General features: G+C 40.4%; 2 protein-coding genes across 3 annotated transcripts; both read left to right on the top strand.

Moving 5' to 3' along the window:
• Window positions 1–1,333: 1,333 nt before the first annotated feature.
• On the top strand, window positions 1,334–22,956 carry LOC310995206 (uncharacterized protein). The gene is made up of 11 exons (XM_083984183.1): window positions 1,334–1,711; window positions 2,606–2,683; window positions 3,259–3,343; window positions 3,832–3,867; window positions 4,100–4,239; window positions 4,629–4,752; window positions 6,341–6,485; window positions 6,725–6,835; window positions 9,912–10,039; window positions 16,672–16,759; window positions 21,299–22,956. Exons 1-11 carry the CDS (start codon window positions 1,522–1,524, stop codon window positions 21,458–21,460), a joined length of 1,287 nt encoding a protein of 428 aa, XP_083840309.1. The 5' UTR covers window positions 1,334–1,521; the 3' UTR covers window positions 21,461–22,956.
• A 17,372-nt stretch (window positions 22,957–40,328) lies between these two features.
• dusp4 (dual specificity phosphatase 4) lies at window positions 40,329–50,734 on the top strand. Of its 2 annotated transcripts, none has more exons than XM_083984115.1 (4): window positions 40,329–40,933; window positions 42,438–42,565; window positions 44,746–44,965; window positions 47,596–50,734. In XM_083984115.1, exons 1-4 carry the CDS (start codon window positions 40,564–40,566, stop codon window positions 47,982–47,984), a joined length of 1,107 nt encoding a protein of 368 aa, XP_083840241.1. In that variant the 5' UTR covers window positions 40,329–40,563; the 3' UTR covers window positions 47,985–50,734. The 2 variants fall into 2 exon arrangements, with proteins under 2 accessions (XP_083840241.1, XP_083840240.1); XM_083984114.1 differs by having other exon boundaries at window positions 42,438–42,577.
• The last annotated feature ends 588 nt before the right edge of the window (window positions 50,735–51,322 follow it).

Below are 51,322 nucleotides of genomic sequence, written 5' to 3'. Positions count from 1 at the left end.
CCTCTGCCCCTCAGATGACATCAGGACTATTGTCTTGTACTAGTTGACAACATCTGGCATTTGGATATGTCATCATCATCACCCACCAACAACCAGCTCCTAACTCACTGTGCTAATTGTCTGGAAGTGATTCCTGGTGTGTGACTTAGGGAGTCACCTGTCAGGCAGCAGTTGTCAAAATGTCACAAATACTGCTATCTAAACAAAGTGTTTTGCATCATAAGAGAAAATGCCACTCTTAGATTGACTGCAGTGCACCATGAGTGCAGATTGAAAATGTATTTAGCAAGAATTGGATGGTACCCAGATAACAATTTTTTTATGGCCCAAATTTGGACCAAATGTGGCTTGCCATATTGGCGAAGCTTTGGAATGATGTACGGCCCAAATTTGGGCCAACTCTGGCATGCCAAGTAAAGAACCAAAAGGGTCCCAAATCCCCAAAATCCAACCAAAAAGTAGCCAAAAGGGACCCAAAGAGAGCCCAAAAAGTAGCCAAAAGTGACCCAGAGAGAGGGCAAAACTAATTGTGGCCTTCCAAAATACAGCCATAACTGCCCCAAAAGAGCCCCAAATCCCCAAAATCCAACCAAAAAGTAGCCAAAACTGACCCAAAGAGAGGCCAAAACTCACCCAAAACTAATAGCCAAAATATAGCCATAACTGTCCCAAAAGCCCCAAATCCTGCCAAGAAATACCCAAAGCTGATCCAAAATGAAGCCTATAGGCTATATATTTACAGTCAAACATTTCCATGCACTGTAGGCTCAATTTTTGATAAATCAAAAATCTGCGTGGATCATTTGTAAATGACAGATTTGGCTTTATGCACAGCTCCACTACTTCCTGATTTTATTTCCTGTTTTACATTAGCTATTGGACAAACTGATTAATCCAGGTGTGTCTGACCTCACAAGACACACCTGGATTAATCAGTGAGTTACCGACCGGGCAGCATCTGTCGTAGCAGTTGTCGTAGCAGATTTCGAAAATTGTCAAAATGTCACAAATTGTATTAGGCTACCTAAACAAAGAGCTGATAATAGGCTACATATTGCATCTAGACCTGAAAATGTTGGCTATTTGTTTTAGGTGTTTTTCTTCATAAGAAAAAATCTGATGTTTAAAAATGCCACTCTTACATTGACTGCAGTTGTTCCCATGAGAGCAGAATTCAAAATGTTCTCAAAAGTAGTAGTGAGTAGCAGCAGAGAAGTGATAGCGTAGCAGTAGGAAGCCCACAAATCCGGACGGCACTTGAACGCCTCTCCGGTGCAGCTGGTTCCTTCGGGTAACCTCAGAGAAAACAGTGACAACAATGAGATAGCATTAATCTGCCACACAGGTCGCACCTGCACTGCCTCGCGGATTAACCTGATTACAGTCGAAGACAGCGGGATGTGGAGTGGCCCGGGACTCGGTCTGAAGAAAGTTTAGAGCCTCGGTTGTCTCAGAAAACACCGGTCCATTTTTTTTTTTTACCTCCTAGTCAAACCGCGTCCCAACTTGGAGGCTAACTGAATGTCTAAACTACCAGGAAATGCAGGTGTGTCGGTGCTCGGGGATAAGTCGCTGGAGTTTTACCGGGACCCGGTGAGTTTCTACCGGGAGCGGGTCGAGAAACACGGGAGCAGAGTGTTTCAGTGCCGCCTGCTGAACAGACCGACCACCTTCATCTGCTCCGTGCAGGCGATGAGAGAGCTGCTGTGTGGTGAGGCTGTGTTGTCAACGTGCTGTAATGTAACCTAATGCTGTCTGTAATGCTCGGCTATTCTCTGTGTAACGTAGGTTACAGTAGGCTACATTGTGGAACAACAACAATTCAACAGATCATTTAATGCACTGACTACGGTAATATTGTATGATAATTAGTCGAGTAACTTTGTTCCTGGATGTTGTTGTGCCACCTGTTCCACCATCATTACACTGACAGCCTTCACACATACAGTAGAGTCTCGACTTCCTTGTATCTCGCGATAGTGAGTCAAGTTTTCCCAGGAACCGAGACAAAGGGGAAATTTCCCATATGGGGTAGCCTAAAACCCCCCGAGATTAGTGTGATCTGTCATGGGAGAGACTCGTGATGGTGCTAGAGAATGGGAGGAGGGGGATGTAAGTCAGATGAAGTTTTATAGGCTAGTTGTCTCATTAAATTATGCCACCCTTGAATACTGGAAATGCTACAAAAGCTATTATTAACAACTGTATGACAAATAAATAAACAATTTAAAATAGTTTCAATAATGTCAGAATGAATAGCCTATTATATAATAAGAAGCCATAGAAAGTCAAATATGATAAGACATGAAAATGACATGATAATGATCGCATTTATCAGCAAATATAATCATGGAGCAGCACCCGAATAAAAGCAATAATAGCCGTAGCACATTGTATTGAGATAAAACATTAATCAGATTACAGAACAATACAAGGACTGATGTTGGGTATAACATGCTAGTGAGGCATTATTAATATCTCACTCTCACCTGCTTTGTTTTTAGGACACACACGCACACACACACACACACCTGGTGACAGAATCAAACCATGCACTGTATAAACTGTATGTCTGTTTGTAATCAGGTTATATGATGTCTTTCAGAGAAGTCCAGTGTGTTTCTGAAAGACCCGACTGATGTGATGACCAATATGTACGGTGACACTATTGTCACCACTAATGGTAAACAAACACACACACACACACACACACACACACACAACCTATATGGAACAAGACAGAACAAGACAGGTGTGGTACAGATGTAACAACAGGAAGATGAGGGAACAAAGCACTACGATGGCTCTCAGATGCTCAGACAGACATCACATCACATCACAACAGAGTTTCAGCGGTTATTTGATTAGTTGACAGAATCTTGATATTCACTGAAGTCATTGAAGGTCATATACTGTAGGGTCAGGGTTGTGGTCTGTAGACCAGAAAAACAAAACATAAAAAGATGTCATTTCAAACTGTGGAGACTTCAGATCGGTGTTTTTCATATTTAATAAACAAAAAAAAAAAGATCGAATGAGAAAACAAATGGTTTATTAGGCTAATCAATAATATAAATAAGTGTCTGTAGTAATCATTGTGTAATAAGGAAGCCAAAAAACAGTGTAACAGAAAGACTGACGGGTGATTCATTCAGCTATAACTACTGTACCTGACACTTGTGTAATACAGAACTATAAAAAACTGTGCTTAAATGCTGCTCTGCTACTGTAAATATGAGGAACCTGTGTCTGTTCCAGGTGAGGAGGCGTGTCTTCTCCGTCTGTCACTGACCAGCCTGTTTTCAGGAAGTTGTTTGGAGTCATCAAGTGACTATATCACCAGGTAGGAAAATCATTGCACTTGTATAGTGTTGCAGCATAGTAAAATCAGTAATGTCTGACATAGTGTTGAAAATTAATGCATTCCTGACCTGGAGAGTGATGTGATTCTTCACAGTTTCACGAGTCTAAATGGGAATTCAAAGGTCATTCTACTTCTTTTTTTTTAAAAGTCTGGTTGTGTATTCAGACATTCACTGTGTCCAGCCTCTTTCACCAATGTCCACCAGAAATGCCTGCAAGGACATTTGTGACGCAACCGCAGGGCTTTTATTGCAGCAACAGTTGTGGTGTGTCCATCTATGTCAAAGGCTTCTTCTTGAGCAAACCCTAGTGAATTAATCCCTGTCTACCCCAGGGACAGTTATACTGTGTCTAATGTGGTGATTCTGTACAAGTGAATGTTGCTCATGTTACAGCTGCATTGTAGAGAAGATGCTCCCAGGACGTATTTTCAAATAGTGTTTTTTCTCTGCTTCTTTCTCACTGCAGCGTGTGTGTGCGCTGTCTGAAGGACCTCTCTCTCAGGTACCACTAACATAAACCTGCAGCACCCAAAGCATTCACTATTTTATATATAATATGTATTTTGTCTGAAAGGGCTTCCATTTCACCTCTGCTTTACTAGTTTGAGAGATTTTTCAGCAGCATTTCATTAACGTCACTAAACATTTACATCACTGACTAATTATTTTCATATAGTTAAAGTAGTGTGTGTGTGTGTGAAAGTAACTGATGCAACTGATCTATGAATGTACAGTAGGCAGCCAGAGTGTGTCTACTCTGTCTTTAAGCGCCTGGGGACGGAGCTGGTCTTGGGCCTTTTCCTGAACGTACACGCAGAGGAGCAGCCCGAACTGTTTGAGGAAATCTCACAGCTCTGCACCCAGCACTGGCATGGCAAGGACACACACACACACACACACACACACACACACACACACACACACACACACACACACACACACACACACACACACACACACAATAAGATGTACTTACACACACATTCTTACACAACCAAGAATGAATGTGTGCATACAGAGTTGGCACTGTGCAGCTATCAGTTGAGTACAAACAAGCCGCTCTATAAATGGTTGATGAATTTGTCTTTTATCAAACTGCAGCTCTGATCCCTGCACTCGCTTTCAAAATCTTGTTCTCGCAGACGTGTTTATTAAGACACTATTCTCAAGCTGTGACACAGCATTGCAAAATTTAACCACATCCCTTTTTTTCCTTGTGTTTTTTACTTTGTTTCTCTGTGTGTTAACTTCTGCCCCTCCCAGGCCTGATCTCTGCTCCAGTCAACGTTAGGGTTCCACTGTGGTCGTCTGGTTTCTCCACGGCTCTGGACGCCAGAGACAAACTGATGGACATCATCAAAGACAAACTGGAGAACGACACACAGGGGTGAGACTCTCTCTATGGCAGGGGTGTCAAAGTACGGCCCATGGGCTGGATTGGACTGTCTGGCGGGCCGGTCCAATCCGGCCTGCAGGACAAATGTTCATCAAATGTAAAGCCGTCAATATGTATTTAGCTTTGGAGTTTCGTTTCTCTCTGCCCTCTCTCAGCAGTCTGCCGAGGCTCACTCCCCCGCCCCGCCCTCACAGAGGAGTGAGCGCCACTTCTCCTCTTTCCCCGCCCCTCCCTCCCTCACAAAGTTGCAGCAGACAACAGAGACACAGAGCCGCCGACTCTCACGTATTGACTACAACACAACAACAGCGGCTCGTTGCGTAGTGTAAGGACAGCACCGATATTCACCGCTAAAGTCCTGTGCTCTTGGCCCAGCTCGGCTCGAGTTCTCACTGGGCCTGAAAGTTAAAGCCCAACGCGGTCCGACCTGCGGATGATGAAGCCCCGACGCGACTCATTAGTGCAAATTCTCGATCCGAACCAGCGTGTCTGGTCGGGTTGGTGGGGCCGAACCTGGCTGCTAATTGGTGGAAACTCTTAATTACATCATGGAAACACAATATAATATCCTATATTGCCATTCAGTTAAACAAATATCACGGTATTACCTTTGGTTCATATTGCCCAGCCCTAGTTGAAATTACATGCATTTTTGTCAAGAAATTTCAGGTTGTTCATAATTTTTTGTAAAAAGGATAGTTCATAAACTGTACACATCTTAATAATGTACTTTGCACAAAGTACAAAGGGAAAAATGTGGAACTCAGGTGGTAGAGCGGGTCGTCCAATGATCAGAGGGTTGGCGGTTCGAATCCCGCTCTGTCCCGGTTGCTGCCGTAGTGTCCTTGGGCAAGACACCTTACCCACCTTGCTCCTGATGGGTCGTGGTCAGCGCCTTGCATGGCAGCTACCGCCATCAGTGTGTGAATGTGTGTGTGAATGGGTGAATGTGATGTACTGTAAAGCGCTTTGGGTATCGTTCAGGTATAGTAAAGCGCTATATAAATACAAGACCATTTACCATTTACCATATTTAGCCTACAGGTTAATATGCAATCATTTTACCGGTCCGGCCCCCTTGAGATTAAATTAGGCCGTATGCGGCCCCTGAACTAAAATTAGTTTGACACCCCTGCTCTATGGTTCACATGCATCACACGCATGCACACACACACACACACAGATTAGAAAGAGTAAAGTTCTGTCAAATATGGGTACAGTGTATTTTCCAAACTTTAAAACCCTAAATTGACAAATACAGTCTGAGAGAGAGGAGATGAGGACCAAAGGTCAGTCATCAGACAATTTTTCATGCACCTATGTTCAGCCTATTTTCACTTTTGTACGAAACATAAGCAGAATTGTAACTACACTCTGAGGTGGAATTATATAATCACATGAAGTTGTAGTAAAAGACACAGTGATTTACATTTTACTTTGCAGATCTTTTAGAATAATAAAAGTTAGAGAAAGATGAAGGAAAACAATTAGCAGAGAAGAGAAGCAGTGAAAACAGACTCTTCATTACTGCATTACCATTCTCACAAATTACATTCTCTCCCCCTCTGGTCATCTCTAGTTTTGTAGGCACTCTCAGGTCTTTGCCACTGCCTGACTCCAGTTGTGCCTCCCAGCATCTCCTGCTGTTCATCTCAGCTCTGATCCCCAAAGCTCTGGCATCGCTGCTCACCTCCTTCACAATGGCACTCAGTGGAAACGAACAGGTACACAAACTCAGACAAAAGTGCACATGTTGATCAGACAAAACAACAATATACAACTGAACAATTTGATTTGAGGCAGAACTGAAGTGAACATCAAAAAAGTAAATTAATTTGATTAAAATTAAATAAAAAAAAAAATAAAAAATAACATCTTTGTAATAATCATAACCACCCGCCATAACTTTTTCTGCTGGTTTTAATTGTTAAATTAAATGAAAACCTCCTATTTCTGGGATCAGGAGGAGACACGTCGACGAGCATTAGAAGACTTAGATTACCTGCAGAGGGTGCTGCTGGAAGTGCAGAGACTCTGGCCTCCGTTCATAGGTGGACGCAGAATAGCTGAGAAGGTAGGACTGAAACCATCCTGTTGATTTTCACATAGTGCTGAATGACAACTGAGCATTTATCATCCTGTCTTTTGAATGTAAGAGATCCAGTGTCATTTGTGGCCTCGGTCATTATCATACATGACTTTAGCCAAGTCATTATAACTAAGCTTTGGTGATTATCCATGATTTTCAAGATGATGCATTGAATCATGCACAGAAGATCAAAACAATCAGTACAAAAGTAGAAAAATATATCCATCATTTGGTTATTTACATTATAAGCTTCATAAAGAGCTAGAAGAGCAAACTAAAGTATAACCCACCTAATATGGAAGTATATTTTTGTGAAGTTGTAGGAAACTTAACAAAAATATACTTCAATACTACTGTAGTTCAGTATTTATTTTACTCAGGATTTAGTATACTGTATGCAGATGCAGGAAATGAATTTCAACATGTGTTGAAGTGTTGTAACTTTACTCCCTCCTTAGAAAACACTATGTTAATATGCATCATGGTACAGAAAGGCTTATGTTTGTGTACAGTGTGAAATATTAGTGGTGGTTGTTTTTGTACCTTTATGTATTTATACTCCTGCAGTCCTCGCCAAGTGACCCACGGACAAGATCTAATTTTGTTGTGATGTGCGTTGCCCTCCTCTCCTCCAGAGGGCGACAGATTACTGTAGATGAACGTCTCTTCCACTGTTGCATCCCCTCTCCTGAGTATAGTGAGTGTAAACAAAACCTGTGAATATTAGTTTAGACATTTAGCCCCTTTTCATTTTGTATTTTCAGCTCGTGTCGGTCAGTGTCCTGTTTAACCCTCTTTGTTTTTTTAAAGTGGTTGCTAGTCCTATTATGAATAGTCCTCTATGTCAGTTTAAATAAAGGTCTAACTGTCAGTGTTTGTATGGGTTTCCAAGGCAACATGAAACATTTATAGACATGTTAGAGAGGTGCATTGACCTGGTTTTTACTTCAGGGCTTTTGCATTCAGGAGGTTATTAAAGGTAGTTTTTGTTATTCTATTACGTTCTTTTTATGTTGCATGTTGGTGCAGCTGTCACTGTTGTTTACTGACAACTTATCATCCATAAAGTTTTGTTAAATATTCTAGTAGAGTATAACGTATGTTATACTCTACTATCCTTACTCCGTATGCCTGTATGACGTCAGAGCTGTCAACCAGTAGAATCACACATTTAGTTGAAATCCTGTCTCTTCATTGGCCGGCCACTTACCCTTGAGGGTGGGACGGTCACAGCATCTCTGCCTCCTCCCACACCAGCTGGTTTTGATCACTGTGACCTCATCAAACAGGCTTATGCAACGACCCAATCAGAGGCATTGATCCGTCTCTGTGATTGATTGGCTCCGCTCCGGCAGGAGGAAGGAAGGGCGGTTGGGGAACGGGGTCGGTGGTGGTGGTGGTGGTGGTGGTGTGTGTGTGTGTGTGTGTGTGGGGTGGTCATTGGGGGAACGGGTGCTGGTGACACTGTGAAGCAGAGTGGAAAGTAATTTGTCACTTCTGGTAAATGCACCAGTGCACTCTGATTACCGACGGCCTCACTGGGACATGGGTTCATGACGTGTGGGGTTTTGGGGAATTTTAGAGGAGAAAGAAGTTTAGGATTAGGTGAAGCTGTAAAGTCTGTAAAGGTCATGATAAATAACAGAGAGACAAACACGACTGAACACGTTTAAAGGCAGATAGCTTGGCTGTCATTAGAAATGAGTGCTCAGAAATATCTAATGGTGCTCCGAGTAGCTATAAGACTATTATTTTAGTCGAAAAGTGTTTAGATCCAAGTAGAAAAGTAGCTCTTTTGAAGACTACTGTTACAGTTCTTCCCCTGTCATCACCTTTTCTATATACAACTAAGCAGGAGATAAGAGCCACTGGATCTGTACTGAAAGGAGTTAATGAGATGTTTATGTGTGCAGATAGGCGTGGAAGAAAGAGAGAGATCATTAGTATTCACAATCAGGTGGAAAAAGTCAAAGCGCCATCAGGTGGAACTAAGATATGCAATAGCTTCAGCAACTTGAATGTGTTTGAGTTTCTGAGAGAGAGTGAGTGAATGAACTCGCATCTCTGGGTGAGAATGCCGAGAAAGGAGATTTGTATAAAATTTTCCACTCCAGCAGAGAGAGGCAGAGAGAAAAATGAGCGAGAGGGTAGAGGAAAGAGAAACAGTGATCATGTTCTCTGGCAGTCCATTAGTGCAGTTACTAATGGATGTAGTGAAAAGGTGAATTAAAAGGTTAACAATTGGGTAAGTGGCCTTTTTGCCCCAAGGTGGCAACCAAAAAAAAACAGCTTGGGGAATTTTAGTTTTCATTGAAGAAAAACATCACAGTTAAAGTGTCGGCTATTCATTTTGGTTATAAGTGGTTTTACAGCATGTTCTCACAATTCCGCCATTTACAGTAATTGTTGCTCTACTTACTTAAATCTGCTTTACAATTGTACAACTCCTGCTCAACCCCTCCTACAGTACACCAGCGATATGAAGATATGAAGCAGCATTCACTGAGGCCTTTGCATGATTTTCCGTTTTGAAAATTGACCATGAAGGTCAAGTTGAGCCCAGCGACCAGCGTGTTCATCCACTCAATAGGCATAGCCATACACACAAATCATCATGGTGACTCTTAAAGGGATAGTTCAACATTTTGGCAAATTGGCCCATTGTCATAATCCCTATATTTTTAGAATGGCCGAGCCGAGCCCGCGAGCTGCTCAGAGCTACGCTACGCCACGGAAGACTATAGGGATTATGGCAATGGGCCAATTTGCCAGAATGTTGAACTATCCCTATACAGCCTGCTTTTAATTTGTTGAGGTTCATGAAACTTGAAGCTTTTTACAGATTTAAATGTTAACATTGAATCATATAGTATTTTGGAAGCTATTCAAGTATCATTCAGATCAATGCTTCAAAGTCCCAAAAATCCATTAAGGACGGCTCATACCGCATGGAAAAACAAAGAGCTGCCAATGAAGAATTTAAGAGATTAATCATGAAAAATGATCATGTTACTTTCCTTTCATGTCAGTATCATAATGTGTTTTTCCGTGTGCGGTCTAGGACTCTACCCTTGCAGGGTTTCATGTTCCAAAGGGTTATGGAGCGATCTATATCAGCCACGCTGTCCACCGTGACCCGGAGGTGTTCCAGCAGCCAGACAGCTTCCTACCAGAGAGGTGGAGCGGAAGGTAAGGATGTTAGAGTCGCTCTTTTACCTTATTAAGTTTAGGTCTTATTTCAGATAATAGACTAAAGTATCTCATAATAGCACGGAAGTTAGGTTAGGGGGAAGATTAAATTAAATAAGTAGCACATGAAAGCAGCACACACCCAAAGTGCCAATGTTAAAGGTCCAGTGTGTAATAATTGGCAAGGTTTATTGTCAAAATCTGACTATACTACCCATGAATATTTGTATAAGTGTATAATCTCTATAAAATAAAATCTGTTTGGTTTTCGTAGCCTTATAATTCTTCTTTTATATATAGGCCTACATATAGCAAGGGTCTTGCTTTAGAGAGTGTTGCCATCTTGCGCCGCCATGTTTGTATGGCAGCCCGAACGGAAAATCCAGCCAGCCAGAGAGCACGTTTCGACATATGCTAAAATGGTTTAGATCTTCACCTAAAAATAATTACCTTTGATTTGACAGCGATTTAAAACCATGGTTGTAGCCATATTTCTGGAGGGCATGACCTTGTCACCCTACATCATTTACGCAAAATTTATGAACTTGGTGCTAACCATGGACTATGGGTGCTAACAAGCTATCACTCTTTTGTCCTTTTCATTAATCTGAACTGGTTTAAATTAATGACTGCATCACCACTACATTGATTCCTTCAGACTTTAGCTGTCTAAGTTGCATACATCGTGGCTGAAAAGGCCTCAATCATAAAGCATTTAAAATATCGAGTCATATTTATTTATGGAATTTCTGTGATCGATTAATTTATGAATTTTTCACACTGTGTCAAACATTGTTGACCTCTGACATGTTCATTTGCACCATTATTGCACCATCCACTTTTGATTAACCGTTCACTGCTGATTGGAATTTTGCAGACTATCTACCATTTTGTATAATCAACAATCAAAAGAAGAAAACCCATCAGAGGCAAAGAGCCCATTTACACCTACATTCACAGGAGTAGAAATTATAGACCACAATGACATTCAAGAAATTATGATTTTTTAGTATGCGTATGTGAGGGGTTCAACTTCTTTTCAATAGGACTTCAGAGTTCAAACATGTGACCCACCGCTCGTGGGAAAGTGTTTATAAAATAGGACATCATGATGTTAGTATTAAATAGCTTCTAGAAAGCACTGAACTTTCCACACTGATGGCCGTGGTTTTCATTTACTGTTCCTCAGAAGTGAACCTGTGACACCTTACATGCCAGACCACTGTGGTTTACTGAGGTGTCACACACTGACACACATACAAGCACATACACACATGCACAGACAGAGAGGGATGGGGGGGGGGGGGGGGGGGGGGGCTTTCTGTGCGGTGACACATTCAAGTTTGATGAAATGCATCAGGAAAAGCCATAAAAACCAGAATGAAAAATGAAGAGAAATACTGAATTTCCCATTAATGTTCATTACAGTAAATTTCTGAAGAAGAAAAAAGGAGGGAGGATGAAGAAATGGTGGTGGATAAACATGGCAATGCCAGTAATACATAGACTTATATTTAGATGAATGCTTTTCTTCATTTTCTGTCTTAAACTTTGCCGTACTAAGTGAAATAAATGTTCTGGTGTGTGTGTTGTTTACAGTACATTAGTTTGACGTCCTTGGATTTATCCTTGAATACATAGGTTTTAATGCAGCAAAAGAGGCAGGCATGTATAAAATAAAGATTCATTCATTCATATTAATTCTTCTTTATTACAGCAGCCTAGTAATCTGCCTTGTCTAGACTGCAGTTTGCTTTTATGACTCTGTATTGGAAAATCATGCTGTAGATACAACGCCTACATCATTACCATAGCAACCAGTGCACATAGATAAACGCCTGAGTGCTCAAATCTGACCTGATCACTCTAGTGATGCACAGAGACAGTTGAAGACAAACTTGTGGGTCAGTGTCCTCCACTCACATCTCTCTCTCTCTCTCTCTCTCTCTCTCTCTCTCTCTCTCTCTCTCTCTCTCTCTCTCTCTCTATCTCGCCCCTGGCTCCTTCACTGAATCACTGTCTCCGTTTTTTTTTCTGTTCATCCATTTCCCCCATTCACCAGTTTATTCTCATTCATGCTCATTCATTCAGAAGACAGAGCAGAGGGGGAAAAATCTATGTATGTATGTAGGTAGCTGCTGCCATGGAAACCGGTCACCTGACACCATCTTTACCAATTCTGTATGTGTGTATGTAGGGTGGGGGAGAATGATGCTGTGCAGAGTGGATGGGACGCAGAAAAATGAGTCAGAGAAGATCCTATCTTTTCTTCTTTTTTCTTCTTTCTGCACATGTGTGCTGCTCTCAGAGCAAAAACAGGAAATTCAGTTTGGGGTTTCCCTCTAATCAGATATAACCACCATTTTAAAACCGTTAAGCAATTTCAGTTTCTCTTTTGTACCAATTTCTTTCCCCCCCCAAACGTGATCACACAACAGTGTCTTCTTTGTACTGTTTCATGACAAAGCCATTATTCAAGGTCAGGATATTATTTATTTATGTAGACAGTCAATGTTTTTTTTCTTGATGTGAGTGTTTAGCTGTAAATAACAGTTTATTATTTTAATGTAATTATATATTTCCTGCTGCATTAGCATCCCTTCGGGTGACTTAATGGGTTTACATTCTTACAGTATCTTATCTAAAGGAAATATTTGAAGTCACTGCCTGCAATGATTTACAAGAAACATTACTATTCCACATAGTTAGATTACGTATGAGTTATCATTGAGAGGTCAAGATAGAGGTGGATACTCAATATTTAAAAAACCTAAAATAAATTAAACTAAAAAGAAATATCAGTCCATCAAATACTTTTTGATGATCTACTTGTGCAGAACACAATTTTATATTGGCAATTGATGTTTGTTTTTTTTATTTACGGGTGTGTGTCGAAAAGCAACAGAACACAAAAAGAAATCTATGAATGAACAGACAGGTAGCTGCTGCCATGGTAACTCGCCACCTCACACTCATTTTTACCAATGGGGATTCCCCCTGCAATTTGTGTGTGTGTGTGTGTGTGTGTCTGCGCATCCCTCTCTGCAGGATTGGGGTTAAGGGATGAGTCAGAGGAGATTTTCCTTGAGACAATGTGATGTAGAAATAGAAATAGAAATTCGACGGATAGCTTAATAAGAAAACGTGGAGTGCACTGGATGTGTCTGAAATTCTGTCTGTAGCTCAGCCAAGGTCAGACAAACTCAAGCATATGAGGATTGTTGTGAGCATTAAAGGATACGTCATTCACATTTTTCACCAAATGTAATTAGCACTGTCAAGTATGTCTCCACCCATTGTTGTCAAATACTATCAAAAATGAGCCACACTGCTGCACTGGGTACTTTGAATCAATCCCAGGTAAACCATCCTGCTGCCATAAATAAATCATGTGTGCTAAAAACTGCAGTGGCCTACTGTTGTTGAAATTATTTGGCCTTAAAAAATAAATCAATAAATTCTGTATCTGTGACACATTTTTAATGGCTTCAGAAGGAACCAATGGGTTTGAAATTAGGTAACTGTATGGGATTCAGTTTTACAGTAGAGTGTAAACTGTTTAGGTTTCTCTTAGCTGCTTCTCAAACTGGTGCTGTACTGTATATTTCCCACAGGATGAATAAATAAGTTTATCTTTGGTTCTCTTTATGTGTGTTTGCTTGATCTCCTTTTACATTTATCTTCCGGTCTGTTTCTCCTTCCCCCTACCTGCTTCTTTCTCTGCCTCTCCATCTGTCAGTCTTCGTGGAGGCTATTTCCTCTCAGCCTTGATAGTTGCCTGGCTCCCTCTCCTCGCCACCTGGCTGTTTAATTTAATGACTGCGGTCCTGTTACATAACAAGCCTTCCTACAATAACTACAGTTTAACCTCATCGTCTGTTTGCGCGTGAATGTTTCCGCGCGATAGTCGTGTATTGTATTGTCCACCGTCCGTTTGCCAGTATATATCCTCAGCTTGTGCGTATGTGTGTGTCTGTGTCTGTGTGTGTGAGAGAGAGAGAGCTTTTCCAGTTGGAAGCAAACAGTAGAGCTAGCAAGTTAACATCCTATCAGCCAAACGCCCACACAGGCTCTGGCCATAGGTAAATGAATCGGAAATGCTGCCAAACAGATAAAAATCAGAGCTACTGCAGTGGGCTGTGTTGCTGCTAGTTTTAGATAAGTCTAACAACAGGAAGCGTCCTGTTCTACAGAAAACACAGACATGTGTGTGTTTTTATTTGAAATGGACATTCAATTGGCCTTTTATGTTTCAATAAATCAACCACTGCATAAATGATTCAAAATGACACAAGTCAAGATAATTTCAGGTTTGTTTGTCTTGCTTTGTATTTTAATAGACAGTATTTATCATGTAGGGCTGGTTTAATTAAATTAAACTGCAGTTTTAATAATAGATTTACTCTTTTAAAACACATAGCTGGGAACAAAGTCAGTTTTGCTGCTGAGATCTACATAAATAACCACAAGACCCTCACTGCAGAGTAAGGTAGACAACAAGAGGCAAAAGCTAAGGGCAGGATTCATTAATAAGAAATAGTTGGTTGTTTAGAAGAAATGAAGCACACTGTAATTAAGTGTAGTCGTAGTTGAACATTTTTATTAAGTATCCCTCTTTAAGATGCCTCTAGTTTGCTGTGATGCTCAAAGATAGCCTGATACATACAAGGTGATTTCTTATTGGGCGTGGGGCTTGTTTTGTTTTGTTGTGTCCAATCAGTGGCAAGTGACTGACCATATTCAGCTGACACAGAGGTTGGGCTATCAGTATCTATGAGCATTAACTTGCTCACTAATTAGAAAGCTGATCTTAATCTAAACTTCTAGGCTCTTTCTTATTGGTCCATTTATTTCTCTAACCATGTAAATCAGCTTTTAATTGATACATTGCTAGACCTATTTGAATTCCTGAACAAATCTGAGATGGAACAAAATAAAGCTAATTCACTGTTTATATGTATTCAAAATAACTTGTCTTGTTGCTACATTACCTTCAGGTCTGCTTGCTACACAGAATGTGGACATTTGTCTTCTCTGCCTCATTTTTCCTTATATGATTGTCTAATATTGGTGCTGTATGGAAGCCTTTATTTTATGCAGACAAAAAAATCTGGCCCTGGTATTTAAAATGAAACAATTTCTGCTATTCAACAACCTGGAAAATGTACTATGGTATGGCCACCCTTTTGAATCCCCTCTGTTCAAACTAATAGTTAGTTGGATGATTTGAATGTTGTCTTATCCTCAGAGTTCAGTCTTTCACACTACTCTCTCATTACACTTTATATAAGAAAAATTAATTGTACTGTACAATAGATTATATTCTCTGATTCACTTCCCGTCCAGTCAGCATATTTAATATAACCTTACGTTGGTGAGACTTCCTCTGTGTGTGTCTCAGGATTGTGTGCTATACGTCTTACTGTTTCAGGATGGGCACTAATAGTACATTAAACCATTAGATAGATGCTGCAGGGAACACTAATATTCTCCCTCTCTAACTCTCACACACACACACAAACCCTCTCACACACACTGAGCCTAGACTATACACATCACTAATGCTTCCTGTTTGCCTTTAATCAGAGCTCAGGTTTCAGGAAGACAGGATGCATTAGTGGTGAGAGGGAAGAGATGGCCGACTGGAACCAACCAGCATCTCTTTATTTAAAATATATTTTGAGAGGAGTTACACGAGGGGACACAACGTGTCAAGTAGCTGATTCTCCTGTTCCTGTCGCTGCTGTGCATCTTCAGGCTCGTTCATTCTTCTCTAGAGGTCAGGTGATTCTCGCTTGATCCCAAACAAAAAGCTTGTCATCAAATTGGCTGACATACCGAAAAGAGGTCAAAGGTCAGATCATCTAATTTGAAAGGTACCAAACTGTTATGGTACACATTTTTCCACCACTGGTTCTACACTGTTCCACTGATTGGCAGTTGATGGAGGTAACATATACTGTACTGCCTGCAAAGACAGTGAAGGACAATTGTGAGCTAGAAGACAGTGATGTGCAGGATTTTTTTTTTTACTCCACATGTTCAATAACCTCAAGGATACACTGTAGATTTAATGAGATATACTATGTAAACATAACAAAAACATTTGTTTGTTTACTCCTTTAAATTCTTTCGCTGACACCTAATCTCTAATGTGTTCTGTCAATTTAGTTAAAAAGCTTTGAAATAAAAAATAATATTTGAGGGTATAAGAATATTGAGGATATTTGCATAAAATCTCAGAAAACAGACAGATTTATCATCTTAAACAGAGCACAGATTCACCAGTGAAAGATTCAATCATGTCTTTATACATTTATAAATGATGTGACTTATGAACCTGTGGCTGGTTGGTTGTGATTGGTTGAGAGACCATGTTGACCAACATGTCACCATCATCTGATTTTAATATGATGTCACATCTGATGATCTTCCTGTGGACGACAATGCCTCCTTTGAGTTTTTCATGAAGCGCTCATTATTCTGTTTAACGAACAGCTATGAATGGAATCCAGTTCTTTACAAGACAATACTGAACACTCTGATTTATAGGCAAAAACACGTGTCAGATGAATTTAAAATGTAGCTATGCCATATTCCTAATTACTGTGCTCTTGTTTTTGTATGTGCAGGAATGCAGGCCAGGAGCACTTTCTGTGTTCCTTCGGCAGTGGAACCAGGAACTGCATTGGATCTAAACTTACCGACGTCTTCCTCAAGGTGATTCCATATCTTTGTCACGCACAAACACACACAATGATTCTACAAAAAGCTCTTTACAGTTTTGTGTTGCATTTGTAAATGTTTTTTAGACAGAGAAACAGAGGCTTGTGGGAAAACCTTAATTTGTAGAGGACCAGGTACTGGATTAAGGCACAACACTGGTGTAACTATTGATGATATTGATGAGAGTTTTGGCCACTGAATGAAACGCAAGAGAAACCAGGGAGAGAGAGAGAGATGAACCATCCCCCAATTATTCAGTAAATAGAGCACTGCTCATGGGAATGATGAAATGCTTGGGCATTCGAGTGTGTGTGTGTGGGTGTGTGTATGAGAGAGAGGGTGTGTGTGAGAGAGAGTTTATTAGAGATATCAGGTGGAAAGTCTACGTACAGGTTGTCCTGTCTTGTAAACCACCTGTCCTTCCCCACGGCAGCATTCACCATAGCCACCATTGCATACAAGCTACTCAGGAGACATGACACACACACACACACACACACACACACACACACACACACACACACACACACAACCTATATGGAACAAGACAGAACAAGACAGGTGTGGTACAGGTGTAACAACAGGAAGATGAGGGATTTATTTCCCATGTAGGGATGTTTCCCTGGAGGACAAGAGTGTGTGAGTCTGTAGTAGGCTATGTGTTGTGAGCCTTGTAACTGGGGAGTTCAGGGGTGACACCAACTTGAAAATAACCACTATGGGCCGGTGAATCCCCACAGTTTTAACTGTCTGTGGATCTGGGTTTTAAGGATTCCCTCTAATTTACACAACCAAACTTTGTTAGGATTAAAGAAATCTGATAAAATGAATTGTTCCAACCAAAACAGTCAACTCTTTTAACTTGATTCACTGTCTGCTAAATCCTACCACAGTTATGTTATGTTGTTATAAGAAAGAAAGAAAGAAAGAAAGAAAGAAAGAAAGAAAGAAAGAAAGAAAGAAAGAAAGAAAGAAAGAAAGAAAGAAAGAAAGAAAGAAAGAAAGAAAGAAAGAAAGAAAGAAAGAAAGGTTTCTCGTTTCCAGCAGGCAGATTGAAATAACGACAGTGGCTAGCAGTTTTTATCAGCTTTAGCTCGATAACTAAGCCACGTCAACTCCATGAGTTGGTGAAAACAACAGTAATGACATTGCTCTTGAATTAAAGTGTTGTGTGTATAAAACATATTAACACATTTGGCTGTGGTTGACAGGATGTAAATGTATTAAAACTAAAAGTAAGACTTTGCTACTACTCTACTAGCTAGCATCCACAATGTGGGAAAACATTACGACAAAGCAGCTATATCACATTTTTCACATGAAGAGTAATCTCAGGAATTCTAGTTAGCTTGATCCTCGGCCCTAGCCTTCAGTAGCTTTTTGTTAGCTACATAGTTTAAGACAGTAAGCTAGTATACCTTAACTGTTGTCAGTTGTCAGTCATTTTCAGTAAATTTGTCAAAAGGATATGACTTTTGGCTCTGGCGGTCCACTATGCCAAGTAATAGTTGCTAAAATGGGCAATTGCTTTTAATGAGAGGTGTTTAACAAATCAGTTTTCAAGAAGATATGAGATCAGATGATGATACACTTTTAGCTTACATTTTGCTGCAACATTACAATAAAAAAAGAGGGCACAACATATTGGTTGTGTGTGTTCATATGTTGTCTAACTTATTTAAATATGAAGATTGATTTCTGCAGCCTAACGCACATTCATGTACAAAAGAAAATATAGTTCCATATCACGTTGCGCGAGTGGGCTACACAGTCTCATTTTGATGACATTCATGCCATTCACGGCACGTCAACAGCTTATTGCTGTTATTTGTCAATGAACATGAGAAGAAAACCCAGCCAAGTGAGCAGCAGGAAGGAAGCAGATTGCACCAGTCAGCCAATAAGAGGCTTATCTCAGCAGTCCACATCCGTTGAGTCAGACCGTTAACTAACTGTTTAACCTACTGTTGTGGCTCACGTAGACAGCATATACTGTATATGTTCTTTCTTCCCAGATTATTAAACAGCACAAACATCAACACATGCACACGTAATATGGATGGGGGTGTTACTGCAAGCTATCCAAAATGCATGAGTGAGGGATGACTCGGTTCTCTATGCAGACACACACACACACATACCCATGACTCACTGTAAATGTTAGGCCTGCTTGAATGGAGCTTAGGTGAAATGTTCACAGTGGTTTAATGATCTGCCCTCTCCTCATTCAGCTCTCATTGTTCAATGGCACAATCATATCTCATTATTCAAAACTGGATTATTTATTCCAGATAACCAGAGGCTGCTTGTTTTTTTTATTGCTACAGCAAGTGGCATGAATGGAATAATGTGGGCACAACATTGCTCTCATACTGTTGCTCTCCAAGTGGACAATGGGTAGTCATCTTCGCTTTTAAAAGACATATTATTTCCATTATAGACTGTCGACAGTAGAAACGCTGTAATTTTAATGACATTTATTAACCCATGCTGTGCTGCAATTACAGCAAATTGATACACATACTTTTACTACAGTATTTACACACTGTGATATATTAACACTAATATAATATATTAGATATAAAACTCAAGTGTAAATGAGTCACAAAACACTGCTGTGTTTGTTCACCCTGCGATGTGTGGTTCTCCAAAACGACAGAAATAAAAATATTAATAAATAATAAATAAATACCACAAGGTTCCAGGAAGAGTACCAAATCATCTGTGCCAACACTGCAAGTGCATTCTGGTATTAGTCAGAATAACATTTTTTTTTTTTTTGTAATTTTCCAAATGACTGTACTGAAACCCCGTAGTTGTATTTTAAATGTGTCTGAAAAAGTATTATGTTTAAATATTATTTATGTCAAATCTATCCTTGGGTTGCAGTTACTGGTTTTTACAACACAAGCAGATTCCAGCAGATCTCAGCGAACTCTCTGAAGATTTTCATCAATTCAATTCACAATTTAAATTGAATTTGGTCATGTTTAAATGTTTGATTTAATATATATCCTTATTTTTGATTTCATGACACTCACTTTTATTCTAACATAATGCCATTTGTGGTTGTCTAAATCATTATGATTACATTTACTGTTATTAAATTTTATTCTTCATTAAATTACATTTTCAAATCTCAACCATTATATTGTTATATCTAATCCAGCCTAGTTCCTTGTCACATTCCACATACAGGTCATGATTAATGTTTAATTTCACACTGACTGACCACCATCTGTCCACCAGTCACTGGAGAAACAGTAAGTCAATGGATTTCACATACAGAGGTCGACCCCACCCCTTCTCCTTATCTTTGTAGTAGTACATCTATGCCACTCTGAGCAGCATGTGCACTGACTGACCCAGTAATGTTAGAGAAGAATACACACAACCTTGTTATGGTCTCTTTTGCACTGATGATTTACACATTGAAGCTCATCCCTCCCTGTAGCCTGCTCTGTAATAGCTAAATGACCACATCATTTGGCTGTTTTTAAGTGTGTCTGATTGGCTCTGAGCAGGCTGACCACTTGCACATGCCACCATGCACACACACACACACACACACACACACACACACACACACACACACACAGAGGAGGGCGTGACCAGAGGAAAAAGTAGACCGCAAGGCTCTGGGTCAGAGATGTGACTCATCGCCTCCCCGCTTCATCCTTCCCCCATTCGTCTTCTCTCCCCACCCCCACCATCATCATCCTCCCTCCGTTCCCTCACTTCTTTCCTTCCTTCCTCCTTCCCCATTCATTCATCCTGCTCCTCCCCCTCCATCAGGAAAATCTTCATTCATAAAGTGGAGGGAGGCGGGGCAGCTGGCTGCGACTGGATGTGATTGGTCGGCCCAGTGGCTGAGTATCAGCCAATGATACACACTGTCTATGATATCACAAGCCATGAAGCAGTGAGTGCAGTTAGTATGCTGACTGAAATGGAATAGATTGTTTTTCCCCGTCTTGTGGTGCCATAGTTCAGCTTTTACATAAAAACAGGCTGAAGATGGAGCATTAATTAGTGAGGTATTGGTACAAAGTGAGATTTCATACAGTGAGGTCTTCTAGATAGAGAAATAAACAAAGGTATTTATATCTTTAAAACACAAGAGTTTCTGTGCCTCAAGTGGGAATTGGTTATTATCTATCATCATTTGTTTTGTATAAAACTAAGACTTGTTCATAATATGCGTCATTACCAAAGGAGCCAATGTTCCATTTCAGCTTGGCTGCTAAAAGGTGTTGCGTTGCCATTTCCAAATACATGCATACAAACAGACATTATGGAGGCTGTAGCTTTGCAAGTGGAAACATATTCAGACTCTTGCTCTGCCAAGTGCCTTTTAGTTTAACATTTTGTTTTTGCTCTGCTGTAAAATGATGCAATTGTCACATACGCCCCCAACTGCTCTCAACTGAAAATATCATCAACCAGGCAGAAAGTAAGTTTTGTTTTTGTCAATGCAGCAGGGATAAAAGAGGGTTGTTTATGTTTGTCTGTGTGTGTGTATTTTGCTGGCAGGAAGCATGCATGTACCTGTTAAAGAACTACGACTGGTGTCTGGACCCTCCATCACAGGACCTCGACTACAAATGGCTGCCTGTGTCTCGCCCCACCAACCCCCCCACCGTGTCTTTCACCCAACTGGATCAGACCAGATCTGACGAGAGCAACTCCAGCTAGGGATGCACTTTATTTTTTGTCATGCACCTGATGATGATTTTTTTTTTTTTTTTTTTTTAAGAATTAAAAAAACCCCGCAGGAAACACCAGAGCATATCAGAGCGCACTGAGAGGGAAGCCATCAAACTGCGAGGCTTTCCCCCGCTGCGTATAATACAGTAATCGTCCTGGGGAAAGCCGAGGAGTGTGCTGGTTTCACTCTGTGTGTTTCTGCAGCCCCCTTTGATGAATCTGCACCAGAAGACAAAAAAATGACTCATACGTCCATTGTTGAATCTGACACTGCTAGACAGCTTTTTTTGTCAGTTTTTTAATGAGTTATACATTAGCTACAGCTCCAAAAGATCATGAAACATTACGTTTTTTGGCTCATTTAATCGCAATAACTCGTCTTATACATCAGAAACAGCTTCAAGGTTGAGTTGAGATACAACTTCCTTTTTCATTTCTATTTTTATGACGGTGTTTGTTGTGAGAAGAAATTGAAATACCTCAGAAAGTGCAATCTTTGTAAGGGAGAAATAAGGTTTTTCCTGCCTCACACACTGCAGCATCATTGTTTAAACCAGATAAATCTAAGGGAACACACACGTGCACACACACAACACGAACAGGGGTAAGTCCTCAGATTCCATCACTGACTGCAAACCTGTCTCCCCTCCCCCTTCCACCACCTAGCAACCACCACTGCTTAGCAACAGTTCGTCATACTGACACTGACTTGCCTCCTTTTAGTATGCAAGTCTCTCTCTCTCTCTATCTATCCCTCTCTCTCTCCCTCTCTCACACACACACACACACACACACACACCACACACTAACCTGGTTATTTTTGAATACATCCAGTCGGCAGTGATTCGCACGCCATCTGAATCAGATGTAAATGAATCCAGGAGGAGTTTCAGAGCACACGTCTACATGTTAAATAACTTGGGTAACTTGAATGAATTTAAGCACATGAATCATAAACCAAACTGGACTTGTGCTCTGCCTCCTACACACAAAATAATTTGTTTTAATTTAGTAATATTGAGTCTGGTACATTTCATGTTATGTCTGTTGTCATTTGTCTTTCATAATTATTTAAATGCTGTAAGTGTTGGTCTTTATATTTGTTGTCTTGTGTTTTGTCAAATGAGTGTGTAACATGATGTTTTTGAGGCAGTTTGACATTTTGACTATGTTATTGTTTTATGAAGCTGTGTGCTACATTTTAAGTAAAAACTGTTGAAATTTCAGTTTCTTCAGGTGCGTCATGTTTGTAATTTTGAATAGTACTGATATTCATTTTTTATTGTGTCCAATCCTTGTTTTGACATTGGGGTTTGGTAACATTTTTCGTGTCAAGTGCAGAGTTCCCCTGTAGGTCTGAACAGTCAGCAGACATTTAAAGGGGTAAGAAAAATGGACAAAAATTCTGCCACACACTTTTTTTTTTTTTTACAAATTTACTTTGATTTGTACATATAATATATGACATAATCTCTTCAGGCCTTATAAAAACCTGTAAATCACACATTGTATTAAAACAAATCCCTTTTTGGTTGAGGGGTCTCAAGAAAACTTTCACCCATGTCGTTAAATGGAAAATGTATTTATTTAGTTCATTCTAAAATATGAGAAATGTGTATTTTCCAGTAAAACCCCATATAGGGAACAGCATACTATTAGACAGGACATGCATATGTTTGGATGTTTTGTATAGTGGCAGTCAGTGTAAACTAGAACACATTCAGCTACAGTATGAATAAATCCTTGAGTGTGTAGCATGTATAAAATGTGAGCTATGCTGTTAATGCCGTCTGCAGTCTGCATAATCAGCTATAGACGTGTCTCAGAGAGACGCTTTTGTCCTGCAGAAAGCTGCTCAACAAACCTACTGTTCTCTTTACCACACACGCACACACACACATATCTATACTACCACCTATGCCTACTTAACTATGCTGAAGGCATGCATATTTCTTACTTGTCTACGTCGGTTGTCTCAGTTTCTCTGTTTTTCTCTGTTTCTCTCTTTCACACACGCACAGGATCTGACAGAAAATGGGGGTCTTGTGAACAGAGTGGTATGACTCACTGCTCACCCCACACTTGTCCATTAGATGATGCTCCTACTCACAACAATTTATGACAGGCGAGAACGACTTACTCTGAATCCTCTTATACACAAGGACACACAACTCTGGTTTACTTGTTCTGTTTTTCATGTGCTGTACTTGTGTTTAGTATTATTAACTGACAAACTAAATATTTAAAGTACCATATTTATGACTTCTTCGTTTTAGCTCAGTGTTCAAATCATCTCATAGTCTTAAACACTTAAATGCACAACATCCACAAAGCCACTTTGGCAATTCTTGATTCGCCATTTTCGTATAGAGGCACAAGTCAACCATTGACTGTAAAGTGGGAAATTGATCTTCGTAAAACCTCAAACTTCATAATTAGGTAACAGTCTAAATTATGTAGATATGGCCCTCGTGCTGATACATACTGGTTTTCTATTGTTTCGCATTGCACACAGATAACATTGATTTGACTTGGACACGCTGCTTATAGCAACAATTCAACCCAAAGACCTTTGAGTCACCTGATGGACAGATCAGCATTTCATGTGGCACATTTACTGCATTCCACTCTAAACCAACCATGTGTGCATCTCCTTCACACTCAAAAACTAATTGAAAAACCACCTGACTGTGCACCCTCTGACAATGCCCTAGTGAATTGCTTATGAATGTCATTTAATTAATTTCAAGAATGTGATGAGTAGAGGTGGCATACATGTGGTTTACGACAGAATGCATCTTATTTAGGTGTAATTGGAGCTTGTTATGTGCACATGATTCTTCATGTACTACAGTGCATAGTGCTTGTAGTAAAAGATGAAGATGAAGACAGTTAAAAATTAAAATGTAAAAGACTGGAATTAGTAATTTGGAGACAAACAAGGTAAAAGTAAAGTAATGCCAAAATCCTCTATTGTGTCCTTTTGTTTTCCAAGGACAGAGCACTTCTAAAATGTCTACCAAATGATATTTTATGAAGGCACAGATCAATAGATGTAGAGAAAAGGGAGATATTTTATAAACCACACACTCCGAGGGTGGTCATCTTTCATCCAAGTAAATCATGTCCACCATCCTCAGACACAGACACACACACATGTCTAACAGGAGGTAGGACAGTGTATCCAGATGGCAGAACAAAGCCTGAGGTCAGTTTTAATGAGCAGAGCTAATTACCACATGACTGTCCTATCTGTCCACTCTCAGTGGACTGCTGGCCTTTAACAGGGTATACAACAGGAAGTAACCGCAGGAAAGCCCAACACCCTATAACTGGCACATAGCCCACTGGAACATGCACAGTAGTCACTGTAAACAAAGGTAAGTTAGCACATCTTTATTTATATAGCAATCAAAAACCTCCAAGAGGTGTCAATATAAACACAATGATCATCTATATAGAATGTAATTGAGAAATAAAGACTGTTTTATATCCTGGGACCAGGGCAGCATACATTTGATCACAGCAAGGCCTGAACTTTGAGTGTTCATGTTCTGTTGACCTGACAGGTCAAGTGGATATACGCTAATCAGCCATAACATTAAAAACAGGTATTCGGTTCTCATGTTAGAAGCTGATCGGTGTGCTACCACTAAGATTAGCTTCTTTACAGTTTGGAAAAATGACAAAGCCACCAGTTACCCCACTCATAGTTAGCTCCTTGGCTGTTGATAGACTTTAAGCAAGTTACACTAACAGGCAACGCTAACATTTGCAGCTTACGTGAAGGCAGACAAACACACTCAACTCCTCTCATGGGCTCGTTCCACTTCTACCAGAGCCCCTTGTTCATTGGTGCACCTCAGCGTGATCAATGTGAGCATCTTATGCACTCTTCACTTGGTCATTCACGGAACAGTGCAACCGGACGTTCTGTTTTCCTCATATCAACTGGTATCTCAGTGTCACTGTTTTGGTGTATACAAGTGTTTGACTATGTGCCAATTGAATTCCTGCAACAAACCGGACCTCACAAAAAACACAGACACACACATGGGCTCGAGCATTTTAAACACACAAGCATTTGCTTGTCAGCGCAACACACACTCTCCTTGCTGCTTACTACTGTGTTTGTCTGTGCTCAGACAGGCAGGAAGGAAAAGCCATTAGTCACTGAGGTGCCATCAAGCACTGTTTAATTGTCTCCTTTATCTTCCCTGTGCCGCTGAACTCCACGCCGCTGCTCAGCTTCACCGGGGAGCCCTCAGGAGCAGAGCGCTCCACCAAATTTAAGTATATAATCATTTGTTGCAGTAGATGGGCACGTATCTTCTGATGTTAATGTGTGTGATAGAAGCTGAGACGTGGTCAGCCACTTGTCGGTTACGCTGCAACATAAGTTTGAGCTTCAGGTCGCTCAGCTTCGTAGAATATTAATGAACCTCTGGCGACTTGTTAAGGAAAATGACTGTGAACGCAGCTCAAAATCTATAATCTATATCTCAGCTAAATGTTAAAGTCAGCATGCTACCATCCTGTTGATAATTAGGTTTAATGTTCACCCTGTTTACCATGTTGGCATGTTAGCACGCTAACATTTGCTAATTTAAAAGCCCTAGTGGCCTTTAAGTGAGTTAGTTAACAGGGCTTTTGTGCTGATGTGCTGCATTGAGCGTTGCGTCTCATTTCTGGTGGCTGGCTTTTGTGTTGTTTACATTTTATCCAAATCTGCTAGCTCTTTTAGCTTAGCAGTTACAGTAGCTCTGTCTTACTCTTATGTTTAGTTATCCCTCTGCCTCCTTTAGTAATAATCACACATTTAACCAAAGTCGTTTAATCAACCATTCAAATAGCTACTCCAGCTTCCAAGCTGACAGAAAACCAGTGCTGCTGGGCAAATTGCATGTAACAAGACAGTCAGCCCTAAACCCAAGGTTGGTCCAGAAAGTTTTCAACTAGTCTTGTTTGAAAAAACAAAATCTCTTAATTTAGCAACAATTGCACTGTAAGTTGGCAATACTTCAGGCTGTAAATGTGTTACAAGGCATTTAGTGAACCAATGGTGGAGATATGACCAGTTAGTTAGGGATAGTCTTAATTATAGGACGGCCCCATGTGTTGCAGTCCTTAGAAATAAAGTATTGGAGAAATTAAACAGTTGTGCCGTAAGGTGAAAGCGTCAGCCAATCACCAAAGTTATTACAGTTTGTCTTTGGGGTGGGGGAGAATCGATGTGTGCACTAAATTCCAAGGCAGTCCATTCATAGTTTCTGAGATATTTCAGTCTGGACCAAGTTAGTTGTCCACCATCACTGTCATCCCTAGAGGGACATCATTAGTCTGGCTTAAAATCAAACTCATACTATCAGCTCATCTGTGTTCCCCCCTCACATATCCTTCCCTTTATATCACTGTTGTCATCGTCTGAGATGTCCTCTTTGTGATAAGTTTTTCTTATCACAAACCCATACATTCTTGTTTCTTGCTTATAATAGCAAGAAACAAGAATGTGGGTGAAAATACCATACTACTATTTAGTTTCTTTCTGAATGCTGTAAATGTTACAATAACTTTCTTAAAAGAGAAAATAGGCTGAATAACTAAAATACGTTTTATCAAATACACAAAACCCAGTGAAATCATCCAGGTTAAGTGAAACAAATGTAACTGCTTCCTTTAGTCCTCTTAAACGCATCAGCATCACCCGGGTGCTTTTGACACTGAAATAACTCAACATCGTACTACGCACAAAGACTATTTCCGGACAAGCTGTCATCCTCTCGTGACTCTCGTTACAATATCAAAATTAAAATCAAGTGGTGTTCTATGATTTTGCAATTGTAATCAGGGAGATGGGGAGGAAACGGGGGAGTCAGATGAGTGGTTGGGGGTATGGTTGAGCAAATGCATCTCTGTCCAAACTCCCTGTGTTGCTGACATACTCTCACTCTGTCTTTTAAACACTCTCAATCACTCCTCCTCTTCTGTCTCTCACACAGCAACACACCCCCTCAATCTCTAACCCTGTCCTCTCTACGGGGCTTCAGTCATTCATTTCAACATCACAGAGCGACACTTGGCCCGTTTTTAGCGGCTGGGGTAATGACTCTGTCTCTGGTGACATCGGCTTGGGAGGAAGAATAAGAGGTGGAATTGGAGGGGAAAGGCAATGAGAGGGAGGATGGATGGAAGGAATGAGCAGAGGGAGAGGAGAGGAAAGAAGGTGTGTAAGGGAGTGGAGAAGAAGGAAAGTGAAATGCAAAATTGAACCAGAATCAAAAAGCCGTGGTACGGTCAACTGTACTTGAACTCATCTCACTAAGAGCAATACATTTGAGCCGCTTCTGAGTTTTTTGCTGCTGCTATTCAAAAAAAAAAATTAATACAAAAAAAAATGTTATGTCTCACTATTGACTTAATAGAATATGGACCTTTGGTGTCCATCAAAACTTATCAAGAAAAATGTATCATATTGAATCTAGTATCAAATATTTGTGATTGAAACTCTAATATTGGGAAGTGAGTGTTCATATGTCGGCGTAGATAATGAACCTCCACTCCTCCATAACAGAAAAGAAAAACCATCATAAATCTTGTTTAGTCCCTATCACACACGCTTGTGCAGACACATAGTGAGGCAGCAGCCAAACCAGGCCACCATCCAGACACACTGCATTCTTACACTCAATCTGTGCCGTTTACTTGGTGTTACAGCGCTCTGTGAGAAGTATGTTTATCCTCAGCTGTTAGGAAAGCTGGCTTTCCAACACGCTGAGATATAGAGACAACAATAGCGGGTCTGTTTCTTTTACAGCTTTAGCCGTGCTCACATAGTTTGAATTAAGAGGTCAGGCCACTTTTCCAAGGGTCCTGTTTTCACTCCTGACCATGATAATTCAGGAGTGAACCAAGCTGCTGACATGAGATGAGTTTAGCTATATTGTAATATAATAAAATTCAGATGTTGCAGGTCAGTTGTGCATCATTTATAGCTCACTGCGATCAAAAAAAAGCAGCCAATTATACACTTTTGCACTGAATACAAGTAATGACCCCCATCCAGGGGTACTGGCACAGAGAGTATATTATGGGTGAACTGTGGGGATGATTGAGCAGTAGTATAGAGACATAGGATTATATAAGCACACTGTAATGATGGTTACCAGAGCAGTGTAAATGTACTCAGTTCACTAGATTTCTTAATTGGAGCAGATGAACAGCAATGCACAGAGAAAGCCCCATAGGAGAGGAAATATATTGTCATTGTGATTCGACTGTATATGTAACATTTTTGCCACTTTTTTATTGTTGCTGCATTAAAATAAATAAATAAATAATAATAATAAAGACTAGGACTGATTGTTGTAAATGTTGGTTCATTTATAGCCTTTTTTTTCATTTTAATACTCGATGCTGTGTTTTTTTCCCTCACAACTTACCCCAGTGGGATTGTAGGAGGAGACTCTTGTCCTGGCACAATTAGAGAAGATAACAACAGTTAAAACAGGGGGAGTTAACAGTGAAACTCTCTCTGTCTCCAAAGACTTGAGTGCCAAAAAAAGAAAACACAGTTTCTTAGAAACTGAAGAATGGCTTATGTATGACTGATGGACTGAGTAGGTGTTGGACTGTACTGTTCCAACAACATTTCCAGTGTTTTGTTCTCCTCGGGATTTAGCTATTTGGGATCTGAAGATGTAGCGAGGTATTAAAAGCTTACTGCAGTGCCTTCCTGAATGTGATAAGGAAAGCGACTTTCAAGTACAGTGAAAATGGGTAATATTCCCAGCAAGAGACAACAAATGATACATGTGGCCAAAAATATTATCAAGCGTTCCCTGGCAACCACAAGTTTCACTTCTAATAAAGTGCAATGCTGAGACGAATGTGGCATAAATCTTGGGAAACATTTTGAGGGAGGAGGCATTTCCCCTGCGGCAAAAATGGGAACTGGTTACTGGGACATATTGGATATGGATGATACAGTCCTCTTTAGAAAATAAAATCACTCCAACTATCCTTGGTTCCCAGAATGTGGTCCGCCCTCAAAATTATATAACATCCTGTATCTAACAGCTCGGCCATTCTGTAAATATTGTCCAAAAGTCGCTCTTTTCCAAGGGCTGGTTATTTATAGACGGTGTGTTAAAGGAAAGGGCATGGGCAGTATTGCTTGCAGCATAAACAGCCAGTGGGTATCCATAGCAAAGTCGATGTGGATAATGCAGTGTTCTTTAAAAGAGCAAAATATCATGTCATATCAGCCGCAACTCAATTAGATTAGCTGAGAGGTCCAGTAAATGTGAATCAACCCTCACATCTCAAACACAGATGTGGTCTGATTTGTTATTATGACAGAAAATAGAAGATATTGTGCAATTACATCAAACAGAATAAGAATATGATTTCAAGACAAATGTGGCAATGTGGGACAGCAAAGAGCCATTTGACCTTTATTTAACAAAGTTCAATTCATTCAGGTTTGTAGGACTAATAACAGGAATTATATTGATAGATGAGAGTACTGATACTTGCATCTGTTTGTGAATTGTGAAGCCACAGCACAATACAGTTTGCTTAGCTTATCATAAGCTGTTGCAACTAAACTTGTAAGCCATAGCTTGTTGTTTTTATGCTGTAATTTTAATACTTACTTCCTGTCTTTACCCTAAATTACCCTCTATTAATCGTTAGCATTATGAACACATCAGAAAGTGGCACCAACATTGTCTTTTTAGATGTAATTCTGTGTGTCCTATAAGATTTTTCTTGAGAAATAATCACACTATACAAAACAAAAATAAAAGTTTACAACCACGAAATGTTACAGAGATACAATAAAAATACATTCTCCAACTTGTAACACCAAAATAAAACATATTTTTCATAGGACTGAAGATGTGTGTGAGTTTTAGAGTAGCCCACTCAGTGGCTGGGTCGTTAGCTGTTTAATTAGTGATGAAAATGTCATTCCAATATGTGCACTTGAATCACCTGCCCTATGCACTACTGTGGGTTTTGCTGTGCTGAAAAAAGCAATATGTCCTGGTACACTGAATCATAGCAGTAAAAATAAAATGCTAGCATCAGAGTCATGGGAGTGCAGCTCTCGCCTCCATCTTCTTCTCAGCTTTCTTTTTTTATTATTGTGCCCTGGAATCAATCTTATAAAACTGTAAAGATTTGATCTGTCTTGCACCAGTTAAAGTTGCACTGTAAAAACACATCCATCTTAGTGAGTATAGAGATACAGCTCAAATCAAATTAAACAACACATCTGCATACAGTAGTTCAGTCTTGTACCACGTGAGGCTTTGTGTTTGTTAAAACTGAGCAAATATTTTTTTTTTAAAACGGATTAAAACATTAAACGGATTAGCTCACGTTAGCACTGTCTCATTTCAGGGCCCACATCCCTCGAAGGCAGCATTTAGAGACGTATTGCGTCATTGCGATAAGGCTGTCCCATTTCAGAGGCTCCTTCAGATGCAGCTGAGAAATGTGTCCCTTTGTTTCTGAAAGGATGCAACGGGGTAGATCCTCCACGTGCGTGCTTCATTGCGAGCCAAGATTAAATTTCATGAATCATTTTTCAAAGAGAGAATAAGGCAGATTTTGAAAATAAAACAGCAGCCAAGGATAAATTGGATATAGTGCATGGACCAGACAGTCTTATTTCCGTTCAGTCTTTGAGGGGTATGGGGTTTTTGGATGCCATCCTCCAAAGGTTGCTACCCCTAAATTTGGACAAAGACATTGTTTAATGTCTTTTCATTATTAATGTTTTATCTTGTGGCAATCAGGTTTATGTGCTCCTGTAACACCCACTGACACCTGTCTTACTCTTATCTAATATTGTCCCTGTTTCAAACGCAAACACTCAAACAAAGGCTGGACTGTTGAGATGCAGACATGCAGGGCTGCAGGCATGACACTACTGGACTGTGAACCCAGTTTTCATCTCTGTCTCAAAGACGGACAAAATGTCTATCGACATTTAATCAATTTTTAAATATGTAATATGATATTTTTACTAATCACCCAGAGGGCAGCATCTTTGGATACTGATATCTGATTATCTCAAGAAAATCCAAGCACTTTTTTTCCAGATTAAAGGGACCACGAGGAGTTTCGGAAAGAATGTTTTCATTAATCAAGAACGAAAGTCGGAGGTTTGAAGACAATCAGATACCGTCGTAGTTCCAACCATAAACGATGCCACCTAGCGATCCGGCGGCATTATTCCCATGAGATGCCGGGCAGCGTTCGGGAAACCGAAACTAGAAAATGATGGGCGCGTCAACCACTAAATAATAATGTCAAAATAACTATATAGACAAAACGATATATTTATTGAAAATGGACCCATTAACAAGTGTGGGTAACGTAGATTCATCCACATTAATATGAAACTCTTTTATAACCAAAAGCAAACTTCTTGGGGTCTCTTTAATTTAGGGGTCTTAGGATACCTACAGCTTTCAAATGTTTTTTCAGGTGTGTGAATCTTGTTCTCTCATCTGGCGATGCAATATCAGCCCTGTTTACAAAACGACTTAGCACTGCTTCATCAAGCTCCAAAGGTCTTTTGGTTGCTCCAGCCAGCATACTACCAGGTCCTCCCCTCCTGTTGAGCCACCATACTGTATATTCATCCAGTATTATACACTGGCGGATTTTTAGGAAATACTTCCTGTAGTTTGGTAAAGAACTCTATCAAATTCATGGACATGGCAAATGTTAAATTCCAGACGGATGTAAAATGTAAAAACTTGTAAATTATGAAAGTGATCTGATCAAAACGACAAAGACAAGACATTCAACCCACTGAGAAAATGAAAGGAAAGTTTACGGTTCAGATGTCTTCATGAGGTTTCGCAAGGCTTAAGTTATTTTTTGACTTCTCTGTTATTGCAACAGCTGAGTACAACATGAGAGGGTTAGGCAGGAAGAGAAATCTTGTGTAATGTTACAACAAAACAGGACATAACATGATTCATCCATGCCATACTGTGGAAGATTGTGATAACACCTCGAGCCCTGAGTCTCATCTTGTGCCTGTAACGGGCACACAGGGGGGTGAGGAAGGAAATGTTTCAGTTGTGTGTTGTGTAACTCTAGTCATGTCGGCTGTCAAGCAATTGGGCAATTGACTCATGGATATACACTCATCCACACACACACACAGGGAGGAAATTCAATCACTTAAATGTGACCATGTCACATTAACAAGGACACTCCGCTTCCTGTCGTTCCTCCCCCACTCATCTCCTGTCTTCCTCTCCTTCCCCCTTTCCCCCCCCAATACCCCCACCACTGGGCAGCTTCCCTTCATGTTGTTTGGTGGGAAAATGAAAGGAGAAATAGCCAGACACAGGTCAACATGAGTTCAGTGTGGTTTGTCTTTACTGTACATTCATGCTGTAAAAGGTTTGTGTATGTAGCGTACTGTATGCTCGTGTATATCTGTATGTGCACGTGTGTGTGGTTGTTTCTCTTTACCTGTCGTCACAAGTCATATTTGCCCGATCGTTGCCTTAGTAACCACTGTGTCTATCTCTGTCACTCAACAAAAAAGCATGACAGATTGATGACGTTAACATGTGTCAGGTGGTCTGCACCTCTGACACATAATATGAGGAAGAGAGTCTGTTGCATTTGAGTGTGTGTGTTTGTGCTAAAATACACTTCATTTACACTCAATTCAATGTACAGAACAGCAAACTGCAGTGCATGTGTGTTTGTGTACAGATGTGGAGAGGGTTTCAGTCTGTTTCCTGTCTTTAATCCCTGTGTCTGTTCTGCTTGCACTATCACATGTCAGATAAACACACCCACACACACAAGTTGTGCTTTAGTCCTGCCTGTATTTGACCTGCAGATAATCCCACTGACGGTTTTCATTCATAGTCATTCATAGTCATTCATTCATTCATTCATTCATTCATTCATTCATTCATTCATTCATTCATTCATTCATTCAGCAATACTGAAAGCAGCTGAGCCACTGATGTAAATTATATGAAAATAATCTTCAAATAAAGTAAACTTGGGTTTCAAAGGTCATTTAAGTTTCTTTTTTTCCCACATTTACATAGTCGCCATCATGTAGCCTATACCAGTTTACATGCATGTGCACACACACCTAATCTTGGCATAGACAACTTCTTGCGTCATGTCATTTATTTTATGTTTAATCTCACAGTTTTGAGCAACTGTCTCTGGTCAACTACTGGCCTTACTAACAATTCAGTTTCAGAGTTTTTCCTTATTCAAACCTTAATGTGATTAGGCTACATAATGTTAAAAATAGAACATAGCCTGCATAATGTTTAAGTATTTTCCTTGTTGCTACAGTAACTAATATATCTTCATATATTTCAGGATGTTGTGCATCCCCACAAACAAACAGAATGAGTGTAAACATAACTGTTTTGAAAATATAGCATGTCCAAAAAAAGTGGTCTCGTGGTTCAATTTACCCCATATGGGGTGAATATAGAACATAGATACCACACATCATGTATAAAACAAATTCATAAATCTATTTTGGTCTCAACACAATTCTCATGAAACTTATGATCGCCAAAATTCACTTTCGAGAGTGAAAAATGTTTTTTTGGACATAAATGTTAAACCACTTTACCCATGTGGTTCTCACCTTCACAGAATCAATGAAATGATCCTCCTTAATATTTGGTCACATGCTCAATTTTTCTTATGGTTTCCTAGAAACAAGTGGTGTATCAACTAACCCTGTCATCTTACCCCATTCTCCCCTAAAGGAACAATACAGCAACCGGATACCTCAGAGTTACAGTAAAGGCAGAACATTAAAAAAGTGTTAAAATTATTTTTTATTCTTAACAGCAAAGTTCAACTTTGGTGAACCTTGGCTCATGCGGTTAACTGGCCTGACAATGTTGACCTTCTAAAGTAAGATGTTGCGACACTCATTCTTATTTAACCGGTTCCACAAAAGAGGAACAATTTTGCAGGAATTTATGAGACATATTATGGCAAAACTATATCTTATAAATAAATAATGAACTTGTTTTCCTGTGAAAGACTGAAACAGCGAGTTTGATCACTGAATGAAGCTTGAATGAAATTACATGCAATTCAAAGACAAACAGCAAACAGCCACGTACAGAGAAAAATAGACCAGTGACTAATGCTTAGCATGTCCTGCTGTTGGCTTGCATGTTAGCAGTAGCTTGCCGGCTGAAGCCATGTACCATTCACCTCCATTGTGTTCACTGAGCAGCTCACGTCTCTGCCCCGCGGATGTCAAAACAACATGCACCGATAATTAAAGATAATGAACCTACCCCCCATGGCTATAGGGATTATGGCAATAATTTGCCAAAATGTTGAACTATCCCTTTAATAGTGAGCTAAGTCCTGCAAACTGCTGCTGAAAGCTGTTTTACGTCATCCCATCATCCAAACATGATGGCTGCTTACCCTCACCTTCCCCTTCTGCATCCCTGCCATCTGTAAACCCCTCGGCACCAGCCTGTGGACATCACCCAGACTGCAATATAAACAGTTAAAAAAAAAAAAAAAAGCAAGCAGCCTGGACTTGTGCCCAAGCTGCAAGAGAGAATTTATTACAGGAAGATACTTCCTCTGGGCTATGATCATGAATTCTCTCCTGTTCTTATTAACTAAAACAATATTTGTATTAGCTGCGTAGTTTGACAAGTTTGAACGTTGTAGGTTTAACAGGAATGTTTGGCTGCACACATGCCCCAGAGATACAGATGTTTGAGTAAAATATGAATAACTTTGAATATGATCTCACTTTTGCATCCTGTGCTGCTTTGACTATTCAAAACACACAGTGAGATTTGAATGAGGCATTTGTGTTTTTTCTTTTTTTGAGTGTGTGACTGAAAAAGACCGAGAGAGACAGATAAAGGAAAAAAAGACGATTTGCACTGTTGGGCCACATTTAACTTTGTGTTTTTTATCAGAGCTAAAGCGCTAACAGCACCGCAAAGAACATTTACCTCAAGAGAACAGTTCAAATTTGTGGGTGTTTATTTGTAGACTGATAGCACGGCCTCATCTATTAGTTGAAAATATGTTGAAAACAGGAAAAGGAGAAGACAGTTACTGTAGCTTGGCTCTGGCCCAAGCTAGCAAAAACTATTAGTATTAGCTTTGATACTACTTTTAATGCCACTGTTTCCTTTTTCTATGTTTATTCCACTTCATGGATTATCAAATAGTGTAGTGTTTGCACCTGACTGAGGAAGAAGGACACAACTCGTGCATGTGTGTGACTGTGTTGGCAGACAGTAAGTCTACAGCCTGGGGTTCAGGAGGTTAGCATTTGAGGGCCATAGACAAGAAGGGATCCGGTGCAGTGACCTTGCATCTGTGGGTGTGTGTGTGTGTGTTTTGTAAGTTGATCCACTGAAACAGGAATAAGCAGCTGGTGACCTGCCGTCAGCTTTATTACTTATTAACCCGGTCTCAACAAACAGCCCTGGACAACATGACATCGCCCCAAAACCTCTGTGCCTGAGCATTAAACTAATTTTAAAGCTGGTAGGAATCAATCATCTACCAACATAAACATTGTTGAAATCATAGCAGTTAGAACACAGCAAATCAAAGCATCAACCAGGAAATAGGAAAGTAGGAATCCAGAGTGGACATTCAACATAATCACACGAATCTCTTTAATTCATCAATTAAATTAGCCTATCTAAAGTAGATTTTACATGTTAAAGAGTAAGAAGTGGCAGTGACTTTAAGTATAATTGTGATATATTCCTTACTTTATTTTATCCAAAGAGCAGAAAATTATTATTTTCATGATTTGATCATCTGATTTGTAAACCTCCCAGTCAGTCACAATAACTCATATTGGCATTGTAAGAGCATCAAAAGAAGAAGAAGAAAAACCACCATGATAAAGTAGATCAGTACCAAACAGAGTTTACATTTTATTTTTACAGTTTACTTCTCTCTAATCTGTCCTTAAAGCATTTGTTGCCATTTTTTCTTTCACTCACATACTGTAACTCTCCCTCCCTCTCTCGCTCTCTTACTCGTGGACACACTCACATAAACACATGACAAATGACACAAACTCATTCATGAAAATGTAGCCGCACTCAGTCAAGGCTTAACCACTGGATTATGGGATTAGAGAGCGGGACAGATTTAGTGTGTACACATGCTACACACACACACACATCTGTGTGTTTATTGTTTTTTTATGGTATGTTGGTGTTTTCATTATCCGGCCTTCTGGACTGGTATTGAATACATCCTGCAATTATATACCATTCATTTAAAGGTTTGGAGAGAGCAGTCTCTGCCTTCTTATAGGAGAAAAGAAGAAGATTTTTATGTGTGAATATGAAGCTAGAGCCAGAGGACATGGGCTTATTTTAGACTAGTTGACAAATGAGATGTAACATGGTATTTATTGAGCTTTAAAGGTCCTGGTTGGTCCCAGGTAGATGCTTTAACCTTCGGACAGAGCCAGACTAGCTGCGCTAAGATAACCATCCCCTGGCTTTCTTAGGTCACTGACATGAAAGTGGTATCAATGGTGCATCCAGACAGACACGCTCGTCTTCCTCATGCACATCCTGAGCATATTTACCGTAGTTGTTGAACTGTCAGTCAGCTCTGCCAGTCATTTACTGTCAGCATAGACGGTAAATAGAGTGTATTTGTATAGCGCCTTTATACTAAAGCCAACTGGAGCAATGGGTGTTGCTCAAGGACACTTCAGCATGTGGACAGAAGGAGGCAGGGACACAACCACCAACAGTCTTTATGTGCTGAGCCACAGCCATTAACTGCTCTTTGCTGTCCTCACCTTGCTGTCACGCTATTCTCCCTGTTGTGCACGTATTTTACAGTAGATTATTGTATATTGTCACTACAGTACCTGGCCATGTAGCATTATGATGTGCTTTATTATATTCTTTTTTCACATTAATATTCCTATTTTTCATCACTCAGGCATACTGGCATACTACTGCTGTATGCTGTAATATTCACAGTGTCCGTAAATGAACCAATAGAAAATGAAATTATAGCTGAAGGAGAGGAATGAGGGTGAAAGAGGTCAGCAAGAAGAAAGTGGAGCAAAGAAAGGAGGAGAGAAAGAGATATTTACCATCACTGACATGTAGCCTAAAAAATATCCTCCCTCCCTCCCTCCCTATCTCTTTCTCTCTCTCTCTCTCTCACACACACACACACACACACTCTACCACTGTATTGATGGATGACGACATGTAGGCGAGGGATGTGAGGGGATGAATGGATGGACATGGGAGAGCAGAGCAGGGAGGGAGGGATGACATCAGTGCAGAGTATCTGCCCAGCCAATCCCCTCGCAGCCCCCCCGCCTGCTGTCTCCGCCCTCCCACACCTCTCCCTTGTTGCTACGGCAGCAGAAGCACCATCCCGCCTGTGCAAGGCATTGTTTAGGGTCGGCAGTAAATGCAGAGTGGTGTATGTGCATGTGTGTGCGGGTGTGTGTCCGTGTGTGTTGATATGGGGCTCTTGAGTCTGCAATCCAGCACAGAAAATCATGCTGTTTTTTTTTATTTTTTATTCCATCACATTCTCATCATCATCCTTCATCCCTTCCTTCTCTTCCTCCCCTGTTCTGTCCCTCGCTGTCTCGTCTTCCATCTTCCATCCTCTCACCTCTCTGTCTTAATGTTCAAGGTCCTTTCCTTTCATTCATGACTTATTTTTGCTGCAGTGCTTCTGTCACACAGATTTAAACGCCACACACATTCACATACTCACAGGATAGTGACTTGTCACATGTATGATTTTGAGCACATGGTCATACAAATTATGAGTCGGGTGACTGATTAAATGAGTGGACCAGATGCTTCCACACACTCCATGTGGGCTCACTGACTGCTCTCCACCCCTGGGACCCTGATAGGGAGGTTTCATGTAGAAGAATTGCCTATTTACTACATTTATATTGGAGGAAATTATCTAATGAACTGAAGTGTTGCATTATTGGAAATTTAGGTTTCTGTGTTGACCCATGCCCAGGATAAATAGAACTTTGCTGCATAAAATATGACCAATATTTTTTTTATTTATTATTTCTTCTAATCTGTCTCTTGCAAGTCCCCCAGCTTACAGTAATAGAGGAACAAGGACATGTAATGTCATTTTGAAAGTGTAGACAAAGAGTAGATCTCATGGACAGTAACTCTAAATAGGCCTCATATTTTACATCTTAAACAATAACAGCAGTGTTTCCATTTTCTCTCGTGAGGTTTGACATTTGCCATCTGTTTGGTCTAGACTAGTCTAGTCTATTTTTTTTTTTACTATGTCAGACCACAACATGATGCAAACACTCCAGAACTTCCCATGAGCTCAGGCTGGATGGAAACAAGCAGCTCCTGATAGTGATCGTCTGCTTACAAGTGCCATTACAATGAGTTACACCCTAGGATATTCATTAAAAATAAATCAGACACAACATTTCAGAGTTGAACATGACGGCCTGAAAACAAAAGCCTGACTAACAGATCCACATGCACATGTGTTGCCTATACCCGTATGCTCAAACACACAAGTTCTCCCACATTAGCCCATTCATAATAAACGTATCTATCTGAGGATTATGCATTATTAAAATGATCTGTTTCTATAGTCTGTTTATATGCATGTCTCTTTTAGCTGGAGCGTCTGTCTGCTTTGCAGGCCGTCTGTTTGTGTCAGGGTGTCTGCATTTTCTTCCTCTCATCTGCTGCCGTGCTGCTCTCTTTCCTCCCGTAACCATGGAAATGAGATCAACATGCAAATACCTGAGCACGCTCACTAAGGCTGTTTGATAGAAGATGCAAATTACATTTCCGCTTGTAGGATTACACACCCACACACACACAGATGCACACTCAGACGTATGCACACGCAGAATTATGTACGTGTGTGCACATACGTAAGCACACCCACCTGCAGTCAGCACATTACACCACAGTCACACTGAAATGATCAACATGCGATGCAAATTTAATATTTAAATTATTATATTTTAAGAAAATATGAACGCATAAAAAATAGAACCACAGTGCTAATTTTTGGTGTTTAATTTAAATTGAGTAAATTATCAAACTGAAGATGTGGGACCTTGAAGCTGATTTTTTGGCTGCTAAAGCAGACAGCTTTCAATAAGCTGGCATTATATTTGCACAATGCATGCTACTAAATGTGTCATGGCAAAAACTCAGCAATCAGCTCCTACTGTCACATCCGGTGCAAACAAAGTGACAGTAGCAATCACTTGCATTTGTACTTCTGTCAAATATAAGTCTGATGTTAAGTATGAATAATTCTAATAATATATAAATCTCTTGTTTTAGTTGTGTTTTGTTTCTTTTATGAAAATACTGAAATCAAGCCAGATGAAATTATGAATATGACTATAAATTATGAATAAAATGTAAATTGTCATCTCTAGGTCAAGAATATGTCCCAGTTTTGAAACTAGGTCTAAAAATGGTTCATCTAAAATCAATAATCAATAATATAGCCTACTAGTGATGATTCAATGTGGTCATGAGCTAGTTAAGGCGAGTCAAACCACTAATGGAGTCTAATCTCAATCCACCTCGCCTCTTGTCGTTTCATTGATGTCTGTGTTTTATTGTTTTTTTCTCTCTTATGAATGAACGACAGAGGAGGAAATGGGACGGGGATCTGGACACTTTGTGATTGGTTGCAACCGGTTGACGTCACCTCCGCCGTGACGTGATGCACCCATTCATAAAAAAAAAAAAAGGGAAAAAAGAGAAACAATCCTGAGGAGCAACACTCAGAGAGAAAGAGAGTGAAAGAAAGAGGTGACCGGACAGCGCGTAAAGAGTAGAGTACGGTTACAATGCGCGAGGTAATAAGCGGATAGAGGAGAGGCGCGGAGGGAATCCACCGCAGGATCCGTGCGTCTTTGAAGGACGGTGGGGGCCACAGAGGAAGAGAAAGAAGAGAGAGAGACACAGACACAGACACAGACACGGAGAGCGTTGATCAGTTGACGGTGAATCTCTCTACAACACGCAGCCTGAAAACGACGTGCGATGGAGGATCTGTGCGAGATGGAATGCACGGTGCTGAAGCGGCTCCTGAAGGACGACAGCGCGAAGTGCCTGGTGCTGGACTGCCGCTCCTTCCTCGCCTTCAGCGCGGGGCACATCCGCGGCGCGGTGAACGCCCGCTGCAACACCATCGTGCGCCGCAGAGCGAAGGGCTCCGTGCTGAGCCTGGACCAGATACTGGCCGGGGACGAGGAGGTCCGGGGACTGTTCCGCTCCGGGATGTACTCCGCCGTGGTGCTGTACGACGAGAGGACGCAGGACTCGGATTCGGTGAAGGAGGACAGCACGGTCACACTGGTGCTCAACGCGCTCAGCAGAGACTCATCCGGCACACGCATATACCTGCTGAAAGGTAAATGTGACTCATTATTACTAAGCTTTGAGATGGGTCAACTACAGCATAATGGTAAACCACCAGTGTGTTCATTAGATGTCAGGATACAGCTTCATACCAGATCCACTGAAGAACTGAATGTAATTTTTTATGGCTTTATGGATTCAACATTAATATTGTTTAGTAAATAATACGAATAATAAACGCAAATGTTTCCCATTACCTACCCATAGACTATGCTTTGACAAATAATTAATCTTTAGTCTTGGATTCAGCCTGAAGAATGGGAAGCACCAGCCTACAAGAAACACTTGGCCATTTTTCATAGGCGGCTTCTTAGTCTCTAATAATCTTGTGACCTCATGCTCTAAATTTTCCTCTTGAATGAGCCCTTTACAAATATTATGAAATATAAAATATTGAATATTTTATGACTAAATTAAGGATTAAAATTTAACATAATAATAATAATGGTGGTTATAATTATGATAATAGCTCAAAATCCCATCAATAGCGTTGTTTGATATCCCACCTACTCCCAAATGTGGGTCATTGTTCATCTTATTTTTCAACCAACATAATAAATATTATTTTATTGCCTCAATAAAAATACTGAATATTCTTCTTGTGGCTGCTCATTAGCCAATAAAGATTGATTGACAGTGCCTGCTCTATTTCTATGCAGATTTATATTGAATAGTTTTTTTTTCTTACAACCAACACACACTCACTCACTCACTCACTCACTCACTCACTCACAGCTACACACATTCACACACAGTCAGACCAATGGCTGTGAGCTGAGTGAATGAGGTAATGCTGATGCGTAGGAGCCACTTCTAATCACAGGGACTTACAAAGACACTCAGGATCATTTCAGAAAAGGGTCATCTTTGTATAAATCACTGATGGGTGAACCGGTATAAAGTCTAAAATCAACACTCGATTTACCCACCATGACTATATTTAGACTGCAGGAAAATCTGAAAGCCAAAGCTGCTGCGAGCTGTGGCGCATTCTTTTTTGTGCATCCTAATGACGCAGGCGCCTTGAAGCTCAGGAGTGAATGTATGTGGCTTATAAAGATGACATTTTCCCCAGTTAATCTGATTTGATCCCTGAGGTGCAGAGAGCAGTGGTCAGCCTGCACATGTACAAAGAAAAAAAAAAGCGAATGCAAAAGGATGATGAAATTGTTTCCCGATCCACACCAGTCGACACAGAGCAGAGTAGGTCAGGGGTCAGTGTGACACACTTCACCCACTCACTGTAAGCAGAAAGAAAATCCTGGTGCAGATTGTGAAAAAGAACTTATTTTTTTTCTTATGTATGCCTCAGTGTGTTCCGTAAAGACCTCAAACAGTCCGTCTGAGGTCTTCAGTAGTGAAACTAATCTCACATGGTTTACTATGACATTCCCTCTAATGTACTGCATCATCCTTCATGGTGTACTAGAGTCCTGTCCCTCAGGCAACACACTGCATATCATAATGTCTCTTTTTTTTTTTTTTTTTTTTTACAGGTGGATATGACAGATTTTTCTCAGAGTACCCCGAATTTTGTTTAAAGACCAAAGCCTTACCGTCCCTCAACAGCCAGTCCAGCATCGACTCTGCCTGCTCGTCTTGTGGGACACCGCACCACGACCAGGTAAAGCACAACGTAAGACAAACACGCCTTTATTCACCTTTTCTTCATTTAAAATTTTTTTTTATATTTCATAATTTTTCCCTTCTTACGTGTGTTCTTACAGTATACTTTCACTTTATTGGCCGTTTTATTTGTTTTGTAAAGTACATTTTAAAAGAAAGTTCTGTATATATAACATTTATTTTATAATATTGTATTATTTTAGGTTGGAATGACTTTAAAAAGAATATCTGATATCCACCAGTGTCGAACTAGTGTGGGTCATGTGTAAGCAGCATGAGCATGTGCAGCCAGTTGTTAAAACTGAAAAACAATAAGTGTTTTCATTCATGAAATAATCACAAATGCCTATCACACATCACCAGACCAACACACACTGTACACACTGTCTAGACTTTTCCCACTTTTACTAAAAGTGTTCAGTTTATAATAATATGTATATAAAAAAACAAGGATGTTATTTTATTTATACTTGATTAATGATTAAACGTAATAAGCCATTTTTTGTATTAATGTTCCACCAGCTAATGGGTCGATTAACATTTTGTTTTAGCTCATTAAGCTGTAAAAGTTGCCTTTACTTTTCCCACACTTACATTAACAGCTCCTGAGTGCAAACACTGGAGGTTATTTGCCTTGTTCAACGGATCTCAAGTGTTAATCACATTCAACCACATTATCCCAAAGAGTGTGGGAATTTAAACTGGTGACAAACTTGTCTCTTTATCCTCTTTTGAAGCAAGCCAAGAGAAAATCAACATAAACTTAATAGAGACATTCATTAAATCCACTTTTTTGTTATTTGTCTTTACCTCTGGTCGACCTCTCCGTCACTTCCTGTGACCCCGGTGGCCTTGTTTTGTTGGTCAGTGATCTGTTGCTCGAGCCTGCAAGATTTTACGCAATGCTCAAAGTCACATGTGGTTTGGGTTTAATTCCCCCGGAACGCATGAAGGCAGAGACACAGACAATTCAGCCTCTGTATGTTTTGAAAGGAAAATGCTTGACAGTTTCGGCCTCGCAGTCGGGGCAGTTGAGTTATAATTCAAGGAGTACTCTAGCTTCCTGTTGCAGTATTGATATGATGGACTAGGTAAAAGCCAGTTGAGTATCTCTGTTGTATTTTTCCCTCTCGCCCCCCCGCTCCCCCCCCTCCTCACATTACATCTCTTAGCAGTATTGATCGTTTCCTGACGCTGTGTCAGTACCGAGGTCGTCAGCGGCAGTGACATAAACAGACACAGCCCTCGTCAATAAGTCTCACTACCGGTATAGACCGCCAACAGCCTGACCTCTCAGATCTAGTGGAGGGAAAAACAACACTATGACTTGTATATTAGAATAAGCTTTCAGATATGGCTCCAGATAAACAAAATCGGCTCCAATAATGTTGATGGTGGTCAGGCCTGGGCTTAGAAATTTAGATTTTATGATTAACAATAATTATTTTTTAACCAGTGTTAGGGTTAGAAGAGGAGAAACATGTGATCACATATTTTTATATTATGACAGGATGTGTGTGTACCAAGCCATCGTTTTTCTCAGAAAAGCCATTTACTCCCTTTGATTAAGTGTGATCACAGAAAAATTACAGTGTTTCCCAATGGAACATTGAGAGTATTTGGATGCAAATCGACCAAGATAAGTCTTTTGCACATACATGTAGTGATAAATGACATGCTGATGTTTCCACCGAGGCCCATGTCTGGAACATACTGTACTGTTCGGCTGACGAGACGCTCGGCTCGTACAGTGAGTTGTGTTTCCATATGTGGAAACAATTTGGCATGAGACAGAAACTGACAAACTAAATGGCCCATATCAAATGACTCCGCATTAATTACACAGATAATAAGCTGCCCCTGTCTGATGATAAGTGTGACTAATGTGATTAACAAAATATTTAAGGTCATGCTTATACTGCAGTCATCTGGCCTCTGCTGCTCACTGACACAGGAAATTCTTTGTCTTATCGTCTAAGCTGTTTTTCATTTAAGTAAATTCTCGTTAACATGGCTCTCCAAGCTGATTGGGTCAGGAGATGTTTCTTTGTGGAATCACTAAATGAATGAAAACATACGTAAGGCCTGACTAAATTAATAATGAACTAACCCCCCCCCCCCCTTGGTTAAAGAAATAATTAATTAACCATCACCCTCCCATCTGTTCTCTCCACCCAGGGCGGCCCAGTCGAGATCCTCCCATTCCTCTACCTTGGCAGCGCCCTCCACGCCTCAAAGAAAGAGGTTCTGGACGGCATAGGAATCTCCGCCCTGCTGAACGTGTCGGCCGACTGCCCCAACCACTTCGAGGGGGCGTACCAGTACAAATGTATCCCAGTGGAGGACAACCACAAAGAGGACATCAGCTGCTGGTTCCTGGAGGCCATCGAATTCATAGGTCAGTGAGTAAGCGTGTGTGATGCTGTGTGTTTATTTATAGTTATTTCATGGTGGAAAACCATGAGTGAGCTTCCTTGCTTTTTGGGCTTTGTTATTAGATCACATAATTTTTAGGTTATATAAAAAAAACTGTTATTTTTAAGCTATTTTGTTGATTTGTATTATTTTATTTTTAATTTCAGGTACAAGCATTTGCAATGTGAGATATCTTTTTGATATTAGTGGAAACTAATTAATGAATTCATCTCCTTTTTATTATCTCAATTAATTGATAATTTGTCTATTCAATGGCAGAAATAATTGTAAGATGCAAGGATAATATCAAATGTGTGAGATCTTCAAAAATGAATCTAAGATGAGGAAAAACAGGAAAATCTGACATTTTAGGGGTTGAAACCATTAAATATATATATTTTTTCCCTGCTTAAAAATTGGCAAAATATTGACAGATTATTTTTCTTTCAATTGACTAATCCACTAATCACAGGCCTAGACATGTATACTATAACTAAATCTAATCATTTGTCGGTTAAAGAGTGTGGGTGGGACTGTGATTTCCCTTTTCCCTCAGGATTATCAGTCGATGCAGTTTGGGTTTCAGTCACAGTGTCTCATCACCGCTCATGTTGACTAAACGGTCCTCTTCTTCTTCTTCTGTTAATCTCAAACAGACCGGAAATGTAAAAGTGCCTCATTTCTCAGAGTCTGAGTATTATTCAGAGAGCTGCAGTGGAAAAGCTTTCAGGCCAATGATGACAAATCAGACATAAATAATAATCTCCAAGTAGCCCTCAGAAAAAGACCAAACCTACCAAAATCTGAACTGATGAAATATTCCTCTCTCCAGCATTTACTGTGTATTTAGTGTAAATAATATAGGCAAGTGTGAGCTTTGCTTTTGCTTTGCACATCCATGCCGTGTGCAGACATTGTGTGTGTGGTTTCATCGTGCTGTGGAGTGTGTGTTTGCGAGCGTGCGCTCAGATGTGTGTGAGTAGGTACTGGTATGCGTCATAGTTAGCTGCTGTGGGACCGGAGTCTGACTCATCCACTGTTACCGGGTGAACAGACACTGTGGTGGAGTTACCTGAAATGTGTGTGTGTGTGTGTGTGTGTGTGTGTGTGTGTGTGTGTGTGTGTGTGTGTGTGTGTGTGTGTGTGTGTGTGTGTGTGTGTGTGTGTGTGTGTGTGTGTGTGTGTGTGTGTGTGTGTGTGTGTGTGTGTGTGTGTGTGTGTGTGTGTGTGAAACTAAGAAAGAAGAAAAATATAACTGAAAAGCAGAGAAAGTCACAAAGAGCGAGAGATTGGGAAGGTGGCTACCAGTCACCAGGCATCTGTGCTCTCAGAGAAACGGCAGTAAACAGTCCTCGATAATAATTTTGCTCATGTGCCAGAGATGAAATGAAGTGAGCTCAAATCAAAGCAGCAATTTTATATTCAAACATCACCATGGCCAGCAGTGGTGGAAAATTAGATTAAATTCTTCATCATGAAGAAACAATAAATTAAATCCCTCCATTATCTTCTTTATGTTGTGTGCTTCTAATTTCCTGCAGGCCGCCACACATGCTGGAGGACAGTACCAGCACTGTCCAACTAATCAAGCAAACTGAGGATGTTCAGAAAATTGAGTTAGTGTAAATGCTTTAATCAAACTATTACCTACAAATGGTTGTTCACAGCGACGGAGCAATAGCGTGCATCTAAACATACTGAAAGAGGCAGAGACATAAATAGGACAGGAGGGGTGGGGGGTGTGAAAAGGGGAGACGATGACTCAATTTTTTTTTTTTTTGCATGTTTCAGTTAAATGTGATTTGCTGCTTTCTCACGTTAAAGCTAGTTCTCGATTTGACTGCACAGAAAGAGGAAGGAAGGCATGAAAGTGTGGGGGAGAGGAAGTGAGGCAAAGCGTTACTGTACATCTGTCGTGTATGAAAGTACTTGATGAAAAATGTACATTACGGATGATAGCTTTCCTCTTTTTCAGTAAAAAAATTCAATTAGGCTACAAACTTTAAAAATAATCTTTTTGTGAAAAAACTAACAAACTCAACTCCTCTTTGAACACTCTGGTCTTCAACTTTAAACATGCCTGGAGCCCTGTTGTCTGGTGATAAACAGGAATTCATCATTTCAGTTAGCCTTGCCTAGCGGCCGCGCCTCTACTAGTAGCTTCATGCTATGGCTATAGACTACCACAAAGCACAGAGCTGCTTTGGACTACATGCTAGCTGTTAGCATGCTGATGATGACGAATACAATACAATGCAAATTACTTTATTAATAATAATTTAGTAGGTGTACTGTTTACCATGTTGACCATCTTAGATTAGCATGAAAGCATTGATGTGTGTTTCTCTGCATTTTGAAATATTGAAAAGTTGAAAGCTTAAAAGCTTCATCCAGTTTGTGCAACCACAATGTCACCTCAAGGTGGCACTAAAGGAAACGGTTCATACTCTTGGGACCATGAATGTCTTTGAAAATGTGGTGCCATTTCACAGACTTTTTTTTGTTAAGGTCACCGTGAAGAAAAGGAGGAGATTTCTGTAGTTTTACTGTTTTTGACTCACCTTGTTCTTGGAAAGATCTGACCTCTGACCTCTGACCTCCCTCTCTCCTCAGATTCAATCCGGGACTCCAGTGGGCGAGTGCTGGTCCACTGTCAAGCAGGCATCTCCCGCTCCGCCACCATCTGCCTGGCCTACCTGATGAAGAGAAAGCGCGTACGTCTGGACGAAGCCTTCGAGTTTGTGCGCCGGCGCCGCAGCATCATCTCCCCCAACTTCAGCTTCATGGGCCAGTTGCTACAGTTCGAGTCGCAGCTCCTCGCCACCTCCTGCGCCGCCGAGGCAGCCGCCACGGCGAGCCCGCTGCTCGGACCCAAGTCGTCGACGACCACCGCCTCGACGGCGACCACGCCCACCTCTCCGTTCATTTTCAACTTCCCCGTCTCCGTGGTGAACCCTGCCTACCTACACCACAGCCCGCTCACAACCTCGCCCGGCTGCTGATGGACAGCCAAACCGCAGCCTTTTCCTCACCCTAACAAACTTATTTGAGCACAGACTGGGCTGGCATTGGCTGGAGGAGCTGTCAGTCATACTGACCGCTGCGGTATGTACGTACATGCTTCCAGGGTGGAGAAGGTGAGAAGCGTCATGGTGCCTGAGTCAAAACTCAAAGACTGAAAAAAAAGACAACAAAAAAAACAAAACTTTTTAAAGTCCAGAAACCAGCCAACGCTCCGTCCGTTTTAACACGAGATTTATTCAAACTGACCAAAAATGAACTGGTTTTCAAAACTTGTTTCAGTGAACAGGTTTGGAGGGAGTGTTGGACTGACGTTTACTGATGATACACCCACTTCCTTGACAACAACAACAACAACAACAACAACACACAGAGGACCACTGACACACAAACACTGACTCAGAGAGGCATGAGCAGCAGCAAACACTCTTCTCCTCTCTCTCTCTGACACACACAAACACTCCGCGCGCACACACACACACACATTCATGACTACCAACTGAATAAGCTCAGTATGAAGACAGGGTTTGTTGCTATGGAGACGACAGGTCTTTAGGAGAGGAGATGGACACAGGAAGGAAGGAGGAATTTTAAGCACCCGCTCTTTCCCCTTTTGGGTGTCCCTCCTGTTGCCGGACAAAAGAGATGGATGGAAAAAAGAGGGGAGGAGACGGTGATAGAAAGCAGGAGCCTCTTCAGTGACAGGTGCTCTGCCGGCAATCCGACCGGAGCTTCCTGTCTTTCATACGTCCTCTTCCTCTCCCTCTCTCCCTCCGACACCTTCCTCCCCTCTCATCTCCTTTTCATCCTTTTATATTCCCTCCCTCCTTTCCTCCTCCTCCTCTTCTCATCTCTGCCTCTCATCTTCACCCCGTCCGCCCCCTCTCTCTCTCCTCTGCTCCTCATCTCCTCACCCAAGAGGCTAAATAAATAAAATAAGATGCCAAATGAAGGCCAGGCCCCCTGTAAGGACCGGGCTGTTCCACCGCGGGCCCCCGATACACACGCTGCAGTAGGAAACTCCCTTTGCCACATCACACATACAGGTTGTATTTGCTGAAAGGGCTGAAAGAAAAAGTCGTAAGAAAATGTGTTTTGTCTTTTGTCCTTTAGATCAAAGGGCAAAGTTTAGAGCATATTAGTCCTGGATGACAGCCGCTTAAAGGACCACGCTGGTAGCTTTGTATCTTTTAAGTCATTATAAGTCATGTATTCTTCGCTATTGACCATTTTCCAAAACATACACAACTTTGCAGACACTGGGCTCAGTTCTTTTCAGAGAGTGTATTTTCATTTCAACGCACTCAAATGAACTGAGAACACTGGCTCCTGTCGGGATTGCTTTGGGAAATGGTTAATTTTTTTTACGTAATTGGCTAAAATGTGCACTACCAGTGGATGGTCCCTTAAGATGTTTGTGCCTTGTACATAAAGGTATTCCATGGATTTAGGCTTCTCTGGATTTGCCAGAGAATGGTTGGTTTTCTTAGCTGCTATAGAAAAGCAGGCTGCTGAATGTTACGTCAATGAATCTCAGCATTTTCAGCAGAGCAGTACAGAAGTGCAGCTTCTCTCCTCATGTTTACACACACACACACACACACACATACACACACAAACAAGGTATAAACTGTACATGTTAAAATAATGGGTGAAATAATGACAACTAGGCCTAGATAAAACATTTTGAAAAACATTTGTGAAGAACTCAGGTTACTTTAAACGCGTGATAGAATTAATCCTGCAACCATTTTGGGCTCCTATATTCAAATTGGATTGCAATACTTTCTCTCTTGGATATAAATCTTTTGCTGTTTTCACAGATCCACCTGAGATTTTAAAAAAAAACTCAGTTAGAGAGGGATTTAAAGCTTTCACCTTTCAGGCTGTAATCCAATAACATGCAGTTGTTCCTACACGTTTATCTCATTCAGTGTGTACCTGTACAACAACCCTTCTCTGTTTTTGAAGATTGTACACAGTCCTCTCTGTAGCACTCTGGAGTCATGCACTTACAATCCATTCACAACAAACTGATTTTTTACAATGTCACATCAAATCTCCATAATTACAATAAGAGACACTGTTTGTATTGCTTCTTGCTTTTGACCAGGCTAAGCTCTACACTCTGTGCTAGACATCCAAAGGCACAAAGTCCCACCACGGTTGCTTTTACACTCAAGTTCTGAAGTACATGCACAAAACACACAAGCATATACATACACATACACACAGACACACACACACAGGGTTTAAAAGAAAACAACCCTTTTTCTGTTTTTGAAGATTGTCGGCACCTATCTCTGTAGCACTTTGAAGTGATGCAATACTGTATTTATAATTTATGATTGATTTGCACATCATGGTGATGTTAGACTGACTAGACTTTGCATAAAGACATTTTGTCCATGTAAGGCAAGAGAGAGAGAGAGGAGAGAGCCAGAGAAAAACGCAATACTTTGTACAAGTCTGTGTGGTCTGTACATGTGTGTCTGTCGGTCGGTCGGTCGGCCTGTCTGCCTCTCTGTGTTAGTCCATCTGTCTAGATCGTCTCTCTGTCTGGTCGATGCTGTTTACCCATCATGGCAATATCAATCCTCCACTTGGACATTTATATATATATATAAATATATATATAAAAAAACAACTTTCCCTCAATTTTATTGTGGAATGAATGATCTGTACATTTATTTATTACTGAAGATCCACTGTTGAATAAACAATGTTCTTAATGAAACCCTATGCACTTTGTCTTTTCTATTAAGTGAATAGATATATTAATATAAGTCAGCTCACCAACATAAGGGCTTGATGATACTGTATCACAAATGGCATTCTGGGGAATGGAGGAATTTAAGAAAAGGTGCACACCAGTTAAAGTGCATGATATGATACAGGTTCAGTGAATATGGGTTCAAGGGGGAACACATGGCATTTTTTTTTTTCAACATGAAAAATGTATATTTTAGATAGATAATAGGTTAAATAGTGTGCAAAAAAGAAAAAAATGGTAGGTAAATAGGTTAAAAGCTCAAGTGTTTAAAAAGAGTTACAGAGCATTAAGGGTGTTAATTAGGTGGATTTGAAACAAAATCAACAGCAAGAAAATCAAGGTTTACAGGTAGCAACTGCAGCTGGTTGCCTCTGTTGGTATGTCTTGTTCGCTGATTGTGCTTTAAATAATATAGAACAGCAAATTCTCTGCAATGTGTGATGAAAATGGAAATATATGAGCAGCAGTCTTTGTCATTAAAAAGTCAGAGGGATTTTTTGTGTTCCCAAATTTGCTTTCTTGTCACAGAGAGTAAATGTGAGCCTG

Source organism: Trachurus trachurus (assembly GCF_905171665.1).
Source record: "Trachurus trachurus genome assembly, chromosome: 12".
Taxonomy (NCBI): domain Eukaryota; kingdom Metazoa; phylum Chordata; class Actinopteri; order Carangiformes; family Carangidae; genus Trachurus; species Trachurus trachurus.
This window is presented reverse-complemented; position numbering and strand designations above follow the sequence as displayed.

Bases quoted from the DNA above. Each gene is read 5' to 3' on its own strand.
- LOC310995206 (XM_083984183.1), top strand. From the start codon at position 1,522: ATGTCTAAACTACCAGGAAATGCAGGTGTGTCGGTGCTCGGGGATAAG. The intron at 4,240-4,628 runs GCAAGGACACAC...TGCCCCTCCCAG, and splicing joins CTGCACCCAGCACTGGCATG to GCCTGATCTCTGCTCCAGTC. The intron at 4,753-6,340 runs GTGAGACTCTCT...GGTCATCTCTAG, and splicing joins CTGGAGAACGACACACAGGG to TTTTGTAGGCACTCTCAGGT.
- dusp4 (XM_083984114.1), top strand. From the start codon at position 40,564: ATGGAGGATCTGTGCGAGATGGAATGCACGGTGCTGAAGCGGCTCCTG. The intron at 40,934-42,437 runs GTAAATGTGACT...TTTTTTTTACAG, and splicing joins ACGCATATACCTGCTGAAAG to GTGGATATGACAGATTTTTC. The intron at 44,966-47,595 runs GTCAGTGAGTAA...CTCTCTCCTCAG, and splicing joins GGAGGCCATCGAATTCATAG to ATTCAATCCGGGACTCCAGT.